The sequence below is a fragment of the Mobula birostris genome, chromosome 7 (genome assembly GCF_030028105.1).
Source record: "Mobula birostris isolate sMobBir1 chromosome 7, sMobBir1.hap1, whole genome shotgun sequence".
NCBI classification, from domain to species: Eukaryota; Metazoa; Chordata; class Chondrichthyes; order Myliobatiformes; family Myliobatidae; genus Mobula; species Mobula birostris.
In genome coordinates, this window is record NC_092376.1 from 174973766 (window position 1) to 175045854 (window position 72089).

At 46.6% G+C, this 72089-nt stretch overlaps 1 protein-coding gene across 1 annotated transcript; it reads left to right on the plus strand.

Annotated features, from left to right (window-relative positions):
* Window positions 1–3880: 3880 nt before the first annotated feature.
* LOC140200901 (homeobox protein CDX-1-like) lies at window positions 3881–48897 on the plus strand. Its single transcript, XM_072264548.1, has 3 exons — window positions 3881–4319; window positions 42190–42335; window positions 48608–48897. The coding sequence occupies exons 1-3, from the start codon at window positions 3881–3883 to the stop codon at window positions 48800–48802; spliced, it is 780 nt and encodes a 259-aa protein (XP_072120649.1). The 3' UTR covers window positions 48803–48897.
* The last annotated feature ends 23192 nt before the right edge of the window (window positions 48898–72089 follow it).

Sequence of the window (72089 nt, forward strand, 5' to 3'; positions counted from 1 at the left end):
TTGCACAGTTTGTTGTCGTTCGCCTAATGGTTGTTCGTCCGTCCTGTTCCGCGCGGTCATTCATTGATTCTCTGTTCTTCTGTGAATGCCCACAAGGAAATGAATCTCAGGTTGTAATGGTGACACCTATGTTCTTCGATAATAAATTCACTTTGAACTTCAGATTTTTTTGGGAAATAGATTCAATGGAATTGGACTTAATCCCTACATGGGCATTGTTGCCATGGTAAAATAGCACTCAGCGCGATGCTGTGTAACTCAGGGCATTAAGGAGTTCAGAGTTCAGTTCTGGCGCCATTCCGTAAGGAGTCCTTCTGTGGATTGCGTGGGTTTTCCCCAAGTGCTCTGGTTTCCTCCTGCAGTCCAAAGGTTGATTGGTCGATTGTGAATTGTTCCGTGATTAGTCTAGGGTTAATCAGGTCTGTCAGGGGTTGCTGGGGTGCTGAGGCTACAAGGGCTGGCAGGGCCTACATCGTGTTGTGTTGCTAAATAAAATAACAATAACCAATAAAAAATAAAAAATAAAGACGGCGGCAGTTCATCAAGTCAAGATACTGGAATTGAAACTGGTTTAGTATTATCTTGAATGTTGTTTATACAGATCAAAATTCACCAGACCAGTGCATTAGGTAGAACAATATAAAAAATATGGACACCCTCTGGTGGTCACGATCGACATTGGATGTTGCATCCGAGCGGTCTACGTGATACACAAGCCGGGGCAGTACGATATGGAGAGCAAGCTGTTGCCCATGTTGCAGGATCCCCCTCTCCACGCAGATGATGAATCTAAAGGAACGGCAGAGACCGACACAGTTCGGCACCAGCAGCATCACAGGAGTTGCCAGTCAACGTTGAACTCAACGTAGGATGCTTTAGGGACTCCAGCTCCAGATTTTTCCTCAGGGTTTATTTACTCCTGAAGCCTCCCCATGAGTGGGTAGAGCAGCAAAGCAGCGGAGGTTTGAGATCAGAGCTTTCCTTCCCCGAGATGAGCTGCCAGCCATAGCTGACGAGCCCCATCTGCCCAAAGCGACTGGTTTTAAGGCGCCAGTAACCCACCTTTGCCACTCCTCCTGTCGGCAGAAACTGTTCCGCTGGGCTTAGTAGCTAAACCACACGTGAAGGCCGGGAGCTGGACTTGGTTGTCAGAGGCTATTTACGACGTACACCATTGGGAGCATTTAATAGCTAGTGGCTGCTTATCCCCAACGTCACCCACACACGCCTCCACCTCCTTCCCTGGCTATGACAACTTTAAGGAACCAGGTAAAACAATCACAGAATGCAGAATAAACACAATATTGTGGGCCAAAGGGCCCCTACTGCACTGTAAATTCTATGCTCTCTCTGCACTTCTCATAATAGGCCCTATTCTCATAGGCCACTTCTCATAGGCCCTTGTGGCTACGGGGGTCAGGGGGTATGGAGGGAAGGCTGGGGCGGGGTTCTGAGTTGGATGATCAGCCATGATCATAATAAATGGCGGTGCAGGCTCGAAGGGCCGAATGGCCTACTCCTGCACCTATTTTCTATGTTTCTATGTTCCTATAATATGATATAAATGTCTTCAGCCTCCAAAGAAAACAACCAGTTTGTCCAACCTCCTTTTACAGCACATCCAGGATGTGCAGTGGGGAGTGGGCCAAGAAGAAGGAATTTAATTACAAAACGTTGGGAGGTGAGAGGATGGCGGATAGAGGGTTGATGAGCTAGACACTACACAAACAAGGTGAGTACTTTGATCTTAACAATGGGTCAACTCGACCATTGTTTCCTATAGTGGGGGAGTCTAGCCTCAGAGTAGAAGAGCGTCCCTTTAGAACAGTGATAGTCATAGCCATAGTCATACTTTATTGATCCCGGGGGAAATTGGTTTTCGTTACAGTTGCGCCATAAATAATAAATAGTAATAAAACCATAAATAGTTAAATAGTAATATGTAAATTATGCCAGGAAATAAGTCCAGGACCAGCCTATTGGCTCAGGGTGTCTGACCCTCCAAGGGAGGAGTTGTAAAGTTTGATGGCCACAGGCAGGAATGACTTCCTGTGACGCTCTGTGCTGCATCTCGGTGGAATGATTCTGGCTGAATGTACTCCTGTGCCCACCCAGTACGTTATGTAGTGGATGGGAGACATTGACCAAGATGGTATGCAACTTGGACAGCATCCTCTTTTCAGACACCACCGTCAGAGAGTCCAGTTCCATCTCCACAACATCACTGGCCTTACAAATGAGTTTGTTGATTCTGTTGGTGTCTGCTACCCTCAGCCTGTTGCCCCAGCACACAACAGCAAACATGATAGCACTGGCCACCACAGACTCATAGAACATCCTCAGCATCGTCTGGCAGATGTTAAAGGACCTCAGTCTCTTTAGGAAATAGAGACGGCTCTGACCCTTCTTGTAGACAGCCTAAGGGGAAATCTCTTTAGCCAGAGGGAGGTGAATCGGTGGGATTCATTGGAGAGGGTCCAGAGGAAGTTCAAGAGGATGATCCCAGGAATGAAAGAGTTATTGTATGAGGATTGATTGATGATAAATTTACTTTGAGCTTGAACCTTGAGCATGGATGTGCTGGAAACAGGTCAGGCAGCATCTGTGGAGAATGAAATCGAGTTGGTGTTCTGTAGAGCTGCTGCCTCTCAGTTCCAGAGTCCTAGGGTTCAATTCTGACCTCTAACCTGTACAGAGCTTCCATGTTGGGGCTTTATAAGGCATTGGTCAGACTGCACTTGGAGTATTGTGAGCAGTTTCGGGCCTCGTATCTGGGAAAGGATGTGCTGGCATTGGAAAGAGTCCAGAGGAGTTTCAGGACAAAGGTCCCAGGAAGGAAAGGGTGAACATATGAGAAACATTTGATGGCTCTGTTCCTGTACTCACTGGAGTTTAGACGAATGAGGGGGGTCTCATTGAAGCCTATCGAATCTTCAAAGGCCTAGATAGAGTGGATGTGAGGATGGTTCCGATAATGGGAGAGTCTAAGACCAATGGCACAGCCTCAGAATAAAGGGACATCCATCTAGAACAGGGATGAGGAAAAATTTCTTTAGCCAGAGGGTGGTGAATCTGTGAATTTTATTGCTGCAGACGGCTGTGAAGTCAGTCATTGGGTGTATTTAAAGTGGAGGTTAATAATATATCGATTTAGCAGAGCATCAAAGGTTATGGAAAAGACAGGAGTCTGGGGTTGAGATAATAAATCAGTCATAAAGGAATAGTGGAGCAGACCTGATGGGCCAAATGGCCTAATTCTGTTCCTATGGCTGATGGACTTAGGGTCTCTCCCTCTCTGTCTGTCTGTCTGTCTGTCTGTCTGTCTCTCTCTCTCTCTCTATCTCTCTCTCTCTCACTCTATCTCTATCTCTCTCTGTCTCTGTCTCTCTCTCTCCGTCTCTCTCTCTCACTCTCTCGCTCTCTCCCTGTATGTCTCCCTTTTTCTCTCTCCTCTCCCTCTCTGTCTCTCTCTGTTCCTCTCCCTCTCTCTGTCTTTCCCTCTCTGTCTGTGTGTCTCTCTCTCTGTCTGGGAGCTGGTCGTTGGTGTTCAGCTCTTCTCTATCAGTAGTGAGCTGGAGAGAAACTCCGTCCCCTCCTTCACCTTGTGATCCCAGCCACTAATCTCCTTCGATGCAAATTTGTGAATCTGTTAAATAGAGAGAGAGAGATGTTGAGGTGTGTTTTAAGCAAGAGGTGGTTAATGAGAAACTTAAGGTTGTGTGTGTGTGTGTGTGTGTGTGTGTGTGTTTATGTGTCTGTGCGTGTGTGTATACGTGTGCGCCAATCTACGTGTGGCGGAGGGAGTGTTGCGTGGAGCCCAGAGGCGTCCTTCAACGTGGAAGTGTTGAAGGCAGCATGATCCGAGCCGAAGCCTGCCAACATGTATGTCAGCTATCTTCTGGATAAGGAGGGGAACATGTACTCTAACTCTGTGCGGCACCCTGCTCTCAACCTGAACCCCCAGAACTTTGCGCCTCCTCCTCCCCCTCCACCCACATCGCAGTACCCCGACTTCCCTGGTTACCACGTCTCCAGCATCGGGCCCGACCCTCACCACACCCAGCCGGCCGGGGCCTGGGGAACCCCCTACATGCCGCCCCGGGAGGAATGGCACAGCTACGGCGGGGCGGCTCCCATGCCCGTGAGCTCCTCGGGGTCGCAGCTCCCCTTCGGACCCTCCGAGTTTGCCGCCATTCAGCCGCAAGGCACAGCCGGGCTCCTTCCGCCCGTCAACACGGCTGTCCCCCAGCTCTCGCCTGGCTCCCCCAAGCGGAATCCCTACGACTGGATGAGACGGAGCCTACAGCAGAACCCTCAAGGTAAGAGGGGAGTTCAGGGTGGGGCTGTGGAGAGGGCTCGAGGGGGAGAGCATAAACCCACAAGAGAGGGGGGAGGCTTAAAATACGTGGGGCAACATTTCTTTTTACAAAGATGGTCCTAGGTAACTGGAATGTGCTGGTGCTGGAGACAGGTCTGATTAAAGACTTAAAAGTTTAAAGATTAGCTTTATTTGTCACATGTACATCAAAACATTGAAACATACAGTGAAAGGCGTTGTTTGCGTCAACAACCAGCGCAGTCCGAGGATCTGCTGAGCAGCCCACAGGTGCCGCCTTGCTTCTGATGCCAATGTAGCATGCCTGCAACTTACAACCAACCCTCACCGGTGTATCTTTGGACTGTGGGAGGAAACCAGAGCACCCGGAGGAAACCCACACGGTCACAGGGAGAATGTACAAACTCCTTACAGACAGTAGTGATATTGAACTGGTTGTTGGCGCAGTGTACCGGTATGCCAACTGCTACACTACTGCGCTGTCCTTGTTTAAAGATGTGTGGGGAAAGTTTTCCTTTTACTCAGAGGGTGGTGGGTGTGTGGAGCAGGCTGTCAGGGGTGGTGGTAGAGACAGGTCCAATAGGGTTGATTAGCGCACACTGTGTTAGACGCACGAATGTGCAGGGAGTGGAGGGACGTGGATCATATGCCGGCAGAGAGATTTAGTTTAATTTGGCATTGTGTTCAGCATGGACGTTGTGGGCCAAATGGCCTGTTTCTGTTCTGTGTTGTTCGGCATGCGGAGCTCTGTGTTCAGTGACTCTGGGGTATTGCGACTGGTCGAGCGTGTCTGATTTCTGCTCCTGCAGGAGGTGGGATGTGTTGAGGGTAAGCTCTGAAGGTCGATGGTTGAACCACTGCACCGTTGAACCGAGTGGGCTGCAGAGAGATCGGCACCCTGGAGCGGGTGGAGGATAGGGTGGGGAAAGGGTAGGGGAAGGTGGTGATGCTTTGCTTTGTGTGAAGGAGTGAGACCATCAACCTGATCAAGCCTATGATCTGGTGTTTGTATGTGTGTGTGTGTGTGTGTCTGTGTACAGTATATGTGTGTGTATCTGTGGTCTGTGTATCTGTGTATGAGTGTGTGTGTCTGCTTATGCGCGTCTCTGTATGTGTGTGTATTTCTGTGTAAGTGTGTTTGCGGGCAGGCCCGGGGGTATGTGAGTGTATGTGTGAATGTGTATGTGTATGTGTGAGTGTATGTCTGAGTATCAGTGTGTGTATGTGTGAGTGTGTGTGAGTGTATGTGTGAGTGTGTATGTGTGAGTGTGTGTGAGTGTATGTCTGAGTGTGAGTGTGTATGTGTGAGTGTGAGTGTATGTGTGTGTGAATGTGTGTGTGTGAGTGTGTGAGTGTGTTTGTGAGTGTGTGTGTGTGTGTGTGTGAGTGTGTGTGTGTTTGAGTCTGTGTTTATGAATGTGTCTATGTCTGTGTGTAGGTGTGTGCGTGCACGTCTGTATCTGTGTGAGTGTGTGTGTGAGAGTGAGTGTGAGTGTCGGGGTGGTGATTTATGTCAGTGAGTGAGAGAGGGGAAGGGGAACAAAGTTGTCACTTTGGAGATCAGGAAGTGGAGTGGAGTGTATTGAAGGTGCTGATCCTTTGGCCCAGTGAGTCCGTGCTGACTATCAACCCTTGGATGAAAATGGAGAAGGTGAGAGGAGGCTTTGTGAAAGACGTGTGGAGCAGATTTTTAACACAGAGAGTGCTGGAAAAGTCTTGGAAAGCACTGCCTGGTGCGGGGGGGGGGGGGGTAAATACGATGGAGAGAGTGTGGGGAGCCTGGTGCGGGAGGTGGGGGTAAATACGATGGAGAGGGTGTGGGGGAGGGTAAATATGATAGAGAGAGTGCTGGCTGCCTGGTGTGGGGGGGTAGATAATGTGATAGAGGCACATGAATGTACAGATCGAGGAGAGGAGTGGAATTCAGTGAGAGAAATGGAGTGGAAGTGAAGGAAAGGACAGAGGGGGAAGCAGATATGTAGGCAGAAGGAATTAGCTTGGTTGGCCATTTGACTATGAATTGAATTGGTTCAGCACAACAATGTGGGCCGAAGGGCCTGCACATTCTATGATTTATTGATATTGATCCCATTTCATTCTCTCACATTCCCATCAATTCCCCCCAGATTTACAGCGACAAACTAACCTGCTGACCCCACACATCGCTGGCACATGTGAGGAAACCCAAGTGGTGCCAGAGAGGACGTGCAGACTCCACACACCAAGAGTGTCGGAGCTCGGGATTGAACCGACGTCCCCTGGGGCTGGGAGGCGGCAGCACTACCTGCTGTGTCACTCTGTCTCTGCCTGAGGAGGGGATTCCAGAGGTCGGGCTTGTAGGAGTTGAAGGGGAGGCTGCAGGTGGGAAACCAATGAAACTTGGGATGGACGGAGATGCCGGTGGGGGGGATAGATGATTGTGGGGAGAGGCAGATCCTAGAACCACAGAGTTACACAGCCGGACTGAGGCCCTTCAGCCCGACTAGTGCATGCTGACCCCAGTGAGATAGTCCCATCTGCCCACGTTTGACCTGTAGCTCTCCTGTCAGTGTATCAGGATCAAAATCAGGTTTATCACTGACATATGTAGTACAGTTTGTTGTTTAGTGACAGCAGTACAGGGCAATATACAAAAATTACTCTAATTAACAATGAGAAATATACATGAGTGTAGTGGTTAGCACATTGCTTCATGGTACCTTCGACCCAGGTTTCGCTCCAGTGCTGTCTGTAAGGAGTTTGTATGTTCTCCCCATGACTGCGTGAGTTTGAACATAGAACATAGAACAGTACAGCACAGTACAGGCCCTTCAGCCCACAATGTTGTGCCGACCCTTAAACCCTGCCTCCCACATAACCCCCCACCTTAAATTCCTCCATATACCTGTCTAGTAGTCTCTTAAATTTCACTAGTGTATCTGCCTCCACCACTGACTCAGGCAGTGCATTCCACGCACCAACCACTCTCTGAGTAAAAAACCTTCCTCTAATATTCCCCTTGAACTTCCCACCCTTTACCTTAAAGCCACGTCCTCTTGTATTGAGCAGTGGTGTCCTGGGGAAGAGGCGCTGGCTATCTACTCTATCTATTCCTCTTAATATCTTGCACACCTCTATCATGTCTCCTCTCATCCTCCTTCTCTCCAAAGAGTAAAGCCCTAGCTCCCTTAATCTCTGATCATAATCTATACTCTCTAAACCAGGCAGCATCCTGGTAAATCTCCTCTGTACCCTTTCCAATGCTTCCACATCCTTCCTGTAGTGAGGTGACCAGAACTGGACACAGTATTCCAAGTGTGGCCTAACCAGAGTTTTATAGAGTTGCATCATTACCTCGCGGCTCTTAAACTCTATCCCTCGACTTATGAAAGCTAATACCCCATAAGCTTTGTTCCAGGTGCTCCGTTTTCCTCTCACAAAAATGTACTGTTTGGTAGGTTAATTGGTCATGGTAAATTGTCCTGTGATGAGGCTGGGGTTAAAGCGGGGGATTGGTGGGTGACGCTGCTTGAAGGAGTGGGAAAGGCCTGTTCCGAGGTGTATCGCAATAAATTAGCTAATAAGAGGGAAAGTAATGAGGTATGTTCATGGGATCAATGTCCATTCAGAAACCTGATGGCAGAGGGGAAGAAGCTGTTCCTGAAACGCTAGGAATGTGCCTCTTGTGCCTCCTCCCTGAGGAGAGGGTCTGTAGTGATGCATACCACCTTTTTGAGGTGTTGTCTTTTGAAGGTGCACGTGATGGGGCTGGCTGAGTTTACAGGTTTCTGCAGCTTTTCCTGATCCTGTGCAGTGGCTCTCCGCACCAGACGGAGATGCAACCATTCAGAATGCTCTCCACGGTACATCGGTAGAAAGTTGTGAGTCTTTGGTGACGTTCCAAATCTCCTCAAGCTGCTAATTTAGCCACTAGTGTGTCCTCTTTGCAATTGCATCAATATGTTGGGCTCAGGACTGACCTTCAGAGATGTTGTCACCCAGCTTTTAAATATTTCTGCTGCATCTGCTTCAACTACTGTTTCTGACAGCTTGTTCCAAATACACACCACGCTTTGTATGCAAAACCTACCTCTCTTAAATCTTTCGCCTTTGACCTCAAATCTATGCCCCTTCACAGCTGAGGGGAGATTTGATAGAGTTGTATAAAATTATGAGGGGTGTGGATAGGGTAAATACAAACAGGCTTTTTCCACTGAGGTTGGGCGAGAAGTCATGGGTTAAGGGTGAAAGGTGAAATTTTTAAGGGGATAATGAGAGGAGACTTCTTCACTCAGAGCAACACACACAACACGCTGGAGGAACTCAGCAGGTCGGGCAGCATCCGTGGAAACGATGAGTCGACGTTTCGGGCCGGAACCCTTCCACGGATGCTGCCCGACCAGCTGAGTTCCTCCAGCGTGTTGTGAGTGTTGCTCTGACCCCAGCATCTGCAGAGTATTTTGTGTTTTCTTCACTCAGAGGGTGGTACAAGTGTGGAATGAGCTGCCAGCACAAGTGGTGCATGCGAGCTCGATTTCAATATTTAAGAGAAGATTGGATAGGGACATGGATAGAAGGGATATGGAGGGCTATGGTTTGGGTGAAGTCGATGGAACTAGGCAGACTAATGGTTTGGCTCTGACTAGATGGGCTGAAGGGTCTGGTTCTGTGCTGTAGTGTTCTATGACTTTATGATTCTAAAATGCTGGAGGAACTCAGCAGGTCAGGCAGCAACAATGGAGAGGAATAAACAGTCAACGGCTTGGGCCGAGACCCTTCATCGGGACTGGAAAGAAAGGGGGAAGAAGGCAGAGTAAGAAGGGAGGGTGAGGGGAAGGTGGACAACCTGGCAGGTGATAGATGAAGCCAGATGAGTGGGGGAGGGGCCGACAAAATAAGAAGCTGGGAGGTGATAGGTGGAAAAGGAAAAGCTAAAGAATAAGAAGGAATCTGATAGGAGAGGAGAGTGAACCATGGGAGAAAGGGAAGGAGGTGGGGTACCAACGGGAGGTGATAAACAGGTGAGGAGGAGAGAAGAGGTAAGAGGGGGCCAGAGGGGGGAATTAAAGAAGAGGGCCTGGTCCTGGTCTCGGCTTGAAGTAATTTCCATAGATGCTGCCGGACCTATGTTCCTCCAGCATTTTGTGTGTGTTGCTCTGGATTTAGGGGCATTTGAGAGACTCTCAGATAGGCGTATGGATGGAGGAAAAATGGAGGGCTATGTGGGAGGGAAGGGTTAGATTGACATTGGAGTAGGTTAAAAGGCCAGCACAACGTCGTGGGCCGAAGGGCCTGTACCGTGCTGCAGTGTTCTATGTTTTATCACAAGGTTGAATAGGCGAGGACTTTATGCCTTGCAGCATGGCACATATATGTACTTTGATAATAAATTTACTCTGAACCTTGGAACTTTAAGGGGAGATCTGGATTTAAATCTATACCCTCTTGTTTCTGGTAACTCCTCCCTGGGAAAAAGACGATGTGCTTCCATCCTGTCTCTGCCCCACGTGACCTTTTGCACCACTATCATGTCACCTCCTATGTCTCAGGGAATAAATTCATGGTCCACACAACCTCTCCTTGTAGCTCAGGTCCCAAGACCAGATAACCTCCTGATAAACCTTTTCTGCATTCCTTCCAGTTCAATGCCATCTTTCCTGTGACAGCTTAGCCAAAACTGTACACAGTACTCCAAAAGTTCAAAGTAAGTTTATTATCAAAGTACGTATATTCACCGTACACGTACTACCCTGAGATTTGTCTTCTTGTGAGCATTCACAGTAAATCCAAGAAGCACAACAGAAACAGTGAAAATCCTCACCCAACAGGACAGACAACTAATGTGTAATGTGACAAACTACGCAAATACAAAAAGAAAAAAAAGAAACAAATATTGTGAATATTGCAGTCAGTGAAGTTATCCCCTCTGGTTCAGGAGCCTGATATTTGAGGGGCAATAACTGTTCCTGAACCTGGTGGTGCGAGTCCTGAGGCTCCTGTGCCTTCTTCCTGATGGCAGCAGCGAGAAGAGAGCGTGTCCTGGGTGGTGGGGATCCCTGATGATGGATGCTGCTTTCCTGCGACAGCATTTGAATTTGAATCTGATCTGAAGTGGTTGATAAGGCTGCACTCGGCTACTGCATACTATTTTGTTCGCCCTGTTAGAGGAAAGATGTGGCTAAACTGGAAAGGTGACAGAGAAGATTTACTAGAGTAGTACTAGTACTAGAGGGTGAGGTCTGCCAGGGGAGGTGTGGGTCCCGATACTTTGTGGTACGGTAGCAAATTTGGCCTCACCCATGTCTTATATAACTACAACACAACTTCCCAAAGCCTTCGTAAATCCTGCATTACTCATAACGTGTTTCATTAACATATAAAAAAAGTGAGGGGCCGCATTGATGGTAATCTAAGCTTGTGTATTGAAATAAAAATGAGATTGGTGGGTCAGAACTGTACTTTGTAACCCTTGTTATTGACATCAGCACAAATAAATCAGGTAAAATGTCCCATCGACCTGCAGACAGATCACAACCCTCCATACTCGTCCCACACCACAACCCTCCAAATCCCTCCCAGACCTCAACCCTCCATACCCGTCCCAGTCCACAACCCTCCATATTCCTTCCACACCACAACCCTCCATATCCCTCCCAGACCACAACCCTCCAAATCCCTCCCAGACCTCAACCCTCCATACCCGTCCCAGTCCACAACCCTCCATATCCCTTCCACACCACAACCCTCCAAATCCCTCCCAGACCACAACCCTCCAAATCCCTCCCAGACCTCAACCCTCCATACCCGTCCCAGTCCACAACCCTCCATATTCCTTCCACACCACAACCCTCCAAATCCCTCCCAGACCTCAACCCTCCATACCCGTCCCAGTCCACAACCCTCCATATCCCTTCCACACCACAACCCTCCAAATCCCTCCCAGACCTCAACCCTCCATACCCGTCCCAGTCCACAACCCTCCATATCCCTTCCACACCACAACCCTCCATATCCCTCCCAGACCTCAACCCTCCATACCCGTCCCAGTCCACAACCCTCCATATCCCTCCCAGACCACAACCCTCCATATCCCTCCCACACCACAACCCTCCATATCCCTCCCAGACCACAACCCTCCATACCCGTCCCAGTCCACAACCCTCCATATCCCTCCCAGTCCACAACCCTCCATATCCCTTCCACACCACAACCCTCCATACCCGTCCCAGTCCACAACCCTCCATACCCGTCCCAGTCCACAACCCTCCATATCCCTCCCAGACCACAACCCTCCATATCCCTCCCAGACCTCAACCTTCCATACCCGTCCCACACCACAACCCTCCATACCCGTCCCACACCACAACCCTCCATATCCCTCCCAGACCTCAACCTTCCATACCCGTCCCAGTCCACAACCCTCCATATCCCTCCCAGACCACAACCCTCCATATCCCTCCCACACCACAACCCTCCATATCCCTCCCAGACCACAACCCTCCATATCCCTCCCAGACCTCAACCTTCCATACCCGTCCCACACCACAACCCTCCATACCCGTCCCACACCACAACCCTCCATATCCCTTCCACACTACAACCCTCCATATCCCTCCCAGACCACAACCCTCCATATCCCTCCCAGTCCACAACCCTCCATATCCCTCCCAAACCACAACCTCCATATCCCTCCCAGACCACAACCCTCCATATCCCTCCCAAACCACAACCTCCATACCCGTCCCACACCACAACCCTCCATATCCCTCCCAGACCACAACCCTCCATATCCCTCCCAGTCCACAACCCTCCATATCCCCCCCAGACCACAACCCTCCATATCCCTCCCAAACCACAACCTCCATACCCGTCCCACACCACAACCTCCATATCCCTCCCAGTCCACAACCCTCCATATCCCTCCCAGACCACAACCCTCCATATCCCTCCCAAACCACAACCTCCATATCCCTCCCAGACCACAACCCTCCATATCCCTCCCAAACCACAACCTCCATACCCGTCCAACACCACAACCCTCCATATCCCTTCCAGACCACAACCTTCCATACCCGTCCCATCCAGGTAGCAATGTAAACTTCTCCTAAATGTTGAACTCAAGTCCACCTCAACCACTTCCACTGGCAGGTCGTCTTGCTCTCTCACCACCCTCTGAGTGAAGAATCTCCCCTTCACGTGCCCCATAAACATTTCACCTTTCACCACTAACCCATGACCTCTAGTTGTAGTCTCACCCAACTTCAGTGGAAAAAGCCTGCTTGCATTTACCCTATCTCTACCGCTCATAATTTTGCATACCTCTATCAAATCTCCCCTTAAAGTTCAAAGGTTCAAAGTAAATTTATTATCAAAGTACATACATGTCCCATGCGGCAAGGCATAAAGTCCTCACCTATTCAACCTTGTGATAAAACATAGAACACTGCAGCATGGTACAGGCCCTTCAGCCCACGATGTTGTGCTGGCCTTTCAACCTACTCCAATGTCAATCTAACCCTTCCCTCCCACATAGCCCTCCATTTTTCCTTCATCCCTATGCCTATCTGAGAGTCTCTCAAATGCCCCTAATGTATCTGCCTCTCCCACCACCCCTGGCAGGGCATTCCACAGACCCACCACTCTCTGTGTAAAAAACCTACCTCTGACATCCACCCCCCAACTTCCCTCCAATCACCTTAAAAATATTGCCCCTCGTATTAGCCATTTCAGCCTGGGAAAATGTCCCTGGCTGTCCACTCGGTCTGTACCTCCATCATCTTGTACACCTCTACCATGTCAGCTGTCATCCTCCCTCACTCCAGGGAGAAAAGCCCTGACTCTGTGATGAGAACCGTCCGTTCACCAGCACTGGCTAGACCAACTCTGAGTGACTTGGGCCAGATGGAGATGAAGAACATCATTCCAAAAATCCTTTGATTTCCAAGATTGCCAGCAGGAAATTGGGAAAAGAATGGAATGGATTTATTAGAAGCTTTTATAAATGAAGTGACCTTGAGCAGAGATCCAATCTCTGGGAGACTGGCAAATTTTTACAGATGCGTCGCGGAGAGCGTTCTAACTGGCTGCATCACTGCCTGGTACGGAGGGGGTCACTGCACAGGATCAGAAACAGCTGCAGGAAGTTGTAGACTCAGCCAGCCCCATCGTGGGGACCAGCCTCCCCAGCATCGAGGATGTCTTCAAAAGGCAATGCTTCAAAAAGGTGGGATCCACCATTAAGGACCCCCATCACCCAGGACATGCCCTCTTCTCACTGTTACCATCAGGGAGGAGGTGCGGAAACATGAAGACACACACTCAACATTTTAGGAACAGCGTCTTCCCCTCTGCCATCAGATTTCTGATTGAACAATGAGCCAATCCTTGAACACTAAATCACTAATTTTGGCTCTCTTTCTGTACTAATTATTATAATTTTAAAAATATATATTTCTTATTGTAATTTATAGTTTGTTATTATTATGTATGCAATGTACTGCTGTCACAAATTTCATGACATATGCTGGTAAAATGGAGCTGGATTCTGAATTGGAAGCAGAAGAAACACCCAGAGGTGAGGCAGGACAATCTAGCCTCAATGGGCTGAATGGCCTTTTAGTGTTTATTTTGACATCTGTAAACTACTTCAAGGAGGTAGAGCAGGGTTACTACAAATCTTAGATCAAAGCACTTAGCGAGGGAGAAATGGTGGGTCTAAACCAGTCTAAAGATGTACTGGTTAGTAGGTTAATTGGTCATCGCAAACTATCCTGTGATTAGGCTAGAGATAAGCATGGGCTGCTGGGTGATGTGGTTCATTGGGCCTGAAGGGGTTGTTCTGCATTGTATCTCCAAGTAAAAAAAAGTTAAAAATATGAATTGCATGTTGTAGTAAACACAAGAGATTTTGTACATGCTGGGAATCCAGACCAACACACAAACTGCTGGAAGAACTCAGCAGGTCAGGCAGCATCTGTAGAAATGAATAAAAAGTGGATGTTTCGGGCTGAGGCTGGACTGTCTTGGCCTGAAACATTGACTATTCATTTTCACTGATGCTGCCAGACCTGCCGAGTTCCTCCAACAGTTTGTGTGGTGAATGTTTTAAGATGCCCTTATCTGTAGCCTCCCACAACACTCCATCGAAGAACCTTTCTTCCTAAACTTGTTGCTGTCTAGTCCATCTGTGGTTTTAATCACGACCTCACTAGCCGCCTTGGCCTGAACTTTGGAATTCCATTCTCATACCATTTCCTTCACCTCTCCTCTTTTAAGACACTCCTTTTAAAATGGAGTCTACTGTGTGAGATCTTGATCGCCCTCTTCCTCTTGTTTGTCCAGAGATCTCTGCAATAGGGGAGAGATCGGGAACAGCTTCACGCAGCGTGTGGGGAGTATGTGGAACAAACTGCCAGAAACCGTGGCTGAGTCGAGCACATTAGCAATGCTTAAACGCCATCTGGATAAATTTATAAATAGAAAAGGCTTAGAGGGCTGTGGGCCAAGTATTTACATTTTTATTGAGAATAAGCACAGGATAGGCCCCTTTGAGCTGTGCCACGCAACAACCACATTTTAACACTAGCCTAATCGTGAGTCAATTTACAATGAGCAAGAAACCAACTGACTGGTATGCCTTTGGATATACGAGGAAACCCGAGCACCCATTCCACGAAGAGGATGTACAGACTACGTCAGAATTGAACTTGAATTTCCGGCGCCCTCAGCTGTAATGGCGTCGCATTATCTGCTATGCCAACATGGCACCTATGTGGGCTGATGTGACTAGCTCACATCTGGCATGGGTGCAATAGGCCGAAGGGCCTGTTTCTGTGCTACGTGACTCGATGGCTCTACGAGAGCACCTTTCTCCAAATGCAGTTTGTGGAGGATACTTTGACGGAAAATGTACTGGGAAAGGACTTATCCGGTTGTGTTCTCCTGCCGAGCATTGTGGACATGCTATGTTGGCACCAGAATGTGTAGTGACACTTGCCAGCTGCCCCCAGCGCATCTCTAGATTGTGTTGGTTGTTAATGCAAACGACACATTTCACTGTATGTTTCAATATACAGGTGGTAAATACAGTCAGTGGCCAGATACACCTGTACACCTGCTTGTTAATGCTAATATCTAATGAGCCAATCATGTGGCAGCAACTCAATGCATAAAAACATGCAGACAGGGTCAAGGGGTTCATTTATTGTTCAGACCAAACATAAGAATGGAGAAGAAATGTGATCTAAGTGACTTTGACCGTTGGTGCCAGACAGGGTGGGTTTGAGTATCTCAAGCTGCAGGGGTTTCCCAACCTTTTTTGTGCGATGGACCAATACCATTAAGCAAGAGGTCCATGGACCCCAGTTCGGAACCCTTGCTCTAGAGTTTACAGAAAAACAAAAAAAACATCCAGTGAGAGACAGACCTGTGGGCAAAAATGCTTTGTTTATGGGAGAGGTCAGAGGTGAATGGCCAGACCGGTTCAAGCTGAGAGGAAGGGGACATCACAACAGTGGCGTGCAGCACAGCATCTTTGAATGCATGACGCGTGGAGGGGCTACTACAGCAGAAGACCATGAACATAAACCCAGTGGCCACTTTATTAGGTACAGGAGCACCTGGAGGAAAACCAAGTATCACTGGGAGAAGGTATAAACCTCCTACGGACAGCAATGAGGATTGAACTCTGACACTACAGCTGGCAGTGAAAAGAGACTGTTCCGTAGGCAGCTATATTTCATTAGGACTCTGATGAAAATTGATGTCACCAAAGACTCTCACAAATTTCTGCAGATGTACTGTGGACAGCATTCTGACTGGATGCATCACCCCCTGGTATTGGTGGGGGGGGGGTGCGGAGGGGTTGTACTGCACCAGATTGGAATTGAATTGAATTGAATTGACTTTATTTCTTATATCCTTCACATACATGAGCAGTAGAAAATCTTTACGTTATGTCTCCATCTAAATGTGTAATGTGCAATTTATGGTAATTTGTAATAAATAGTATATACAACAGGACAGTCAATATAACATAGAAATACAGTTGTATCAGCATGAATTAATCAGTCTGATGGCCTGGTGGAAGAAGCTGTCCCGGAGCCTGTTGGTCCTGGCTTTTATGCTGCGGTACCATTTCTCGGATGGTAGCAGCTGGAACAGTTTGTGGTTGGGGTGACTTGGGTCTCCATTGATCCTTCGGGCCCTTTTCTCACACCTGTCCTTGTAAGCGTCCTGAATCATGGCAAGTTCACAACTACAGATGTGCTGGGCTGTCTGCACCACTCTCTGCAGAGTCCTGCGATTGAGGGAAGTACAGTTCCCATACCAGGCAGTGATGCAGCCAGTCAGGATGCTCTCAATTGTGCCCCTGTAGAAAGTGCTTAGGATTTGGGGGCTCTTGCCAAACTTCCTCAACCATTTGAGGTGAAAGAGGCGCTGTTGTGCTTTTTTCACCACACAGACGGTATGTACAGACCACGTGAGATCCTCGGGGATGTGTAGAAAGTTGAAAACTCTGTCAGCTCCATTGTGAGTACAACTCTCCCCAGCATCGAGGACACCTTCAAAAGGCAATGCCTCAAAAAGAAGGCAGCATCCATCAATAAGAACCTCCATCACCCAGGACATGCCCTCTTCTCCTTGCTACCATCAAGGAGGAGGTACAGGAGCCTGAAGATACATACCCAACAATTCAGGAGCTTCTCTCCTTCTGCCATCCGATTGAACAACGAACACATGTAAATCCTTCCCTTAAATATACATAAAGACTGGGCCTCCACTGCTGCCTGTTGCAATGAATTCCACAGATTCACCACTCTCTGGCTTAAGAAGTTCCTCCTCATCTCCGTTCTAAAAGGACACCCCTCTATCCTGAGGCTGTGTCCTTTGGTCTTAGGCTCTCCCACCATCAGAAACATCCTCTCCACATCCACTCTGTTAAGGCCTTTCACCATTCGATAGGTTTCAATGAGGTGACCTTTCATTCTCCTGAATTCCAGTGAATACTGGCCCAGAGCCATCAAACGCTCTTCATGTGACAAGCCGTTTAACCCTGGAATTATTGTCATGAACCACCTTTGAACCCTCTCCAGTTTCAGCACATCCTTTCGAAGATAAGGGCTCCAAAACTGCTCACAATAGTCCAAGTGAGGCCTCACCGGTGCTTCATAAAGTCTCAGCATTACATCCTTGCTTTTATATTCTAGTTCTCTTGAAATGAATACTAGCATTGCATTTGCCTTCCTCACCACAGACTTAACCTGCAAATTAACCTTTAGAGTCCCAACTCCCTTTGCAACTCAGTTTTTTTGTACTTTCTCTCCATTTAAAAAAATAATCAACCCTTTCATTTCTTCTACAAAAGTGCATGAACATACACTTCCTGACACTGTATTCCATCTGCCATTTCTTTGCCCATCCTTCTAATCTGTTGAAAACCTCCTGTAGACTCTCTACTTCCCCAAAACTACCTGCCCCTCCACTTATCTTCATATCATCTGCAAACTTTGCATCAAATCCATTAATTTCATCATTCAAATCATTGACATATAACATAAAAAGAATCAGTTCCAACATAGACTAGTCACTGGCAGCCAGTCAGAAAAGGCTCCCGTTATTCTCACTCTTTGCTTCCTGCCAATCAACCACTGCTTTATCCATGCTAGAGTTTTTCCTGCAATACCATGGGCTCGTATCTTGTTAAGCAGCCTCATGTGTGACACCTTGTCAAAGGCCTTCTGAAAATTCAAGTACGCAACATTAACGATTCTCATTTGTCAATCCTGCTTGTTACTTCTTCAAAGAATTCTAACCGATTTGTCAGGCAAGATTTTCCCTTGAGGAAACCGTGCTGACAACAGCCTATTTTATCATGTGCCTCCAAGTGCCCTGAGACCTCATCCTTAATAATCGACTCCAACATCTTCCCAATCACTGAGGTTGGACTAACAGGCCTATAATTTCCTTTCTTCTGCATCTCTCCTTTCTTGAAGAGTGGAGTGACATTTGCAATTTTCCAGTCTTCCGGAATCATGCCAGAATCTAGTGATTCTTGAAAGATCATTACTAATGCCTCCACAATTTCTTCAGCCACCTCTTTCAGAGGTGTAGACCATCTGGTCCAGATTACTTATCTGTCTTCAGACCTTCCTGTTTCCCAAGCACCTTCTCCCTAGTAAAGGCAACTTCACACACTTCATGCCCCCTGACACACTTGAATTTCTGCCATATTGCTCGTGTCTCCCACAGTGAAGGCTGATGCAAAATACTTACTCAGTTTGTCCGCCATTTCCTTGTTCCCCATTACTACCTTTTCAGCATCATTTTCCAGTGGTCTAATGTCCACTCGCCTCTCTTTTACACTTTATGTATCTGAAGATACTTTTGCTATACTCTTCAATATTATTGGCTTGCTTACTTTCATATCCTATCTTTACCTTCTTGATGATTTTTTTAGTTGCCTTCTGTTGATATTTAAAAACTTCCCGAAACTTTAACTTCCCACTAATTTTTGCCCTATAATATGCCCTCTCTTTGGCTTTTATGTTGGCTTTGACTTCTCTTGTTAGCCATGGTGTGTCGTCTTTCCTTTAGAATATTTCTTCCTCTTTGGGATGTATATATACTGTGCCTTCCGAATCGCTTCCAGAAATCCCAGCCATTGCTGCTGTACCATCATCCCTGCCAGTGTTGTTTCCCAGTCAATTCTGGCCAGCTCCTCTCTCTGTAGTTCCCTTTACTCCATTGTAATACTGATACGTATGACTTTCACTTCTCCTCAAATTTCAGGGTGAATTCAATCATATGATCACTTTTCCCAAAGGGTTCTTTCACCTTAAGTTCACTAATCAATTCCGGTTCACGGCTCATCACCCAGTCCAGAATAACTGATCCCCTAGTGGGCTCAACCATGAGCTGCTATAGAAACTCCCCCTCCTGGAATCCAGCACCAACCTAATTTTCCCAATCTACCTGCATATTGAATCCCCCATGACTATTGTAACATTGCCCTTTTGGCATGCATTTTTTATCCCCCATTGCAACTTGTAGACCACATGCTCACTACTGTTTGGGGGTCTGTATATAACTCCCGTCAAGTTCTTTTTACCTTTGTAGTTCCTTAGTTCTATCCACCAATCATTCAACACCTTCTGACCCTATGTCAACTCTTTCTAATGATTTTATTTTATTTTTTACCAACAGAGCAATGCCACCCCCTCTGCCTCCCTGCCTGTCCTTTTGACACAATGTGTATCCTTAGACATCAAGCTCCCAGCTATAATCTTCTTTCAACCATGATTCAGTGATGCCTACAACATCATATCTGCCAACCTGTATTTGTGCTACAAGTTCATCGACCTTATTCCGTATACTGCGCGAACTCAAATATAATATCCTCAGTCCTGTATTCACCCTGAGATCACAACTATGGGGAACTTGTCCTTTAACTTAGCACCTAACTCCCTGAACTCCCCATGCAGAACCTCATCACTCATCCTACCCATGTCATTGGTATCTACATGGACCACGACCTCTAGTTGTTCACCCTCACACTTAAGAATGCTGAGGACTTGATCCGAGATGTCCCAGACCCTGGCACCCGGGAGGCGACATACCATCTGGGAATCTCGTTCTTGCCCACAGAATCTCCTGTCCGTTCCCCTAACTAATGAATCCCCTATTACCACAACATGCCTCTTCTCCCCACTTCCCCTCTGAGTCACAGAGCCAGACTTGGTGCCAGAGACTTGACCACTGTAACTTTCCTCTGTTAGGTCAACACCACCCCCCCCCCAACAGTATCCAAAGTGATATACTTGTTGTTGAGGGGGATGGCCACAGGGGTACTCTGCACTGACTCCTTAAACCATTTCCCCTTCCTGACTGTCATACAGTTCCCTGTGCTCTGCACCTTGGGTGCAACCACCTCTCTATATGTCCTATCTATCATCCCTCAGCCTCCCGAGTGATCCGGATCTCATCCAGTTCCAGCTCCAACTCCCTCACGCGGTTTGTTAGAAGCTGCAGCAGGATGCACTTCTCACAGTTGTAATGGTCAAGGACACTGGAGATCTCTCTGCCTTCCCACATCCCACAAGAAGAACATTCAATTGTCCTGCCTGGCATTTCTACTATCCTTGCTGAGCAGATATAAAGAAGGGAGGGAAAAAAAACTTAATCTAGAGCTTTATGTTTCTTTGCTTTCTCTTACTGAAGCCTCTCTTTGCTGAGGCCTTGAAGAGCTAAAGCTTCAAGATCACCAGTCTGACACTGTCCACTCCACCGATGGTGGCTGCGATGATGGCCACTGTGCTTGGCCCTGGCTTGCTTTAATTTGCTCTTGCTAATCAATCCCAGACATCAACTGGTTGCTAGTCAACGCTCTGTTACATTGACGTGACCTTCTGCTGCCTTTTTCTACTGGGACAACGGACCTGAGTGAAATCCAGTCCTCTCAAACTTCCATTATCCAGATTGGTCGCTGGTCAAAGCTCGAAGCTGATGGTTCAGGGATAATAACTGTTCCTGAACATGGTAGTGTAGGTGGTGAGGCTCCTGTACCTTCTCCCCAATGGTAGTGAGAAGAGAGCATGTCCTATAATGATGGGGTCCCTGATGATGGAAACTACTTTCTTGTAGCAGCGCTCTGTGTAAATATCCTCGATGGAGTGGAGGGCTTTGCCTGTGATGGACTGGGCTATGGGGAAGATGAATCTCAGGGCTGTATATTGCATAAATACTTTGATAATAAATGATAATAACTTTGAATTTTTAAATCGTTGGTGGGGAGGGCTTTACTTGTGATGGACTGGGCTGTGTCCACCACTTTCCATAGACTTTTCTGTTCAAGGGCATTGGTGTTTCCAGACCAGGCCGTCATGTAACCAGTCGGCATAATCTCCACTGTGCAGCTGTAGAAGCTCCACTGACGGGCCACAGTTCCAGCTGCTGCAGGGCACGCTTCAGCCCGTAAGGAGACACTCACAAATGTCTACAGATGTTCCGTGGAGAGCATTCTAACTGGTTTCATCACCAGGGGAGGGGATGGGGCCACTGCGCAGGATCAGAAAAAGCTGGAGAAGGTTGTAAACCCAGAAACCTCCGTCATGGGCACCAGCCTCTCCAGCATCGAGGATGCCTTCGAAAGGAGATGCCTCAAAATGGCGGCATCCATCACTAAGGACCCCCATCACCCTAGACATGTCCTCTTCTCACTGCTACCATCAGGGAGGAGGCACAGGCGCCTACAGACACAAACTCACTATTTGACGAACAGCTTCTTCCCCTCCACCATCAGAGTTCTGAATGGACAATGAACCCGTAAACACTACCTCACTATGTTATTTCCCTCTCATTTTGCACTATCTATTTAGTTTCATTTTCTTTTTTTAATATATATTCATATTTTTATTATTACCTATTGCAATGTACTGCTGCTGCAGAACAATAAATTTCATGACATTTGCCGGTGATATTAACCCTGATTCTGAAACACCAACTGGGCTCAGTATTTACTCACTGACCGGCTGCTATCTGTTGTTTGGAAGATGTTGTTTTCTCTTTATCTCCTTGCTAACACAAAATATGGGAGGCGGGGGATGAGGAGAGGAACATGTCCTCTAAACCCTGGCACATTTTTGATGATTTCATCCCAACCTTCAGAATGTAACTTCAGCACCACTTCCAGGGTCTTGGTCCCAGTCGCAAGGTTAACGGAGCACAGACCGTGGCCTTGGGGGCAGATCATAGGGTCAGGGTCAGAGTGCAAGTGTCATGGAATTACATCGACAACTTCCAGCCTCAGGGTTTGAAGGTCATTCCACAACCAATATTGTTTGTTGTGTAAAGTTACCATTATAAAGCCCTGATGTAAGGTACTCTGTTGTGTACTTCGAGCAACACACACAAAATGCTGGAGGAACTCCAGCAGGTCAGGCAGCATCTATCTCTTCTCCCTGCCTTTCCAAACGTGATGAAGGTTCTCAGCCCGAAACATTGATTGTTTATTCCCCCTCCATAGATGCTGCCTAACCTGCCGAGTTCCTCTAGCATTTTGTGCAAGATTTCCTCCACCTCAGGATCATTTGTGTTTAAGATTCCTTTTCCTTCAGCCTCTCCCACCTATTCCCTCCCAGCTTTACCCCCCTCCCCATCCACCCACCTTCCCCCTCACCTGGTCTCACTTTTCACCTCCCAGTGTCTCACTTTATCCCACTTCCCCATCCACCCACCTTCCCTCTCACCTGGTCTCACCTATCACCTCCCAGTGTCTCACTTCATCCCCTCCTCCCCACACACCTTCCCCCTCACCTGGTCTCACCTATCACCTCTCAGTGTCTCACTTCATCCCCCTCCCCCACCCACCCACCTTCCCCCTCACCTGGTCTCACCTATCACCTCTCAGTGTCTCACTTCATCCTCCTCCCCCACCCACCCACCTTCCCCTTCACCTGGTCTCACCTTTCACCTCCCAGTGTCTCACTTTATCCCCCCTCCCCATCCACCCACCTTCCCCCTCACCTGGTCTCACCTATCACCTCTCAGTGTCTCACTTCATCTCCCTTCCCCACCCACCCACCTTCCCCCTCACCTGGTCTCACCTATCACCTCCCAGTGTCTCACTTCATCCCCCCTCTTCCCACTCACCCACCTTCCCCATCACCTGCTCTCACCTATCACCTCCCAGTGTCTCACTTCATCCCCCCTCCCCCACCCACCCACCTTCCCCCTCACCTGGTCTCACCTTTCACCTCCCAGTGTCTCACTTCATCCCCCCTCCCCCACCCACCCACCTTCCCCCTCACCTGGTCTCACCTATCACCTCCCAGTGTCTCACTTCATCCTCCTCCCCCACCCACCCACCTTCCCCTTCACCTGGTCTCACCTATCACCTCCCAGTGTCTCACTTCATCCCCCCTCCCCACCACCTTCTGATTCCGGCATCTTCCCTCTTCCTTTCTGGTCCTGATGAAGGGTCTCAGCCCCAAACATTTCCACAGATGCTACCTGACCTGCTGAGTTCTTCCAGCACTTTGTGAGTGTTGCTCTGGATTTCCAGAATGTGCAGAATCACTTGTGTTTAATTTTGTGTACTTTGTATAATGGTCTAATCTGTATGAACAGTGTGCAAGAGTATTTTCATTGTATCTCGGTAGATACAATAATACTAAATTTACCAATTTAACCATTTAAATGTCAGATTGTTGGGTTCACAGTTCCTGGGCTGTGCCAGAGTTAAATTACCACATCATAACATAGGGGTTCGGATTATGCTTTACTGTGAGCACCAGCAAATGGGTTCAATTCTCACCGTTGTCTGTAAGGTGTTTGTATATACAACCTGTGACCATGTGGGTTTTGCCTGGGGGCTCCGGTTTCCTCCCACATTTCAAAGACGTATGTGTCGTGGTTAGTAAGCTATAGGCATGTTATAGGAGCCTGGCAACACTAACAGGCCGACACACTCTTGGTCCGTGCTGGTCCATTGAAGCATTCACTGTGATTCAATGTTTCAATGGGCATGTGACAAATAAAGCTAATCTTATAATCATGATATCAAGTTCAGAGTACATCTGCAGAAGTTTGCAAGTGCTTTTGGTGATGTACCAAATCTCCTCAAACTCCTAATGAAGTATAGCCACTTTCATGCCTTCTTTATAACTACATCAATACGCTGGGCCCAGGAAAGATTCTCAGAGATGTTGACATCCAGGAACTTTTAAAAATAAACTACAAAATAACAAACCACGAGGAGCCACAAAACAAAAGAGAGCAGATAGTAAACGTGACAAGGCAACAAGGTACCAAGGCGACTTAGTAGTGTAGTGGTTAGCACAACACTTTACAGTACAGACGACCTGGGATCAATTCCTGTGTAGGTTTCTTCTGCGTGCTCCAGTTTCCTCCATCAGTAAAAAGACAATAGACAATAGGTGCAGGAGTAGGCCATTCGGCCCTTTGGCCAGCACCACCATTCACTGTGATCATGGCTGATCGTCCACAATCAGTATCCAGATCCTGCCTTATCCCCATAAACTTTGGTTCCGCTATCTTTAAGAGCTCTATCCATCTCTTTTTTGAAAGCATCCAGAGACTTGGCCTCCACAGCCTTCTGGGGCAGAGCATTCCACAGATCCACCACTCTCTGGGTGAAAAAGTTTTTCCTCAACTCCGTTCTAAATGGCCTACCCCTAATTCTTAAACTGTGGCCTCTGGTTCTGGACTCACCCATCAGCGGGAACATGCTTCCTGCCTCCAGCGTGTCCAATCCTTTAATAATCTTATATGTTTCAATAAGATCCCCTCCCAGCCTTCTAAATTCCAGAGTATACAATCCCAGTTGCTCCAATCTTTTGACATATGACAGTCCCGCCATCCCGGGAATTAACCTTGTGAACCTACGCTGCACTCCCTCAATAGCAAGAATGTCCTTCCTCAAATTTGGAGACCTACTGATCTACTATTAACTAGTCATTGTAAATAGTTCTGTGATTAGGCTATGATTAAAATCTGGGGATTGCTGGGTGGTGTGGCTTGAAGTACCAAAAGGGCCTGATCTGTGTTGTATCTCAATAAATAAACAAAGAAACTGATGGCCCAGAGCAGCTAGTTGAGGCTGGCTAGTTTGATGAGTGAACAAGGACGATGAATGAGAGCTGGGTTGAAATAGGTTGCAGGTGATGAGTTGGAAATGAGTGGCAGGTGATTCCTCTTAGCTGGGTGGAGACTGGGAGGAGCTTGCCTGTGTAAACCTGGCAGAATGAAGTGTTGCAGTTACAGAGAAGGTGCAAAGAGGGCAGACAATAAGGTGCGAGGGTCACAATGAGTTACATTGTGAGGTCAAGAGCCCAATTTAACATACTAAAGATAAGATTAGCTTTATTTGCCATGTACGTCAAAATATACAATGAAATGTGTTATTTGCATCAGTGAGGATGTGCTGGGAGCAGGCTGCAAGTGTCACCACACTTCTGGCATCAACACAACATGCCCACAGCTAACTGTACACCTTTGGAATGTGGGAGGAACTGGAGCACTCGGAGGGAACCCAGACAGTCACGGGGAAAATGTATAAGCGACTTACAGAAAGTGTAGGGATCTATTTTGTCATTGTGAGCTGGCATTATTGGAACCTAAGTGTGGAGGAAAGACAGACTCCAGTGTAGAAATGGCGATGAGAGTTTATCATAATAATTCCAAAAGAACCTCGTTGTCTTGGCCAAGCAACACCACAAAAAGTAACATTCTCAAAACTAGGACCCCGCAATTGGCACTAATTGGGTGTTCACTTAAATAATATGAGCAACGTGGAATCCCGAGCCCAATCTGTTATTGTTTTACCTTGTTCTACCTCAATGCACTGAGTAATAATCTGATCTGTATGAACAGGATGCAAGACAAGTTTTTCACTGTATTTTGGTATATATGATAATAATAAACCAAAACAAAGTTTTTCGCTAACATTAAACATTCTTCAGATGCTGGAAATCTAGAACAACACATTCAAAGTGCTGGAGGAACTCAGCATCCATGGAGAGGAATAAACAGTAAGTGTTTTGACCTGAGACCCTTTACCATGACTCATGTTTTTCACTGTGCATTGGTACCTGTCTTATTAATAAACCAATTTACCAATTTAGCTTTGTGACCTCCTTAGGACCTTTCCAAAACCACCCCATATTACCACAGTGCAGTGGCCAGAACTATCCTTCATACTCTGAGGTACTTTGTTGGTCAGGATTGACCATGGATGTTGTGTCCCAGCTGTCTACATGATACACAAGCCAGGGCAGTACAATATGGAGAGCAAGCTGTTGCCCGTGTATCAGGTTCCCCTTCTTCACGCATCTGATGAATCTAAAGGAATGGCAGAGACATAACATTTGGCACCAGTGGTGTCACAGGAGTTGCCAGACAAGTGTTGAACTCAATGTAGGACTGCCTCAGGGTCTCCAACTCCAGTGGTTTCCCTCGGAATTTACTCCTGAAGCCTTCCCCATGTGTAGTATTGCCACAAGGCAGGGGAAGTTTGAGATCAGAGTTTTCCTTCTCCTAGTTGAGCTGCCAACCATGCTGACAGGCCCCATCCATGTGAAGTGACTGGTTTTAGGGTGCCTGTAACCTGCCTTTGCCCTTTCTCCTGTCAGTAGAAACGGTTATGCCAGGTTTAGTAGATAAGCCACAAGCGAAGGCCAGGAGCTGGACTTAGTTGTCAGAGGCTGGATATGACAACCTTAAGATAAAGGTCTATCTTATAATTTGTAAAGTTCTGGAACAAGATTGTTTCACCTGTACCTGTGTCCCTCTCCTTGGAAATACTTTTTACATCCTGTCTTTCAGCATATTATACATGTGACATAAGTAGGCAGGGATACAGTCCTAATGCAGACAAATAGGATCAGTGCTGATGGGTCAGCATGGACATAAGTGGGCTGAAGGGCCTGCTTCTGTGTTGTACAGCTCTGTGACTAATTACTTACTTATCGCCCCTACTGGGGCAAAGACCACCAGCAGCTGTTTGCCAGAGTCCTCTGTCCTGGGCAGGTCTTCCGAGTTATCCCAGGTGTAGCTGATCTCCTTCTTCTCCAGGGATGAGGTCTTTGGAGATTCTGTTGGCGTTTCTGTAGCTCATGCTAGCCCCATGTACAACCCTCCTTTCACAGCTGGGTTTGGGACCATCCATGGCAGAGTTCCCTCGTCCTTCACCGAGAGTATAAACACAAGAGATTCTACAGATGCTGGAAATCCAGAACAACACATAAAAAATGCTGGAGAAACTCAGCAGGTCAGGCAGCATCTATGGAGAGAAATAAAGAGTCAGTGCTCTGGCCTTAAACATAGTCTGCCTATTTCTCTCCACAGACTCTGCCTGAACAGCTGTTCCTCCAACATTTTGTGTGTGTTGCTCAAGATTTCCATCGTCTGCAGCATCTCTCGTGTGGCCCCAACCCGTTAAAACCCAGAGCTACAGAAACATCCACAGGAGCTTCAAAGACCTCATCCCTGGGAGAGGAAGGAGAAAACAGGTTACACCTGGGGACAACTTGAAAGACTGGCCTGGGAAGCAGACTTCAGCGAGCTGATGTCAGTGGTCTATGCCCTAGTAGGGTTGATGGGTTTAAGAAAAGAAAGGAAGAGGGAGAGGCAGAGAGGTTTTGCAAGGGAACTCCAGATCACTGGGAGCAGACAGACATAGGTATGGTGGAGTGTGGAGTTGATGGGATGGACCATGGGTGAGAACGGGAGGGATCACTGAGGGAAGTGCAGATGATGGAGGGGCCAGAGTGATTCTACATGGGATGTGAGGAAAAGTATAAAGTTTTTCCCACCACTTCTCCTTCCACTGGCCTCCAATGGGACAGGGAATCAGGCAGTGGGTGATGTCTCATCTCCTTATCGTAGATACGGTGCAATTAGTTACTGAGCTCAATCACTGTCCAAAGCTCGACTGTGAGTCATCTCTGCAAATCATTCACAGCAGACAGAACTAGTGGGACAGGCGGTGGAGGACAGGGCAGCTCCTGTAAAGAGCTGGCATCAGAGTTGAATACCATAAGACCATAAGACCTTAAGGCATAGGAGCAGAATTAGGCCATTCAGCCCATCAAGTCTGCTCTGCCTTTCCATCTTGGCTGATCCCAGATCCCACTCAAATCCATATACCTGCCTTCTCACCATTTGATATCAGGAAATGATCAACTTCTGCCTTAAACATACCCATGGACTTGGCTTCCACCGCAGTCTGTGGCAGAGCTTTCACAGATTCACTACTCTCTAGCTAAAAAATTCCTCCCTTCCTCTGTTCTGAAAGGTTGCCCTCAATTTTGAGGTTGTGTCCTCTAGACACTCTGGAGACCCCCCACCAGAGGAAATGTCCTCTCCACATCCACCCTATCTGGTCCTTTCAACATTTGATAGGTTTCAATGAGATCCCCATGCATTCTTCTAAATTCCAGTGAGTACAGGCCCAAAGCTGCCAAGCACTCCTCATATGTTAAACCCTTCATTCCCAGAATCATTCTCATGTACCGCCTCTGGACTATCCCCAATGACAATATGTACAGGGTGGTGGCAGGCAGGAGTAAAATTCTCCCTCATCCTTTCCTCCATTCACTTTAAAATTATGCCATTTCCACCCTGGGTAAAAGTCTCTGACTGTCCACTCAATCTATGCTTCTTATCATCTTGTACACCTCTCGTCCTCCTTCGCTCCAAAGAGAAAAGCCCGAGCTCGCTCAACCTAAGATACATAAGACACGCTCCCTCAGATGAATCGGAACCAGAATCTGGTTTGTTATCACTCGATGACCACTTTATCAGGTACAAGGTAGACATGGAGAGAGAAATCCATCCATAGGAAATCCGTGTAACTTGCCGAGCCGTTTTGTTGTAATGGTCTTTGCGTGTAGGTGAGGGATAGAATCCTGGGGGGGCGGGGGTCAGTATTGATGGGAATGTGGCCAGAACCGGTTACAGGGAAAATCAGTAGAAGAGAGATGAGGCGAGGACTGTGGAACGTTGCAAACTCAGCCTTCTCCATCATGGGCAGCACTGACCTCCCTAGCTTTGAGGGCATCTTCAAAAAGTGACTCAGGAAGGTGACATCTGTCATTATGGACCCCTGTCACCCAGGACATGACCTCCTCTCATCACTACCATCGGGAAGGAGGTTCAGGAGCTTGAAGACACACACTCAATGTTTCAGAAACAGCTTCTTCCCCTCCACCATTAGATTTCTGAATGGACAATGGACCCTATAACACGGCCTCACTAATTTTTCCCTCTCCTTTTGCACGACTTATTTAATTTGCAGATTTTTAATTATTATGTATTGCAATGTACTCCCGTCTCAAAGCAATGTATTTCACACCATACACCAATGATATTAAAGCTGACTGATTCTGATTGGTGAAGAGGACTCGATGGGCTGAATGGGTTCGTTATATGCAGAAGCGTGCATTGTGGACATGCTGTGTTGGTGCCAGATACTGTGGCAGATGTGAGGGCTGAAGAAGACTTTGGGCATGCTGGCCCTCATCATGAGTGGAAGAGGTGGGACGTTATATTTCAGTTGTACAAGTTGTAATGCTGCTCCTGGAGTACTGTGTGTAGTTTTGGCTGTGCTGTTTACTCAATGTTATTGAGATACAGCATAGAACAGGCCCCTCTGGCTCCTCGAGCCGCGATGCCCAGCAATCCCCGACTCAGTCCCAACCTAATCACAGGACAATTCACTATGTCCAATTAACCTACCAACTGGTACGTCTTTGGACTGTGGGAGGAAACCGGAGCACCCGGAGGAAACCCACACGGTCCAGGGACAGCGTACAAACTCCTCACAGGCAGTGGCGGGATTTGAACTCGGGTCTGCTGTGCCGTAGGGTGCTGTACTCACCAATACGTTACCATAGTGCCCTCGGACTGTGAAGAAAAGATGCCAGAATTAAAAGGTGGTGGGGAGGGGAGGGAGCATATTTAGAAAGTGATAGGTGAAGACAGGAGAGTGGGAAAGGTAAAGGGCTGGAGAGGAAAAAATCTGATAGGAGAGGAGAGTGGAGCACAGGAGGGAGGGAGGGAAGAGGGGACCTGGGGGAAGTGATAGACAGCTGAGAAGAAGCGAAAGGTCAGAGTGGGGAATGGGGGGGCAAGATTTGTTCACTGGACGGAGAAATCGATATTCATGCCATCAGGTTAACATAGAAACATAGAAAATAGGTGCAGGAGTAGGTCATTCGGCCCCTCGAGCCTGCGCTGCCATTCAGTATGATCATGGCTGATCATCCAACTCAGAACCCTGCCCCAGCCTTCCCTCCATACCCCCTGACCCCCGTAGCCACAAGGGCCATATCTAACTCCCTCTTAAATATAGCCAATGAACTGGCCTCAACTGTTTCCTGTGGCAGAGAATTCCACAGATTCACCGCTCTCTGTGTGAAGAAGTTTTTCCTAATCTCGGTCCTAAAAGGCTTCCCCTTTATCCTTAAACTGTGACCCCTCGTTCTGGACTTCCCCAACATCGGGAACAATCTTCCTGCATCTAGCCTGTCCAACCCCTTTAGAATTTTACACGTTTCAATAAAATCCCCCCTCAATCTTCTAAATTCCAGCGAGTATAAGCCTAGTTCATCCAGTCTTTCTTCATATGAAAGTCCTGCCATCCCAGGAATCAATCTGGTGAACCTTCTTTGTACTCCCTCTATGGCAAGAAGGTCTTTCCTCAGATTAGGGGACCAAAACTGCACACAATACTCCAGGTGTGGTCTCACCAAGGCCTTGTACAACTGCAGTAGTACCTCCCTGCTCCTGGACTCGAATCCTCTTGCTACGAATGCCAGCATACCATTCGCCTTTTTCACCCCGATCTTATGGCTGGTGCTGTTAAATATGGTGCTAACTGCTACACCTCTGTGTTGGTATTGGAGTTGGTTTATTATTGTCACATGTACCCAGATACAGCGAACAGCTTATCTTGCACACTGTTCATACAGATTAGAGCATTACATGGACATTATCCATGAGGTAACGTCGCAGCTCTACAAAACCCTGGTTAGATCACACTTGGAATATTGTGTTTAGTTCTCGTCATCTCATTGTAGAAAGGATGTGGAAGTTTCAGAGAGGACGCAGTGGAGACTTACCAGGATGCTACCTGGATTAGAGAGCGTGCCTTATGAGGATAGGTTGAGCAAGCTAACGCATCTCTTTGGGGTGAAGGAGGATGAGAGGCGACTTGATAGAGGTGTACAAGATGATAAGAAGCATAGATTGAGTGGACAGTCAGAGACTTTTTTCCAGGGTGGAAATGGCTAACACAAAGGGTATCATTCTAAGGTGATTGGAGGTAGGTACTGGGGGGATGTCAGAGGTAGGTTTTTGACGCAGAGAGTGGTGAGTACGTGGTCCGCCTTGCCAAAGGTGGTGGTTGAGGCAGGTACATTCAGAACATTTAAAAGACTCTTATATAGGCACATGGATGTTTGAAAAATGGAGGTTTATGTGTGAGGGAAGATTGATCTTAGAGTAGGTTAAAATGTTGGCACAATATGGTGAGCCAAAAGCACAAATACTGTGCTGTACGGTTCTATGTTCTATGCATTGAGATAATTGCACAGTGCCTTGATGTCAGACTGAAGGGCCTGTTTTCGTATTGTAATAGAGGGACGTCCATTTAGAACAGAGTTGTGGAGGAATTGGTTTAGCCAGAGGGTGGTGAATGTGTGGAGTTCATTGCCATGGATGGCTGTGGAGGTCAGGTCACTGGGTGTATTTACAGTGGAGGTTGATTCCTCAAGGTGCCAAAGTTATGGGGGAGAAGGCAGGAGAATGGGGTTGAGAGCGATGATAAATCAGCCATGGTGGATGGCCTAATTCTACTCCGATTGGCCTAAGATTTATGGCCTTAAGGCAATACTGGATGACTCTGATTCTATAAGGAAATATCAGATTGTCATTTGAAGATGTTGTGTGAGATTTGGCTGGGTCTAATCCTGCAGTTCAATGGTGTGGACACTTCTGAACCAGTTGGCCGACTGTAAAACACCTTGCGGGTGTGCAAGGCGCCAAATAAATGAGAGTTCTCCCTCTGAGACAAACAGTGAGTGTTGATGGGCGGTTGTGATTCAGCAGTTGCATGGGTGATGGTTGGGTGGAGTCTGGCTGGTGATAGCACCGTAGAAACTCAAAGAGTTGATGCTGCTTGCGGTGGGGAGATTTGCAATAAACTGCACATTACCCATTAACTAAGATAAGCGCCTTATCAAGAGCTGAAGTTAGACCTCTCAAGAACTGCTATCAGGGAGGCAATTTTTCACCATAAACTCACTGTCAGTTGAGATATTGTGCAACTGACCTTCAGTTCTGTTGACAGTACAGATGTGTATATACAAGCTCAACTAGAATTCTCGAGGTAATAAAATTTCATTGGTGTGTACTGTCAAAACAACGGCTAAAGTTTAAGGGTGGAGGGCAAGCTGCAATCAGTGGTGTTGACGCCAAGTCTTATCCTTAGCTGAAACTAGCTACATTTCTGTAGAGCCACTTTTATGACGAAAGGCCTCCATAGGATGTGAAGAGAATGTTTCCTGTGGTGGGAGAGTCTAAGACCAGAGGACACGGCCTCAAAATAGAGGGGCGTCCATTTAGAATGAAGATGAGGAGGAATTTCTTTTGCCAGAGGGTGATGAGTATGTGGAATTCTTTGCCACAGGCAGCTGTGGAGGCCAAGTATTTATGAATATTTAAGGCAGAGCTTGATAGGTTCTTGATTGATCGGGGCATGAAGTACAGGGAGAAGGCAGGAGGTTGGGACTGAGAAGGAAATGGATCAGCCATGATGAAATGGTGGAGCAGACTCGATGGGCCAAATGGTCTAATTCTGCTCCTATGTCTTATGGTCTTATTTATCCTCCCCAGGCTCTTTAGAGCCAATGAGATTCTTCCCAAGAGTGCAACGAGACCCTCTGGCCAATTCTACCTGTGGCCAGGTCTGCGAGGTCCTGTCCCTACCCATTCTACATGAAGGTGATGGCATCTCTGAGCAGCACAAGACTGTCAGTGTCAGCTGGCAAATGGCAGGGTCATGGTCAGTGTGCTAGAAATGAGGGCCCAAGGAGTATGGTAGAAAATGAGTGTGGTAGAAAAGAAGGCGTTTGGCGTCTTGGCCTAAATTGGTCAGGGCAGTGAGTTTAGGAGATGAGATGTTCCGTTGGAGTTGTACAAGATGTTGGTAAGGCCACACCTGGAGTACTGTGTACAGGTTTAGTCGCCCTGTACAAGACGTTGGTAAGGCCACACCTGGAGTACTGTGTACAGGTTCAGTTGCCATCTTATAGGAAAGATGTCATTAAAATGGAATGAGTGCAGAGATGGTTTACAGGAATGTTGCCAGGACTGGAGGGACTGAGTTGTAGGAAGAGGGTGAGATGGCTTGGACTTTTTTCCTTGGAAACTAAGGGGTGACCTTATGGAGGTGTGTGAGGTGCATAGAGGACATTGATCATTGATAGGGCAAATGCACCCAGAGAAAGAGCTGCACAAAGCAGGGGCAAAGGTTTACGATGAGAGGGGGAAGATTTAAAAGGGATCTGAGGGACAATATTATCATCCTGAAGGTGGTGAGTATGTGGAAGGAGCTGCCAGAGGGAGTAGTCGGGGCGGGTGCAATAACAACATTTAAAAGGTATTTGGACAAGTACATGAATAGGAGCAGTTCAAGGATCAAAAACATCAAAGTTCCAAGTAAATTTATTATTAAAGTATGTATATGTCACCATATACAACCCTGAGATTCATTTTCTGGCAGGCATTTACAGGAAAATAAAGAAATACAATAGAATTTTTGAAAAACTGTACATAAACAAAGACTGACAAACAACCATTGTGCAAAACTAGACAAATCACACAGATAATAAATGAATAATATTGAGAGCTCGATTTGTAGAGTCCTTGAAAGTGAGTCTATAGGTTGTGGAACCAGTTCAGCATTAAGGTGAAGGTTCAAAGATCAACTTTGTTTGCCATGTACATTTACTGTATATTTACAATGAAGGTATGGTAGCACCTCTACTTCCTTGAGTCTGTGAAGATTCGGTATGACGTCTGAAACTTTGACAAACATCTATAGATGTGTAGCGGAGAGTGTATTGACTGGCTGCATCACACCTGGTATGGAAACACCAATGTTCTTAAGTGGAAAATCCTACAAGAAATAGTGGATACGGCCCAGTCCATCACGGGTAAAGCCCTCCCCACCATTGAGCACATCAACATGGAGCGTTGTTGCAGGAAAGCAGCATCCATCATCCAGGACCTCCCAGCACCCAGGCCACGCTCTCTTCTCAGAAAGAAGGTACAGGAGCCTCAGCACTGACATTCAGGAAAAGTTATTACCCTTCAACCATCAGACTCGTGAACCAGAGGGAATAACTTCACTCAGCTTCACTCGCCCCATTATTGAACTGTTCCTAGAACCTGTGGACTCACTTTCAAAAACTCTTCATCATATGTTCTTGATACTTATTGCTTAATTGTCAATTTCTATTACTATTATTACTTTCTTTTTGGTATTTACACCGTTTGTTGTCTTTCTCACACTGGTTGAACGCCAGTGACATTAAACCTGGTCCTGACTCCGATTCTGGTTCTGATTCTGAGCACACAACGGTGCAGCTCTGTGCAGCTCAGGGCGTGTGCTGACCTTCTAACCCACTCCAGGACCAGCCTAACTGTTCCCTCAGACGCAGATTCAGGATCAGCTTTAATATCGCTGGCGTATGATGTGAAATTTGTTGTTACGTGGCAGCAGTACATTGCAATGCATAATAATAAGCACTGTAAGTATATAAATTAAATTAAGTTAGTAGTGCAAGAAGCGAGCAAAAACAAAACAAAAAGAAAAATAATATTCAGATGGTGTTTATGGGTTCAATGCCCATTCAGAAATCTGATAGCAGAGGGGAAGAAGCTGTTCTTGAAATGTTGAGTGAGTGTCTTCAGGCTCCTGTACCTCCTCCCTGATGGTAGCAATGAGATGAAGGCATGTCCTGGGTGATGGTTGTCACCTTTGTAGTCATTGTCTTTTGGAGGTGTCCTTGATGCTGGGGAGGCTGGTGCCCATGATGGAGCTGATTGAGTTCACATCTTTCTGCAACTTTTCCTGATCCTTTGCAGTGGGCCTCCCACATAGCCCATATGTCTTCTAAAAGTGTCTTTAAAGTCCCTAATGAATCATTATAGTCATAGAGCACTACAGCACAGAAAAAGGCCCTTGGCCCATCTAGTCTGTACTAGTCTAGTCTTCTGCCTACTCCCATTGACCTGCACCGGGACCATAGCCCTCCCTATCCCTCCCATCCATGTACCTATACAAACTTGTATTAAAAGTTGAAATCAAACTCTTGCGCTGGCAGCTCGTTCCACACTCTCACCACCCTCAGAGTGAAGAAGCTCCCCCTCAGGTTCCCCTTAAACATTTCTCCTCTGAATTGTATGTGTTTCGAGCCCGGTGTCAGGCAGATGAACAACAGAGCCTATTCAACATGGTGATGGTACAGTCTGGGTCTCTCTGCCAGGGACATTGGCGTGGGAGAAGGTGATGATTTCCTTTTGCTTATCCTGTCTGTGGATTTGGAGGATTTTAAAGAGGCTGCTAGCTGCATCTCTCAATTTTCACAAACATCAATATTCACAATCATAGAGACAGGCTGTTCAGCCTGCTGACTGTGCAGGTCATCAATCTCCCCGTTACACTACAGTAGCCTCCAACAACCTTCCCATTACACTACTGTAGCCCCCAAGCCTCCAACAACCTCCCCATTACAAGACTGTAGCCTCCAACAACCTCCCCATTACACTACTGTAGCCTCCAACAACCTCCCTATTACATTACTGTAGCCTCCAACAACCTCCCCATTACATTACTGTACCCTCCAACAACCTCCCCGTTACACTACTGTAGCCTCCAACAACCTCCCCATTACACTACAGTAGCCTCCAACAACCTCCCTATTACATTACTGTAGCCTCCAACAACCTCCCCGTTACACTACTGTACTCTCCAACAACCTCCCCGTTACACTACTGTAGCCTCCAACAACCTCCCCATTACACTACAGTAGCCTCCAACAACCTCCCTATTACATTACTGTAGCCTCCAACAACCTCCCCATTACACTACTGTACTCTCCAACAACCTCCCCATTACACTACTGTACCCTCCAACAACCTCCCCATTACACTACTATAGCCTCCAACAACCTCCCTGTTACACTACTGTAGCCTCCAACAACCTCCCCATTTCACTACAGTAGCCTTCAACAACCTCCCTGTTACAATACTGTACCCTCCAACAACCTCCCCGTTACACTACTGTAGCCTCCAAGCCTCCAACAACCTCCCCATTACAAGACTGTACCCTCCAACAACCTCCCCATTACACTACTGTACCTTCCAACAACCCTCCCGTTACACTACTGTAGCCTCCAACAACCTCTCCATTTCACTACAGTAGCCTTCAACAACCTCCCCGTTACACTACTGTACCCTCCAACAACCTCCCCATTACACTACTGTAGCCTCCAAGCCTCTAACAACCTCCCCATTACACTACTGTACCTTCCAACAACCCTCCCGTTACACTACTGTAGCCTCCAACAACCTCTCCATTACACTACTGTACTCTCCAACAACCTCCTCATTACACTACTGTAGCCTCCAACAACCTCCCCATTACACTACTGTAGCCTCCAAGCCTCTAACAACCTCCCTATTACACTACTGTAGCCTCCAACAATCTCCTCATTACACTACTGTAGCCTCCAATAACCTCCCCATTACACTACTGTACCCTCCAACAACCTCCCCGTTACACTACTGTACCCTCCAGCAACCTTCTTGTTACACTACTGTAGCCTCCAGCAACCTCCTCATTACACTACTGTACCCTCCAACAACCTCCCCGTTACACTACTGTACTCTCCAACAACCTCCCCGTTACACTACAGTAGCCTCCAACAACCTCCCCATTACACTACTGTAGCCTCCAATAACCTCCCCGTTACTCTACTGTTCTGTCTGGGTAGCCTCCAACCTGATGGCATAAGCATCCATTTCTCTTTTCGCTATTTGTTTGCTTTTCTCCTTCCCTTCCCTCCTCTTCCATTCCCCACTCTTGCCTCTTCCCTCTTCTCACTTACTTATCACCTTCCCCAGTGCCCCTCCTCCTTCCCTTTAGCCCATGGTCCACTCTCTCCTCCTATCAGATTCCCTCTTCTCCAGCCCTTTACCTTCCCCTCCCACCTCACTTCATCCATCACCTTCTAATGAGCTTGTCCTCCTTCCCCTCCCCCCAGCTTTCTATGCTGGCATCTTCCCATGTCCTTTCCAGTCCCGATGAAGAGAAGAAGTAAGAGGCTAGAGTGGGGAATAGAAGAGGGAAGGAGGAGGGGAAAAGCTACGGAAAGGAAAAATTGATGTTCCTGCTATCAGGTTGGAGGCTACCTAAACAGAGTATGAGGTGTTGCTCCTCCTCCCTGAGGGTGGCCTTATTGTGGCAAGGGAGGAGGCCGTGGACTGACGTGTCAGAACGGGAATGGGAATCAGAATTAAAATGTTGGCCACCAGGAAATTCCACTTTTGGCAGATGGAGCAGAGGAGCTTGACAAAGAAGTCCCTGATTGTTACTCCAGAGCCTTCCCCATGAGCGGGTATAGCTGCAAGGCAGCAGAGGTTTGAGATCAGTTTCCTTCTCGTAGACGAGCTGTCCAGCATGGCTGACAAGCCCGATCTTCCCGAAGCGACTGGGTTTAAGGCGTCAGTAGCCCACGCCTGCCCCTTCTCCTGTCAGTAGAAACGTGAAGGCCGAGAGCTGAACTTGGTTGCCAGAGGCTATTTGAGCCGCACACCATTGGGAGCATTGAGTAGGTAGTGTCGCCACCACCCCCACCCCCCACCGACTGTGAGAACCTTAAGGAATCGGCTCTTTGGTAACACGTAAAAGATGCTGGAGGGATACCACGGTAGTTACAGCTCAGGATGTCAGAGAACGAAGCTCGATACCAGCATCCTCTGTCAGAAAGTTCGTACGTTTTCCCTCAGGAATGTGTGGGTTTCCTCCGGGTGCTCCAGTTTCCCCCATAGCCTAAAGATGTACTGGTTAGGAGATTAATCGTCCATTGTAAATTGTACAGTGATTAGGCTAGGGTTAAAATTCTTGCCATAGAGGGAGTACAAAGAAGGTTCACCAGATTGATTCCTGGGATGGCAGGACTTTCATATGATGAAAGACTGGATGAACTAGACTTATACTCTCTGGAATTTAGAAGATTGAGGGGGGATCTTATTGAAACGTATAAAATTCTAAAGGGATTGGACAGGCTAGATGCAGGAAGATTGTTCCCGATGTTGGGGAAGTCCAGAACGAGGGGTCACAGTTTAAGGATAAAGGGGAAGCCTTTTAGGACCGAGATGAGGAAAAACTTCTTCACACAGAGAGTGGTGAATCTGTGGAATTCTCTGCCACAGGAAACAGTTGAGGCCAGTTCATTGGCTATATTTAAGAGGGAGTTAGATATGGCCCTTGTGGCTAAAGGGATCAGGGGGTATGGAGGGAAGGCTGGGGCGGTGTTCTGAGTTGGGTGATCAGCCATGATAGTAATGAATGGCGGTGCAGGCTCGAAGGGCCAAAAGGCCTACTCCTGCACCTATTTTCTATGTTTCTAAAATGGTGGGTTGCTGGGTGGCATGTCACTAAATATTTATTGTATCTTTGGGTTTTTTTTTACTGCATTGGATCCAGAGTAACAATCATTTCATTCTCCTTTACACTGGTGCACTGATGAATGACAATAAACAAGCTTGAATCTTGAATAGTTCTGTGTCCAATGCCTTCCTGTGGCCGCCTTGTTTGAAGCAGACTGCCGTTGCAATGCCTCGGTGACTCACACTTGCCTGTGTGTGCTTTGGCACTCAGTCCGGAGAGATTCTTTCCATCGGCTGCTGTGTGGCTATGAAGATATTTCCTAGTTCCACCCTGCCTCAGGACCACAACCACAAAACCTGCTTGTTTTTGCGTCCTTCTCCACACCAAAACATGAAAGTATACTGCCTTAACCTCCAACACACGAGAGATTCTGCAGATGCTGGAAGTCCAAAGCAACACACACAAAATTCTGGAGGAGCTCAGCAGATCAGACAGAATCTATGGAGAGGAATAAACAGTCGACACTTTGGGCCAAAACCCTTCATCAGGATTCACCGTCCTGACGAAAGTTCCTGCCACTTCACTCGCCCCATCACTGAAAGGTTTCCACAACCTATCGACTCACTTTCAAGGACACTTCATATCATGCTCTCGCTATTTATTGATTATTTACTTACTATTATTATTACCTTTTTTCTTTTTGTATTTGCACGGTTTGATGTCTTTTGCCCGTTGATTGTTTGTCCGTCCTGTTGAGCACGGTCTTTCATTAAATTCATTGTATTTCTTTGTACTTACTGTGAATGCCCACAAGAAATTGAATCTCAGGTACTTTGACAATAAATTTACTTTGAACTTTAGGTAGAATAAAAAGTCAGAATTGGGTTTATTATCACTGATATATGTTGTGAAGCAACACACATCAAAGTTGCTGGTGAACGCAGCAGGCCAGGCAGCATCTCTAGGAAGAGGTACAGTCGATGTTTCAGGCTGAGACCCTTCGTCAGGACTAACTGAAGGAAGAGTTAGTAAGAGATTTGAAAGTTGGAGGGGGAGGGGGAGATCTGAAATGATAGGAGAAGACAGGAGGGGGAGGGATGGAGCCAAGAGCTGGACAGGTGATAGGCAAAAGGGATATGAGAGAACCATGGGACAGGAGGCCCAGGGAGAAAGAAAAGGGGGGGCGTGGAACCAGAGGATGGGCAAGGGGTATAGTCAGAGGGACAGAGGGAGAAAAAGGAGAGAGAGAAAGAATGTGTGTATGTAAATAAGTAACAGATGGGATACGAGGGGGAGGTGGGGCATTAGCGGAAGTTAGAGAAGTCAATGTTCTTCCTTCAGTTAGTCCTGACGAAGGGTCTTGGCCCGAAATGTCGACTGTACCTCTTCCTAGAGATGCTGCCTGGCCTGCTGCGTTCACCAGCAACTTTTATGTGCGTTGCTTGGATTTCCAGCATCTGCAGAATTCCTCTTGCTTGTATATGTTGTGAAATTTATTTTGCAGCAGCAGTACAATGTAATACATAAAAAATAACTATGTTAGAATAAGAAATATAAGAAAGAAGTGGGGCAAAAAGAGAACAAAGTACTGAGGTGGTGTTCATGGGTCATGGACTGTTCAGAAATCTGATGGTGAAGGGGAAGAGGCTGGTCCTGTGTACCTTCAGGCTCCTGTACCTCCTTCCTGATGGTAGCAAAGAGAAGAGGGCAGGTCCTGGGTGATGGGGGTGCTTTACAACAGATGCCACCTTTTTGAGACATCAGATTTTGAAGGGGTCCTTGATGCTAGAGATGCTGGTGCCTGTGATGGAGGTGACTGTATTTACAACTTTCTGCAGCTTTTTCCGATTCTGCGTTCTGATCGTGTGCATTGTGCACTCACCACAGCGCTGAGCTGATCCCACAGCCTCCAGGCGCACTTTCAAGGACTCTACAGCTCGTGTGCTCAGAATGATTTATTTTCTTTTTTATTATTTGTCTTCTTTTGCACATTGATGGTTTGTCCGTCTTTGTCATTTACTGTAGAGCATTTCTGTGAATTCTATTGGATTGGTCTGAACAACAGTCTTGGCCTGACACATCCCACTGTTTATTCATTTCCATGGATGCTGCCTGACCTGCTGAGTTCCTCCGGCATTTTGTGTCTGTTGCTTTGTTTTATTTCTTCATTTTCCTGTAAATGACTGAAAGAAAATGAAGTTCAAGATTGTATATTAGATTAGATTAGATTAGATTATGAGGACACACAGTCCTCTTTTATTGTTTAGTAATGCATGCATTAAGAAATGGTACAATATTTCTCCGGTGTGATATCACAGAAACACAGGACAGACCAAGACTGAAAAACTAACAAAACCACATAATTATAACATATAGTTACGACAGTGCAACAATACCATAACTTGATGAAGAACAGGCCATGGCACAGTAAAAAAGTTCAAAGTCTCTCGAAAGTCCCACATCTCACGCAGACAGGAGAAGGAAGAAAACTCTCCCTGCCATGCCCGACCACAGTCCGACTCTGAGTCGCCTGAAAACTTCGAGCTCTGATCAGCCCTCCGACACTGAGTACCGAGAACCATCTCTGCCAAACGCTTCGACCTCAGCCTCGGTTGCCAGCAGCAGGCAAAGCCGGGGATTTTGGGGCCTTCCCTCCGGAGAATCTCGATCGCACAGTAACAGCGGCAGCGAACCGGGCATTTCAGAAATTTCTCCAGATGTTCCTCTGCTCCTCACATTTGTCTTCATCAAATCAGAATTGTGCACGGCTACTACTTACAAATACGGTATCATTTCACCGGAAAGGCTACGCGCGCAGCGTCGCGCCGCCATCTTCTCCCGCCTTGTATGTTGACATAGACGTACTCCGATAACAAAATGTACACGTGCTTCCAAGTGCTCTGAAACCATGTCCTTAATAATCGACTCCAGCGTATCTCCAGCCACTGAGATCAGACTAACTGGCCTATAGTTGCCTTTCTTCTGCCTCTCTCCCTGAGGAAAAGAAGGGCGGCATTTATATAAAATTCAGAGGATGGTGGGAACTCAATTGGGAGATGGGTGTAAAAGGAGGGAAGAAGTCATGCTTGCACATTTACGTATTGAACATACTTGGTTGAATAATTCCCTGTTCAGAATTAATAGGCATGGTACAAGCATCTGCAGGGAGTGCGCTTGTCAGGAAATGGTGCAGTATATATTGTTTAAATGCAGTTCCTATGAGTTGCAAAGGAAACATGTACAGCAAAAGGCTAAACTGAGAACTTCAGGACAGACACCGTTTAACATGGAAAGTTTGTTACGATATCACTGTCATCAGAATGTATATAAGTGAGTTTTTGACTTTCTGAAAAGCATTAGATGTTTTGATATTATTTGTTTTTTTGGGGGGGAGGAATTTAGTGGGTATACTTCCTGCCTCTTTGCTCCACACTCCAACTCAGTAGATGGCAGTAATACATCTTATGTTGGTTTGCCAATCACCATTAAACTTCACAAGAAGGCGAAGGAGTATCGATGATCCTGAAACCCTCAGTGACACGTAACCACACGGGGTTCTCAGTGGGGGGGCACGTATCTGGTGCACGTGGGCTTGGAGCTTGTTTGTGGTTGGAAGGTAGCGTTTCACGTGTATGCCTGTGTACCTCGTCCAATGATACTTGCTGTCCACTGGCAGGCAAAACCAGGACCAAGGACAAGTACCGGGTCGTGTACACCGACTACCAAAGGCTGGAGCTGGAGAAAGAATTTCATTACAGCCGCTACATCACAATCCGCAGGAAGTCTGAGCTGGCTCTCTCGCTGGGGCTATCTGAACGCCAGGTCAGTATCCCTGAGGACTGCCTTCCCCTCCTCAATTTAGCATGTCTTAGATTAGACTGTATAATTGTTAACAATTTTCCAGTTTAACAATTAATTTTCTGCTTCTAAACATGTAACTGTTTAGTATGTTCCCTGGTGGTCATAGTATGTATATACAGTTGTTCAGTGTGTCCCCTAGTGGTTACAGTTATTCTGTCTCTTTCTGGAAGCTTCTCTGATGTTACATTATTTGAGTAGGGGCTATCTGATTGGTTAACTCTTATCTATACATTTAAAAGGAATGCTTTTCATCTATGGTATAAAAAGAACTGAACACATCCGCCCACCATATTTATTCATATTACTTCTTTCTGTCTGTTATTCCCAATTTCCAGTTCCCTTCGTTCTATTAGCACTTAATAATACAATTGTGAAGCAATAAGTTTTGTGCCTCTTTCCTGACTTCTGAAAGAACTTTGGCTCAAAACATCAGAATCCAGCAGCAATGACCCCCACCAATTTATATTATTGCACTACAGAAAACATCCTATCCAGATGTTTGGCAGGGAAACTGCTCTGCCCGTGACCACAGGAAACTGCAGAGAGTTGTGGACACAGCTCAGCACATCACAGAAACCAGCCTCCCCTCCATGGACTCTGTCTACACTTCTCACTGTCTCAGTAAAGCAGCCAGCAGAATCAAAGTCCCCACCCATCCCGGACATCCTCTCTTCTCCCCTCTCCCATCAGGCAGAAGACACAAAAGCCTGAAAGCACGCCCCACCAGGCTAGAGGACAGCTTCTACCCCACTGTTATTAGACGCTTAATCAAACCTCTTATATAATAAAGGTAAACTCTTCGTCAGGCCACCACTGCTCAATATAAGAGGACATGGCTTTAAGGTAAGGGGTGGGAAGTTCAAGGGGGATATTAGAGGAAGGTTTTTTACTCAGAGAGTGGTTGGTGCGTGGAATGCACTGCCTGAGTCAGTGGTGGAGGCAGATACACTAATGAAGTTTAAGAGACTACTAAACAGGTATATGGAGAAATTTAAGGTGGGGGGTTATATGGGAGGCAGGGTTTGAGGGTCGACACAGCACTGTGGGCCGAAGGGGTTGTAATGTGCTGTACTATTCTACGTTCTATGTTTCTATGTAATTGTATACTCAATGGCCACTTTATTAGGTACACCTGTACTCCTACCCATTAATGTAAATATCTAATCAGCCAATCGTGTGGCAGCAACTCAACGCATAAAAGCATGCAGACATGGTCAAGAGGTTCAGTTGTTGTTCAGACCAAACATCAAAATAGTAAAGAAATGTGATCTAAGTGACTTTGACTGTAGAATGATTTTTGGTGCCAGATGGGGTGGTTTGAGTATCTCAGAAACTGCTAATCTCCTGGGATTTTCATGTGCTCCATTCTCTAGAGTTCACACAGAACTGGGCAAAAATTTAAAAAAAAAACATTCAGTGAGTGTCAGTTCTGTGGATGAAAACTCCTTGTTAATGAGAGAGTTCAGAGGAGAATGACGAGACTGGTTCAAACTGACAGTAACTCAAATAACCACACGTTACAACAGTGGTGTGTAGAAGATTATCTCTGAATGCAAAACACATCGAACCTGGAAGTGGATGGGCTACAGCAGCAGAAGGCCATGAACGTGCTCCCAGTGAACACTTGATTAGGTGCAGGAGGTACAGTAGGTATCTAGTAAAGTGGCCACTGGGTGACCCTGGCCCTGTGTTCTCCACATGCTCTGTGCTCCTTCCCCACTTTGAGTGATCTGTGGGACAGAAGTTCCTGGGAGTCAGTAGGGTAGGGTAACTCTGGCATGGACGGTCCCAAGCCCGGTTGCAAAAGGAAAAGAGTTGGGGGGGAAGCTAGCAACCCCATCCTGAAAAAACTCTGTGCTACAGAAACGCCAACAGAAGCTCCAAGCACCTCATCCCTGGGAGAGGAAGGATACACGAGCAAATGGAATACATCTGCAGGCAACGTGAAGGATTGGCACCAGACAGAGGACTCTCGCGAGCTACTGACAATGGTCTGTGCTCCTGTAGGGGTCATGGGGCTTCAGTGAGTAAGTAGGTAGGGTAGGCTAGGGACAGGCTTCATGGGTTGAGTCTGCCTGTAGCTGCTTTTGAGAAGTTTGTAGTGAGCTGCCTTCTTCAGCTCTTGCGGCATGGGGTCACCCAAAGCGCCCTTAGGGATTCTAAATTGCAAGATTTCATTAGATTATGAGGACACTCAGTCCTCCTTTATTGTCATTTAGAAATGCATACATGCATTAAGAAATGATACAATGTTCCTCCGGAGTGATATCACAGAAAACAGGACAGACCAAAGACTAACACTGACAGAACCACATAATTATAACATATAGTTACAGCAGTGCAAAGCAATACCATAATTTGATAAAGAGCAAACCATGGGCACGGTAAAAAAAGTCTCAAAGTCCCCGAGTCGATGGACTCCCGAGTCCCCGATAGCAGCGGCAAAAGGGAGAAACTCCCTGCCATAAACCTCCAGGCACCGTCAACTTGCCGATGCCTTGGAAGCAGCCGACCACAGCCGACACTGAGTCCGTCCATCTGAAAACTATGAGCCTCCGATACAGCCTCCCGAGCGCCTTCGACCTCGCCCCGGCCACTGAAACACGCAAAGCCGAGGATTCGGAGCCTTCTGCTCCGGAGATTCCGGTTACCACACAGTAGCAGTGGCAGCGAAGCGGGCATTTCAGAAGTTTTCCAGATGTTCCTCCATACTCTCACGTCTGTCTCCATCAAATCAGAATTGTGCCCGGTCCCCTACTTGACAGATTACAGATATCATTCACCGGAGAGGCTGCGTGCGCTGCCGTCGCACCGCCATCTTCTCCTTTTTCATTGGGAGTTTAAGGAGAATTGGCACGGCGTCAGATCCGCACAGTTTCTACAGATGTACCGTGGACCGTGGAGAGCGTTCTGACTGGTTGCATCACCATATGGTATGGAGGGGCCACTGCACAGGGTCAGAAATAGCTGCAACAATTTGTGTGTACAGACAGCTCCATCCTGGGCACTCACCTCCCAGCATCGAGGACATCATCAAAAGTCGATACCTCATACAGCAGTATCCATCATTGAGGACCCCCACCACCCAGGACATGTCCCCTTCTCATTGCTACAACATTGCTTCTCAATGTTTCAGGAACAGCTTCTCTCCTCCACCGTCACATTTCCGAATGGACAATGAACCCATGAACAACATCTCACTATTTTTCTTTTCTCCTTATGTGACATTTTTCAGACATAAAATAAATGTTTGTTATTGTACTGTACAGTATATTTTGTTTCTTGCCATATTCTCTCAGATGCTGCATCAATGAGGGGGCATGTGCTACAATGAGAGTTTGGACAAACTTGGGTTGTTTTCTCTGGACCAGTGGAGGCTGAGGGGAGATCAGACGGAGGTGTATAAGATTATGACTGGCATAGAGTAGACAGACAGTATCTTTTTCCCAGGGTTAAAATGTCTAGTACCAGAGGGCATGTATTTAATGTGAGAGGAAGCAAGGTCAAGGGGGATTTGATGCATAAGATTTTTTTACACAGTGGTAGGTGTCTGGAATGTGCTGCCTGGGGTGGTGGTAGAGGCAGATACATTGGAGACTTTTAAGAGGTGCTTAGATAGATCCACGAATATGAGGAAAATGGAAGGATATGGATAAACACGCACAAAATGCTGGAGGAACTCAGCAGGCCAGGCAGCATCTATGGAAAAAGGTCCAGCCGACGTCTTGGCCAGGATATGGATATTGTGTAGGTAGAGATTAGTTCAGTTACTGATTACTAATGTAATCGGTTCAGCATAACACTGTGGGCTGAAGAGCCTGTTCCTGTGCTGTACTGGTCTATATTCTGTGTTCTAAGTGGTTGGTGGAGTTTCCACTCTGGTGTAGCTGAGAAATCAGCCAAGAAGTTCAGGAGGTCATAAACACAAGCAATGCAGGGTTTCGGCCCGAAACATCGACCATTCTGCAGATGCTGGAAACCCAGAGTAACACAAACAGTGCTGGAGGAACTCAACGGGTCAGGTAGCATCTATGGAGGGGAATGGAGATTTCCTGTACCTGCCTGCACTGCACTCTCTCTGTAACTGTGACACTTTATTCCGCATTCTGTTATTGTTTTACCTTGTTCTACCTCAATGCCCCGTGTAATGATCTGATCTGTGTGAACAGTTTTTCACTCTATGGCAGTACACGTGACAATAATAAACCAATTTACAGATTTATCAATTTAGAAAAGCTTTCTTATCAGGAATTGGATAACTACGTCCATAAATCGGCCTGGTTTTGCACTCCTACAGTGGAATGCTCTCACCTCAGGCATCGAACGGCTGAAGCCATATCCCTTCTGATTTATATTTACCAATCTATTCTGTTTAGTTCTGGTCGCCTCATTGTAGGAAGGATGTGGAAGCTTTAGAGAGGGTGCAGAGGAGATTGACCAGGTTACTGCCTGGATCCTGGATTAGAGAGCGTGTCTTATGAACCTGAACGAGCTGGAGCTTTTCACTTTGGAGCAAAGGAGGATGAGAGGTGACTTGATAAAGGTGCACAAGATGATCGAGTGGACAGCCGGAGACTTTTTCCCCAGGGTGGAAATGGCTAATATGAGGAGGCATAATTCTAAGGTGTTTGGAGGAGGGTATTGGGGGGAATGTCAGAGGTAGGTTTTTTTACACAGAGACTGGTGGTTGTGAGTGGAACACATCGCCCGGCGTGGTATAGAGGCAGATACATTATAGACATTTCAGAGACTCTTAGGTAGGCGTATAGAAGATAGAAAACCAGAGGGCAATGTGGGAGGGAAGGGTTAGATTGATTTTAGAGTAGTTAAAGGCTGGCACAACATTGTGGGCTGAAGGGCCTGTACCGTGCTGTAGTGTTCTATGTTCTGCGGTAAATGCGGGTTCTTATTTAAGAATAAATTGGACAGATATATGGATGGGAGGTGCATGGAGGGATATGGTCCATGTGCAGGTCAGTGGGACTAGGCGGAAAATGGTTCGGCACAGCCAAGAAGGGCCAAAAGCCCTGTTTCTGTGCTGTAGTTTTTCTATGGGTTCTATGGTTCTATAATTTAAATTTACCAATTTACCATAGAACCAGATTTTGATTAATTTGTCACAAACATTGTGGTTTTGGAGCAGCAATACAGTGCAATATATAAAAATTACTGCAAGTTACAATAAGAATATATATTAAATAAATAATAATAATTGATAGATACAGTACTGTGCAAATGTTTTGGGCACATAGCAGAGGTGCCTTAGACTTTTGCACAGTACTTTAGTAATTTTATTTATTGCACTGTACTGCTGCTGAAAAAAGACTAATTTCATGACATAGTGATGATAAAGCTGATTCTGATATGGGTCTCTATTGTGGACTGAGAGTGGGAAGGGGGCAGGGAGAGGGGAATCATGGTCGGGAAAAGGGGAAGGGAGAGGGGAGGAAGCGGGAAGCACCAGGGAGATGTTCTGTGATGATCAATAAACCAATTGTTTGGAATCAAATGACCCTTCCTGGTGTCTCAGGGCAGAGTGTGTCTGCACCCATGCCATACCCCGCCCCTTGGCACTCCTTGTCTGCCACCTGTCCCTCACCCCTCCCGCGGCACTCCACCGTCACCACTCCCAATGTCCTTTGCTCCCGCCAGATTTACAGACTGGGTCTCCACTCCACGTTGACAAATACAGTACTGGGTAAAGCCTATGGCACGCTGGCTCTATATGCTACAAGAGTTTTGCACAGTACTGTAGATATTTAGATAGATAGATAGATGGATAGATGCATGGATAGATAGACAAGCAGATGGATAGATTGATAGACAGACAGACAGACAAATAGATAGATAGATACATAGATGGATAGATGCATGGATAGATAGGCAGATAGACAGACAGACAGGTATATAGATAGATAGCCCGTTGCGTGGATGGATGAATAAATAAATAAGTAGTACAAAAAGCAAAATGGTGGGTTTGTCTTCATGGACGGTTCAGAAATCTGATGGGAGAGGGGCAGACTGTTGAGTGTGTTTCTAGCCCTAAGCTGCACCTCGTCCCCGATGGTGTGATGAGGAGAGGGCAGGTGAGGTGTACCTTGGTTAGGATGGACCCGTTGGGGTGAAGGAGGGGATGACATTGTTTAGCATTGGGTCATGGTCCTGTTTCTACTGTTGTGCGACACTACACTCGTTCTGACCTCATGTCTCTTTCCCCTTTCTCTGTGTCCCAGGTGAAAATATGGTTCCAGAACAGACGGGCGAAGGAGAGGAAGATTAACAAGAAGAAGATGCAGCAGCAGTCTCAGCAAGCCAGCTCCACCACCGCCAGCCCCAGGGCACTGCCAGCTGTTGGACTGGTCAGCAGTAGCAGCAACCTCGTCCCCCAACCCCTGCACCTCAACATCAAAGAGGAGTACCTGTCCTAACCCAACTGCAGCCACCCTGTCCACCAGCGACCCCTGCCTCCATCCCCCTCCCCCACCATGGCCAACGCGAAGAGAGAGCTCATCGATGGCGAAATCAGTGTCTCAAGACTGTCACTTCCACCCCCTCATTGAGAGGGAGGAGGTGGCGATGGGACGGGGCGGAGGGAGGGCTGTTTACGTGGTTGAGTGAGGTGCGTGGGGAACGGTCACCAGGTTGCACAGGATTTGGGCTTGAACCCTGACCCCTGACCCCTGACTCCAAACGTCAGGTCGCCAGTGAGACTTAAGTACCTGAGGACCTGATATCAAATGGAAAAGGTTGGACACAGATGATGATGGTTCAGGGATTGTGCCTTAAGGCTGCTTACAGCTTATCTTTCCCATCTGATTGAAACGTGTTTGGATTTACTGATAGATAGGATGTATTATACTTCGTGTGGTTTGAAGACCTTTGTGTCTTTTTAAGACAGAGTGAAGAGATGAGATTAGCTTTATTTGTCACAAACAAGAGAAAATCTGCAGATGCTGGAAATCCAGAGCAACACACACAAACTGCTGAGGAACTCAACAGGCCAGACAGTATCAATGAAAAAGAGTAAACAGTTGATGTTTTAGGCCGAGACCCTTCATCAAGACTGGAAAAAAGAGATGAGATGTCAGAGTAAGAAGGTGGGGGGAGGGGAGGAAGAAATAGAAGATAGTAGGTGATGGGGTAAAGTAAGGAGCTGGGGAATCGATTGCTGAAAGAGATAAAGGGCTGGAACTGGAATGGGCCTTAAATCTGGTCCATTGTAAACTGTACATGACTGAGAGTCAGAGGGCACAGCCTCAGAATAGAGGAACGTCCATTTAGAACAGAGATGAGGAGGAATTTCTTCAGCAGAGGGTGATGAATCTGTGAAATTCATTGCCACAGAGAGCTGTGGTGGCCAAAACATTGATATATTTAAGGCAAAGGTTGGTAGGTTCTTGATTAGTCAGGACATTAAAGGTTCTGTGAAGAAGGCAGCAGAATTGGGTTGTGAAGGATCATCAATCAGCCATGATGAAATGGCAGAATAGACTCAATGTGCGGAAAGGCCTAATTCTGCTCCAATGTCTTGTGGTCTTCAGGGGAATAAAATGCCCTCTTAACTACCATGTGGACAGTTCACTGAAATCATCTCTCATTCTGCAGGGCGCATGGGAAAGGTCTCGGCCTGAAATGGTCATAGGAGCAGATTAATTTATCACGTGTATGTGGAAACACGTAGTGAGATGTTTCATTTGTGTTAACGACCAGCACAACCGAACGATGTGCTGGGGGCAGCCTGCAAGTGTCACCACACATTCCGGTGCCAACACAACATGTCTGCAGTGCTTGACAGACCACAGAACACAATAGAACAACAAGAGCAAAGCGAGCCGCGTTCCTCCCTCCCTCCCTCATGGGATGAGATTGAGACAAGCAGAACAACAACATTTAAAATACAGGTTCACATTCACATTCATTTATTTATCACTCGTGCACAGAAACAGCAGTGAAATGTGCCGCTTGTGTTAACAACCAACATACCCAAGGATGTGCCAGTGTCGCCACACATTCCGGCACCAACATATCCCACCCACAATGCTCGGCAAAACAACGCAGAACACAACAAAAGAAACAGCAAAGCAACCCTCTTTCCTTCCTCACACCCACCTACCCTCTCACAGTCCCATTTCCCTCCTACCCTCTCACAGTCCCATTTCCCACTGATCCTCTCACTGTCCCTTTTCCCACTGATCCTCTCATGGCCCCGTTTCCCTCCTATCCTCTCACAGTCCCATTTCCCACTGATCCTCTCACAGTCCCATTTCCCACTGATCCTCTCACTGTCCCTTTTCCCACTGATCTTCTCACAGTCCCATTTCCCACTGATCCTCTCACTGTCCCTTTTCCCACTGATCCTCTCATGGCCCCGTTTCCCTCCTACCCTCTCACAGTCCCATTTCCCTCCTACCCTCTCACAGTCCCATTTCCCACTGATCCTCTCACAGTCCCATTTCCCACTGATCTTCTCACGGTCCCATTTCCCACCGATCTTCTCACGGTCCCATTTCCCACCGATCTTCTCATGGCCCCGTTTCCTTCCTACCCTCTCACAGTCCCATTTCCCACTGATCCTCTCACAGTCCCATTTCCCTCCAATGAGAATGCAGGGTGACTTGGACAGGCTGGGTGAGTGGGCAGATGGAGTTTAATATGGATAAATGTGAGGTTTTCCACTTTGGTGGTAAGAACAGGAAGGCAGATTATTATCTAAATGGAGTTAAGTTAGGAAAAGGGGAAGCACAATGAGATCTAGGTGTTCTTGTACATCAGTCACTGAAAGCAAGCATGCAAGTACAGCAGGCAGTGAAGAAAGCTAATGGCATGCTGGCCTTCATAACAAGGGGAATTGAGTATAAGAGCAAAGAGATCCTTCTGCAGCTGTACAGGGCCCTGGTGAGACCACACCTGGAGTACTGTGTGCAGTTTTGGTCTCCAAATTTGAGGAAGGACATTCTTGCTATTGAGGGAGTGCAGCGCAGGTTCACAAGGTTAATTCCCGGGATGGTAGTACTGTTATATGTCGAAATATTGGAGCGACTGGGCTTGTATACTCTGGAATTTAGAAGGCTGAGAGGGGATCTTTTTGAAACATATAAGATTATTGAGGGATTGGACACGCTGGAGGCAGGAAGCATGTTCCCGCTGATGGGTGAGTCCAGAACCAGAGGACTCAGTTTAAGAATAAGGGGTAGGCCATTTAGAACGGAGTTGAGGAAAAACTTTTTCACCTAGAGAGTGGTGGATATATGGAATGCTCTGCCCCAGAAGGCTGTGGAGGCCAAGTCTCTGGATGCTTTCAAGAAAGAGGTGGATAGAGCTCTTAAAGATAGTGGAATCAAAGGCTATGGGGATAAGGCAGGAACTGGATACTGATTGTGGATGATCAGCCATGATCACAGTGAATGGCGGTGCTGGCTCAAAGGGCCGAATGGCCTACTCCTGCACCTATTGTCTATTGTCAATCCTCTCATAGCCTCATTTCCCACTGATCTCTCACAGCCCCATTTCCCTCCTATTCTCTCACAGCCCCATTTCCCTCCAATCTCCTCACAGCCCCATTTCCCACTGATCTTCTCACAGCCCCATTTCCCACTGACCCTCTCACAGACCTATTTCCCTCCTGTTCTCTCACAGCTCCACTTCCCTCCGATCTCCTCACAGCTCCACTTCCACAGATGCTGCCTGACTCACTGAGTTTCCCAAGCACTTTGCTCTTTTTTGCTCCAACTTCCAGCATCTACAGTCTCAGAGTCATAGAGCAGTACAGCATAGAAACAGGCCATCTGGCCCATTTAGTCCATGCTGAACCATCATTCTGCTTAGTTCCATCGACCTGCGCTTGGGCCATATCCCTCCATGTCCCTGCCATCCATGTACCTATCCAAATTTCTCTTCAATGTTGTAATTGAACCCATGTCTATCACTTGTGCTGGCAGCTTGTTCCACCCTCTCGCCACTCTCTGAGTGAAGACGTTGCTCCCCGTGTTCCCCTTAAACATTTCACCTTTCACCCTTAGCTCATGACCTCTTGTTGTAGTCCCACCCAACCTCAGCGGAAAAAGCCTGTTTGCATTTATCCTATACAAATGCCCCCTCATAATTTTGTATATCTCTATCAAATTATGTTGAGCACGTGGCCAAGTGGTTAAGGTGTTCATCTAGTGATCTGAAGGTCGCTAGTTCGAGCCTCAGCTGTGGCAGCGTGTTTGTGCCCTTGAGCAAGGCACTTAATCACACATTGCTCTAGTGTCTGTGCGAGGACTGGCGCCCCACACAGACTTCCAATCTGTGCCTTGTAAGGCATGAAAATGCCCGACGCAGGCCTCTCATGGTCTGAGTCGATGTTCCCTCCCCTCCCCTATTGATCTCCCCTCAATCTTTTACACTCTAGGGATAAAATCCTGACCTATTCACCCTTTCCTTATAACTCAGCTCTTACATGTCTTAAGCTCTGAAAGGTATAGCCGCAGTCGATTTATTGTCTCCTCATGGGATAATTCTCCATTGCAGGTGAAAGTCTGTAGCTGTCCCTTCATTCCTGGACCTGTGGACAATATTGTAGGCACAGCCTCATATAACTGGCAATGAGATACATTAACCCTGACGAAGGGACTCCACCTGAAAGGTCAGTTGTTTATTCCTCTGACCTGCCGAGTTCCTACGGCATGTGTTTCTCTGAGACTCAAACTCTCCTGCAAGAAAATGGCCGGCAGATCGTTCACCTACCTAAACGTTTGCTGTTCATTTTCAGTGATTTATTTTCATTGCGATACCCATTTCTTCTTGAACATTAACAAATTTCAAACTCTCATCAAATTACAGTTGCAATTTGCTATTTCATTCCACAGAGGCAGGTTTTTACACAGACATTGGGTGGGACGTGCTGCCTGGGTGGGTGGTAGAGGCAGAAACACTGGAGAATTTTAAGAGGCATTTAGGTAGGCACATGAATGTGAGGAAAATGGAAGGATGTAGACACTGTGTAGGCAGAGGGGGTTAGTTTATTTGAACATTTGATTACTAATTTAATTGGTGCGGCACAACACTGTGGGCCGAAGGGCCTGTTTCTGTGCAGTACTGGTCTATGTTCAATATAAAAGATCACACTTTTTGCCTCATGTTCTATTTCCTATCCCCTTGCCTGTTTAAATCCACCTCAGCCTCCTCATAAGAGCTAATATTGCCCTCAAACTTATATTATCAACAAACTATATTTATTATGTGATCTTTCCTTTTAACTCTTGGGAGGAGTAACCACAGGGGCTTTAAAACACATCATTTTGTTCAAAACCTTTGCTAGTGTTGGAAGTAGAAATTGGAGATACTGAGGCTATTTAACCAACCATCCAAAACTGTCCAATCATTGACAAGGAGTTTGTTTGCTCTTTGATTGGCTGATAAGATGGGCCTCTCTGATTGGGTGGGTTGGCCAGCCACTGAATGGAGTGCTTTGCAAAAGCATTGGAGGGAGGTGGGTGAGTGTATGATGGGGCCCTCAGGTTTGTTTAATGTGTGTTGACAGGTGTCCTCAGTGTAATGTGGTGGTGGGATGGCTCCTGTATGATAGTGAGACCCAATGTAGATCGGGAGACCACTTTGTTGAGCGTCTCTGCTCCGTCTGCCAGAAAAAGAGGGATCTCCCGGTAGCCCATTCCCATTCTGACATGTCTATCCATGGTATCCCCTATTGCTGTGATCAGGCTACCCTCAGGTCGGAGGAGTATATATTCTGTCTCCAACCTGATGGCATGAACATCAACTTCTCGAACTTCTGGTAATACCCTCCCCCCTTCATCATTCCCCATTCCCTGTTCCCTCTCTCAGCTATCTCCTTACCTGCCCATCACCATTCTCCCTCTCTTTTACCATGGTCTTGTACCCTTTCCTATCAGATTCCCACTTCTCCAGTCCTTTGTCTCTTTCACCAATCAATGTCCCAGCTTTTTATCTCACCCCTCCCCCTCCCAATTTCACCCACCACCCACCACCTTGTACTTATTCCTCCCCTCCCCCCACCTCCTTGCTCTAACTTCTCATCTTTTTTCCAGTCCTGATGAAGGATCTCGGCCCGAAATGTCGACTGTCTATTTATCTGCATAGATGCTACCTGGCCCGCTGAGCTCCTCCTGCATTTTGTGTGTTGTGTAGAAACTTTAATGACGTTATTACAATGGGCTTGCCTTCTGATTCTTAAATATAGAACTAATTTGCTGTGTATTGTTTGTGATTTGTATAATAGTCAATGAAAGTTTAGAATCATGAGTCATTCCCTTGACTCCAATCAAATTTGTCTGCTGAATGGGTCATTATGCACACATCCTGTGCATTGAGTGGTGTTAGGCATGACCATTAGCCAACATGAGTGAATATTGTGTGCCTCACCATCTAACTCTCACCTCCCCCTGGTGCTCCTCCGCTTTCCCTTTCTCCTATGGTCCATTGTCCACTCCTATCAGAGTCCTTCTTCTTCAGCCCTTTACCTCTTCCACCTATCCACCTCCCAGCTTCTCACTTCATCCCCCCCTCCCCAAACCATCCATCTTCCCCCTGGCTTGTACTCCTTTCCCTCCACCCAGCTCCTTACTCTGGCTTCTGCCCCCTTCCTTTCCGAGCGGCACACGCAAAATGCTGGAGGAACTCAGCAGGACGAGCAGCACCTATGGAAAAGAGTGCAGTCGACGTTTCGGGCCGAGACCCTCCTCATGCCTTCCTTTCCAGTCTTGATGAAGGGTCTCTACTCGAAATGTCAACCATTCATCCCCTCCGTAGATGCTGCCTGACCTGCTGAGTTGCTGCAGCACTTTATGTGTTGCTCACTGTACGGGGTACATACACCAGCCTATGGGAATAAAGACTGCTTGGAGTGTATTGAATAGCCAATGGGAGAGAACATTGTGTGTTAAGGTGGCACTGGTGAAGCATGGCGATGATGTGCTAGCAGCAAACAAAACAAACAAAACTATCAGTTACTGTATTAATCACATGTTTTTCTCAGCTACGATCACTGTAATCAATAGCCTGTAAATTCCCCTTTGGAGCAGAGCTTGTGAATCATCTGTACGACCTGGCATTTTTGCAGTGTGAGCTGGAGTCCGGAAGGTGCAGGACGGTTGCGGCGTGACAGATACAGGCCTAACTGAGGCCTGGGGCCCAGGCCCAAGAGTGGAGAATGAGCCAAAGCTTGGCCACTGCCGGAGCGGACTTGGAGGCGATTTGATGCGGCAGTAACTGAGGCGAGGCGAGTGGTCCTGACACTGAGAGCAAGAGATGACCTGAAGTTTGGCTGATTTAAGTGTTAGGCCACATTGAAAAGGTCAGGGTGTCAGAGCCAGAGGCAAGTGACCGGTGTTCAGCTTGCTGCTGCACAAGAATTATTAGACTGTGCGCAGAAATGGGGCTGTGTCCTGCAACTAATGGACTGCAGTGATGACTGGCTTCGTGCTGTGGAGTCACTTTCATGCACTTCAGTTCTGAGTGTTATTTCCTTAGTTTTATTGTTTGCACTATTTGTTTTTTTTCTGACCATTGTGTGTTTGTTGGTCTTTTTAAATGGGTTCTATTGGGTTTCTTTGTTTTGTGGCTGCCTGTAAGGAGATGAATCTTAACGTTGTACATAGTATACATACCTTGATAATAAATGTACTTTGAACTTTGAATGTATTCATTAGCTGATGGGAGTGAAAATCATGAAGAATGAAGATTGCATGGGACATATTCATTAGCCAATGGGAATGAAGATTGCATGGGTCATATTCACTAGCCAATGGGAATGAAAATTGCATGGGGCATATTCATTAGCCAATGGGAATGAAGATTGCATGGGACATATTTATTAGCTAATGAGATTGGCGATTGCATGAGGCATATTCATGAGTCAGTAGAATTGGAGATTGCTTGGGGCATATTCTTTGGCCAATGGGAGTGGAGATTGTGTGGCACATCTTTATTAACTGATTGAAATGTAGAACATATGAGACATATTCTTTAGCCAATGGTAGTGAAGATCATGTGGAGCATATTCATTAGCCAATGGGAGTGAAGATTATATGTGTTGTATACATTAGCCAATGGGATTGAAGATTGCATGGGGTTTATTCATTAGCCAATAGCAGTGAAGATTGCTTGGAAGGTACAGGAAACCTGTACTATCAGGAATTCTGCTCTGTAAGCCCCAGCGTTGCTCTTAAGGCTTGTCCACCATTGTCCTCTCAACTCCCATTCTCAAAGCCCTACCTCACCACCTTTCGACCCCTCAGCCTCCTCCCAAATCCTTTAGCCCAGTCTCTTGTAAAAGGCAAGGAAAGAGAAGCATGGCTAACTCAGTTAAATGGGCATTTGGCCAAAGTGCTGGAGTCTCTACAGCGAAGAGCTGAGGAGATAGTGATCTGTACCTGGGCCACTCCAGCTGCTGCTGTATGAGACCCCTGGGCCACACATCAGTGGATGTTTCCTAAACATTTCACTCTTCATATTTCCTGAAACCTACTACCTCAGGAGATTTCCCACCTTTAAGGGACGACCATTGAAATCTCTCCAGGTAACTTCCTGGGTCCTAGAGTAGGTACAGGAAACAAGACAGTAGGAACAGGAGCAGGAGTCTTGACCCATCAAAACTACCCCAGGCATTATCCTCTTTTTGGTGCATGCCCTTCAACTTTCTAATAGAACAGTACAGCTTCAGCCCACAATGTTGTACTGAACTAATTAAATTAGAAATCAAATGCTAACCTAACCAGAATGGCAGGCAGTGACTAGTGGGGTACTGCAAGGCTCAGTGCTGGGACCCCAGTTGTTTACAATATATATTAATGACTTAGATGAGGGAATTAAATGCAGCATCTCCAAGTTTGCGGATGACACGAAGCTGGGCGGCTGTGTTTGCTGTGAGGAGGATGCAGGGTGACTTGGATAGGTTAGGTGAGTGGGCAAGTTCATGGCAGATGCAATTTAATGTGGATAAATGTGAGGTTATCCACTTTGGTGGCAAAAACAGGAAAACAGATTTTTATCTGAATGGTGGCCGATTAGGAAAAGGGGAGGTGCAACGAGACCTGGGTGTCATTGTACACCAGTCATTGAAAGTGGGCATGTAGGTACAGCAGGCGGTGAAAAAGGCGAATGGTATGCTGGCATTCATAGCAAGAGGATTCAAGTACAGGAGCAGGGGGTTACTACTGCAGTTGTACAAGGCCTTGGTGAGACCATACCTGGAGTGTTGTGTGCAGTTTTGGCCCCCTAATCTGAGGAAAGACATCCTTGCCATAGAGGGAGTACAAAGAAGGTTCACCAGATTGATTCCTGGGATGGCAGGACTTTCTTATGATGAAAGACTGGATTGACTAGGCTTATACTCGCTGGAATTTAGAAGATTGAGGGGGGATCTTATTGAAACATATAAAATCCTAAAGGGATTGGACAGGCTAGATGCAGGAAGATTGTTCCCGATGTTGGGGAAGTCCAGAACGAGGGGTCACAGTTTGAGGATAAAGGGGAAGCCTTTTAGGACCGAGATTAGGAAAAACTTCTTCACACAGAGAGTGGTGAATCTGTGGAATTCTCTGCCACAGGAAACAGTTGAAGCCAGTTCATTGGCTATATTTAAGAGGGAGTTAGATATGGCCCTTGTGGCTAAAGGGATCAGGGGGTATGGAGAGAAGGCAGGTACAGGGTTCTGAGTTGGATGATCAGCCATGATCATACTGAATGGCGGTGCAGGCTCGAAGGGCCGAATGGCCTACTCCTGCACCTATTTTCTATGTTTCTAATCTCCTCTACCTACACAATGTTCATATCCTTCCATTCTCCTCACATCTAACTAAACGTCACTTAAAAATCTCTAATGTATCTGCCTCTACTACCACCCCAAGCAGTGCATTCCAGACACCCACCGCTCTCTCTGTAAAGTTTATGCCTCACATGTTCTTTGAAATTATCCCCTCACCTTAAATGCATGCCCTCTGGTTTTAGACATTTCAACACTGGGGAAAAGATACTGTCTCTCTACTCTATATATACTCCCTCCTCCTCCCCTCTTCACCTACTGTCCACTCCAGTCTCTTACCTCTTCTCGCCTGCTTATCACTTCATCCTGGATCCCCTCCTCCTTCCTTTTCTCCTGTGGTCCACTCCTCTCCTATCCAGCCCGTTACCTTTCCCACTCACTTGGTTTCACCTATCACCTTTTAGCTGTCCTCCTTCCCCTCTCCCCACCTTTTTATCCTGGCATCTTCCCCCTTCCTTTCCAGTCCTGATGAAGGGTCTGGATCTGAAACGTTGACTGTGACCTCCAGCATTTTGTGTGTGAGTCCAAGGTAAAGTTTAACAAGAAGGTTCAAGAATCTGGTGACAGTGGGAAAGAAGCTGTTGTGTTAGAGAAAGATACATTAGGGACATTTAAGAGACTCTTCGATAGGTACATGGATGATAGGAAAATGGAGGGCTATGTGGGAAGGAAGGGTTTGATTGATCTTGGAGTAGGTTGAAAAGCCGGCATAACATTGCGGACTGAAGGACCTGTTCTGTATTTTAATCTATTCAGGTGTCATGGTCCCGTCTGGCAATCCCCCACCTTGTCATTTGCCTCAAGATTTGGGCCTCGATCACCTCATTTAGACTCCAATCATTCCCAAGTACCACTAACTACACACACCTGCTTCCCATCAAACGGCAGGATAAAAACCCTGCGACCACAGCAAGAAGCCGCCAGCTCGTTGGTCGACTCTTGTGAGAGTAAACCTTGTTTCCTATTCCTGAGAACTGTTAGTTCTAAGCTTCGCATCGTCTCCTGGATATCGACTCCCCGTTCGCGGAGGTGCTACACCTAACAACTCTGCCTCAGCATCTGTGTCCTGCACTTGGGTTTGTCCCCAGCCACGTCCTTGCAACATCAGGTGCAATAACACATTTAAAAGTTACTTGGACAGGTACATTGATAGGAACGGTGAGGGACGTGAACTAAATGGAGGAAAATGCAACTCTCTTAGAAATAAACAGTGGTTGGCATAAGGGGACCGTTTCTGTGCTCTGTGACCCTGCTGATACCCCGTGGGGTCACATCTCCTTCGAAGCCCCAATGGATACAAGCCCTGCCTCTCCTCCACTCCATGGTCATTTAACCGCTCCAAGGGTAATTACAGTGTGGAATGAATCCAGCATTAAAAGAGTTTGCTTTATTTGTTATATGTACATCACAACATTGAAACACACAGTGAAATGTGTGCAACACAAACAAAACACTGGTGGAACGCAGCAACCCAGGCAGCATCTGTATGAAATGAGATGTTTGCATCAAATCAAATCAGTGAGGATTGTTCTGGGCAGCCTGCAAATATCACCACACTGCTGGCACCAACATGCACTGCACACTCACAATCCAATAACGCTAACTGGAATGTCTTTGGACTGTGGGAGGAAATCAGAGTACCCAGAGGAAACCCACATGGACAGAGGGAGAATGTAGAAATTCCTTACAGAGAGTGACAGGAATCGAACTCCGATCATAGAGTTGGTGCTGCAATAGTATTGTGCTAACTGCTACGCAACTGCGATGTGGGAGGCAACATGATCACCTGGGGAAAACCTCTGCGGTTACAAAGAGAACATAGAAACTCCACACAGACAACATTGTGGTTACAGAGAGAATGCGCGAACTCCACGCGGACAGTGCTGTGGGTCACAGAGGGGATGCGCGAACTCCACGCGGACAGTGCTGTGGGTCACAGAGGGGATGCACGAACTCCACGCGGACAGTGCTGTGGGTCACAGAGGAGATGCGCGAACTCCACGCGGACAGTGCTGTGGGTCACAGAGGGGATGCGCGAACTCCACGTGGACAGTTCTGTGGGTCAGGATTGAGCCCGGTTTCCTGTGCATGTGAGGTACTTTTTCCCAAAGCAGGAGGTGAGGGGCACTCATCCCCACGGGGGAGGATTGAGTGGATCTGTGTTACTCTGGTCACGAGGTAAAGGCTGGGAGGGGATCTCTGACGATGGGAAGGTGGTGTGGTTATACGATTATCGAGAATTGTAAATTCCATTCTGCTCAACTCACCGCGCCGTCAGATCCCTGGTTGTGGAGTCCAAAGACCGAAAGAAATGTGCATGTGGGCAGATTATTATCGTCTGACTAAAGAAATTCATACTCGTCTCAGTGCTGGACAGACGTTCCTCTACCCTGAGCCCCAGAGCAGGGTCACGGGCTCCCTCGTCCAAGCTGTCCACTCGAAGTTAGTCTCACTTTCCCCACCTGGGGGTCTCAACTTTTTTAACATCATGGACCTCTACCATTCTAAACCATTCCAGTCCATGTTTCTGTCCAAGTACCTTAATTTGTGAAGTGAAGGCAAACAGCTGTTCTCAGCTCCCATTAGGAGTCCACAAGACTATAAGACGCAGGAACAGAATTAGGCCATTCAGCCCATTGAGACTGCTCGGCCATACAATCATGACTAATTTACTATCCCTCCCAATTTATTCTCCTGCCTTCTCCCCATAACCTCTGAGGCTCTGTATAATCAAGAATCTATCAACCTCCACTTTAAATATACCCAGTGACTTGGCCTCCACAGCCATCTGTGTTAATGAATTCCACAGATTCACCATCCTCTAACTAACAAAATTCCTCCTCACCTCTGTTTAAATGGATGTCACTCTATTCTGAGACTGTGTCCTCTGGTCCTAAACTTTCCCACTGTAGGAAACACTCTCTCCACAACCAGTCTATCCAGGCCTTTCAATATTCAACAAGTTTCAGTGAGGTATCCCATAATACCTCTGAACTCCTGTGAGTACTGGCCCAGTGCCATCAAACTCTCCTCATATGTTAAACTATTCACCATTCTAACAAGATCCTTCTTGTGAACCTCCTCTAGACCCTCTCCAACACCAGCACATTCTTTGTTAGGTAAGGGACTTAAAACTGCTCACAATACTCCAAGTGAGTTACCAGTGCCTTATAAAGCCTCAGCATCACATTCTTGTTTTTATATTCTTTCTAGTCCTCTCAAAGTGAATGCTAACATTGCATTTTCTTTCCTTACCACCTCCTGATTTCCACACTGACATGTCTGTCCTTGTCCTCCTCCACTGTGAGGCTGAGGCCAAAAACAAACTAGAGGAACAGCCCAGCATACTCCCCCTGGGTCATCTACAACCTGACCACATCAACACTGAAATCTCCAGCTTCAGGTAACCTGCTCTCCATCCCAGCACCTCATACTCCCTCTGGGTCATCTATGACCTGACCACATCAACACTGAATTGTCCAGATTCTGGTAACCTCCTCCATCTCTGTACTTTTTCTCTCTCCTACTGGTCCATCCAGTTTCTCCTACGCTCATCCCAGCCATCACCCTGTTTCTTTCCCCTCCCTCATCACTTTCATCTGACCACCACCCACACCCTCCTCTCACTGCGTCCCTTCCCCCCCCCCCACCGTCCCCATCTGTCCCCCCTTTAGAACAGAGATGAGGAGGAATTTCTTTAGCCAGAGGCTGGTGAATCTGTGAATTCATTGCCAGTGACAGCTGTGAAGGCCAAGTCATTGGGTAAACTTAAAGTGGAGTTTGATAGGTTCATGATTAGTCAGGGCTTCAAAGGTCACGGGGAGAAGACAGGAGGGTAAGGTTGAGAGGGAAAATAAATCAGCTGTGATGGAATGGTGGAGAAAACTTGATGGGCTGAATAGCCTATTTCTCCTCTCATATCCCTTTTGCCATTCAACTGTCCAGCTCTTGGCTCCATCCTCCCCCTCCTGTCTTCTCCTATCATTTTGGATCTCCCCCTCCCCCTCCCACTTTCAAATCTCTTACTAGTTCTTCCTTCAGTTAGTCCTGACGAAGGGTCTCGGCCTGAAACGTCGACTGTACCTCTTCCTAGAGATGCTGCCTGGCCTGCTGCATTCACCAGCAACTTTTATGTGTGTCTCCTCCCAGGTTCTGTGGTCCTATGGTTTGGAGGGACACCCCTCTAATCTGAGGCTGTGCCCTCTGGCCCAAGTTAGTTAGTTCCTCTCCGTATCTCGTGGTGCATAAGGTGGCAAACTTGCCATTTCTTTAGCATTTGTCTGTTTTTTACAAGGCTGAGTTGCTAGCTCGATGCTTAATCCAGCAGGGATGGGAAGCGTGCAAGCAAGCAGCCGGGATTCAAACCCGGGACCATTCTCTTTCGTGTCAAAATGAAAACACATCTCTACAAAGCGATCTAAATTAATTGTAAATATAAAACTCAAAATAATCGATGCAAAGTATTCACCCCTTTTAATATGACAAAAGCTGCTGGTCTTCCATACAACCTTGCCCAGGCCTGCCCCCTGGAAACCTTCCAAGGCGCAAATCCATGGTCTCATGAGACTAATGGATGCCGATAATACGACAAACCAAATTATCACTGGTACAGCCAATTGGTTTTAGAAGTCACATAATTAGATAAACGAAGATCACCTGTGTGCATTCAAGGTGTCTCAACTGATTGTAGTAAAAATACTCCTGTATCTGGAAGGTCCAACTGCTGGTGAGTCAGTATCCCGGCAAAAACTACACCTTGAAGATGCCTAGAGCAGGCCGTCCTCAAAAATTGAGTGACCGTGCAAAAAGAGGATGAGTGAGGGAGGCCACATACGACAATTCTGTAGGAGTTACAAGCTTCAGTGGCTGAGATGGGAGAGACTGTGCATACCACACCTGTTACCCGGGTGCTTCACCAGTCGCAGCTTTATGGGAGAGTGGCAAAGAGAAAGCCACTGTTGAAAAAAACTCACATGAAATCCCAGCTACTTTGCCAGAAGGCATGTGGGAGACTCTGAAATCAGCTGGAAGAACATTCTATGGCCGGATGAAACCAAATGGAGATTTTCGGCCATTAGACTGAACGCTATGTTTGGCGTAAGCGAAACACTGCACATCATCAAAACCACACCGCCCCTACCGTGAAGCATGGTGGTGGCTGCATCATGCTGTGGGGATGCTTCACTGCAGCAGCCCTGGAAGGCTTGTGAAGGTAGAGGGTGAAATGACTGCGGCAAAATATGGGGAAATCCTGGAGGAAAACCTGATGTGCTCTGCAACAGAACTGTGACTTGGGAGAAGATCTGTTTTCCAGCAAGACAATGACCCCCAAGCAAAAAGCCAAAACTACACAGGTATGGCTCAAAAACAACGAAGTTAATGTCCTGGAGTGGCCGAGTCAGAGTCCAGATCTCAATCCAACTGAGAATTTATGGATGGACTTGAAAAGGGCTGTTCACTCACGATCCCCATGCAACCTGTCAGAACTTGAGCAGTTTTGTAAAGAAGAGTAGGGAAAAATTGCAGTGTCCAGATGTGCAAAGCTGATAGAGACCTATCCACACAGACTCAAGGCTGTAATTGCTGCCAAAGGTGCATCTACTAAATACTGACTTGAAGGGGGTGAATACTTATGCAATCAATTATTTTGTGTTTATATTTGTGTTTTATTTATGTTGCCCTTCCCTTGGACAACAACGGTGTCGTGGAGAGAGGAGACTTGCAGCATGGGCAACTGCTGGTCTTCCATACAACCTTGCCCAGGTCTGTGCCCTGGAGAGTGAAGACTTTCCAGGCGCAGGTCCATGGTCTTGCAAGACTAACAGATGCCTTTAATGTAATGTATATTTTGTAAGTAATTGAGATCACATTGTAGCAATCTGTTTTCACTTTGACATGAAAGAGTCATTGTCTGTTGATCAGTGTTAAAAAAAAAACCCAAATTAAATGCACTGTGATTCAATGTGGTAAAACAGTACAACATGAAAACTTTCAAGGGAGGGTGGTGAATACTTTTTATAGGCACTGCATGGCCTTAATGGTGGGTAGACTGGTGCCAGTGATGTGCTGGGTAGTGTTGACTACCCGTTGTAAAGTCATCCTGTCCACTGCAGTGGAGTTTCCATACCGTGAAGGATGCTCCCTCCTGCACGTCTGCAGAATGACGTGCAAAGTCCAGCTCTCTTCAGCCTCTATCCTGATTGTGTAGAATGTGTTCTGGGTCCATGACAATCCGAACATCAGTGAGGCACAACGTAGATTGGGGAACCAATTCATCAGGCAGGTGCGATTTCCTGGTGACCACCCATTTCAAATCGGCTTCCTGTTCCCATTCCAACATGTCTGCCCATGACCTCCTCTACGGCCACAGTGAGGCCACTCTCAGGCTGGAGGAGCAACGTATGTAGTTTATCCCCCCTCCCCTTCTCTCTTGATGAAGGGTCTCGGCCCGAAATGTTGTCTGTTCTTTCCCCTCCTGCCTGGCCTACTGAGTTTCTTCAGCGTTTTGTGTGTATGTCAGTCTCAGATGAGCTTAGCTAAATAAAATGTGATGGTGGAATAATGTTAAATGATGCAGAAATCCTACAACTTAATGCATTTGTTTCTTTGATCAGCTTTTAACCATTTATGTCAGGTTAAAAATTGCAAACAATAATGACCCATTGTGTTTGTATTAAGGATGACAATATGAAGCGGCTTAAATCAAGCATAATTACAGCAGGTTCACTTCCATCAACTCTTCACATTTCAGCTGTAATTTAATTATTGAATACACAAAGAGCCAATGCACTAATAACACTGATGAGTTCCCGGGTGTCAACATCTCTGAGCATCTATCCTGGGCCCAACATATCGATGCGGTTACAAAGAAGGTACACCAGTAACTATATTTCATTAGGGGTTTGAGGAGAGTTGGTATGTCACCAAAGGCTCTCACAGTTTCTACAGATGTACCGTGGAGACCATTCTAACTGGTCGCATCACCATCTGGTCTGGAGGGGCCACAGGATTGGAAAAAGCTGCAGGAAGTTGTAAACTCAACCAGCTCTGTCGTGGGCACCAGCCTCCCCAGCATCGAGGACGCCTTCAACTTTGTAGCGGGCGACGGAGTAGAGAGAGACAGAATAGGAAGGCTTTGGCTCCTGAGGCTTTAGCGAGCAGAGGATGAGGAGGAGCTTCACTCCAAGTGAGGTAAGACTGGGTAAGTTCCTTTAATAAATCTAATTACCTTAAGAGTAGGTAATGGAGGCAGCAGTTAGGGCAGTTGAGTGCTCCGTTTGCAGGATGCGGGAAGTCAGGGTGAGCACAATCATCCCTGATGACTACACCTGCGAAAGGTGCATCCAGCTGCAGCTCCTGACAAACCGAGTTGGGGAACTGGAGCTGGATGAACTTCGGATCACTTGGGAGGCAGAGGCAGAAATAAACAGGAGCTACAGGGAAGTAGTCACCCCTAAGAGTCAGGAGGCAGGTAACTGGGTGACTGTCAGGAGAGGGAAGGGGAATAGACAGAATGAGCAGAGCACCCCTGTGGCCGTTCCCACCAATAATAAGTACATCGTTTTGGATACTGTTGATGGGGACAACCTACCAGGGACAAGTTGCAGTGGTTGCGTCTCTGGCACCGAGACGGGACCCTCAGCTCAGAAGGGAAGGAGGAAAAAGAAGAGAGCAGTAGTGCCAGGGGATTCGATGGTTAGGGGGACAGATAAGAGGTTCTGTGGAAGAGATTGAGAATCCCGAATGGTCTGTTGCCCACCTGGTGCCAAGGTCCGCGATATCTCGGGTCGAGTCCTCGGTATCCTCAAGAGGGAGGGTGAGCAGCTGGATGTCGTGGTCCATGTAGGGACCAATGACGTGGGTAGGAAGAGTGAGGAGGTCCTGAAAGGAGAGTTTAGGGAGTTAGGAGCCAAGTTAAAGGACAGGACCTCCAGGATAGCAATCTCAGGATTGCTACCAGTGCCACGTGCAGGCGGGTTTAGAAATAGTAAGGTAGTGCAGAACAACACGTGGCTGAAGACATGGTGCAGGAAGGAGGGCTCCAGATTTATAGATAATTGGGCAGTTTTCCAGGGTGGGACCTGTTCTGGTGGGACGGTCTACATCTGAACTGGAGGGGGACAAATATTCTTGCAGGTAGATTTGCTAGAGAGGCTCCGGTGGATTTAAACTAGATACGAGGGGGCAGGGGAACCAGAGTGTAGGAACAGATGTAGGGAAGAAGGAAGAAAAAGAAAATAGTAAAGTTGTTTGTACCGTTAGTGATAAACAGAGAGTAAGAGGTGGAAAATTTCTTAAATGCATTTATTTTAATGCTACGAGCATTATAAGAAAGGTGGAGGAGCTTAAAGCATGGATTGATACCTGGAAGTATGATGTGGTAGCTACTAGTGAAACATGGTTACAGGAGGGGTGTGATTGGCAACTAAATATTCCTGGATTTAATTGCTTCAGGTGTGATAGAATGGGAGGGACAAGAGGGGGAGGTGTTGCATTGCTTGTCAGAGAAAATATTACAGCGGTACTCTGGCAGGATAGATTAGAGGGCTCATCTAGGGAAGCTATTTGGGTGGAATTGAGGAATGGGAAAGGTGTAGTAACTCTTATGGGGGTGTATTATAGACAATGAATGGGGAGCAAGAATTGGAGGAGAAAATTTGTAAGGAGATAGCAGATATTTGTAGTAAGCACAAGGTTGTGATTGTGAGAGATTTTAATTTTCCACACATAGACTGGGAAACCCATACTGTAAAAGGGTTGGATGGTTTGGAGTTCGTAAAATGTGTGCAGGATAGTTTTTTGCAGCAGTACATAGAGGTACCAACTAGAGAAGGGGCAGTGTTGGATCTCCTGTTAGGGAATGAGATAGGTCAGGTGACGGAGGTTTGTGTTGGGGAGCACTTCAGGTCCAGTGATTACAATGCTATTAGTTTCGATATAATTATGGAGAAGGATAGGACTGGACCCAGGGTTGAGATTTTTGATCGGAGAAAGGCTAACTTTGAGGAGATGCGAAAGGATTTAGAAGGAGTGGATTGGGACAATTTGTTTTATGGGAAGAACGTAATAGAGAAATGGAGGTCATTTAAAGGTGAAATTTTGAGGATACAGAATCTTTATGTTCCTGTTACGTTGAAAGGAAAGGTCAAAAGTTTGAGAGAGCCATGGTTTTCAAGGGATATTGGAAACTTGGTTCGGAAAAAGAGAGATATCTACAATAAATATAGGCAGCATGGAGTAAATGAGGTGCTCGAGGAATATAAAGAATGTAAAAAGAATCTTAAGAAAGAAATTAGAGAAGCTAAAAGAAGATATGAGGTTGCTTTGGCAAGTAAGGTGAAAATAAATCCCAAGGGTTTCTACTGTTATATTAATAACAAAAGGATAGCGAGGGATAAAATTGGTCCCTTAGAGAATCAGAGTGGACGGCTATGTGTGGAGCCAAAAGAGATTGGGGAGACTCTGAACAATTTCTTTTCTTCGGTGTTCACTAAGGAGAAGGATTGAATTGGGTAAGATAAGGGAAACAGGTAGGGAAGTTATGGAAACTATGATGATTAAATAAGAGGAAGTACTGGAGCTCTTAAGGAATATAAAAGTGCATAAGTCTCCGGGTCCTGACTGGATATTCCCTAGGACCTTGAGGGAAGTTAGTGTGGAAATAGCAGGGGCTCTGACAGAGATATTTCAAATGTCATTAGAAACGGGGATGGTGCTGGAGGATTGGCATATTGTTCATGTTGTTCCATTGTTTAAAAAGGGTTTTAAGAGTAAACCAAGCAATTATCGACCTGTGAGTTTGACGTCAGTGGTGGGTAAATTGCTGGAAAGTATTCTTAGGGGCGGTATATATAATTATCTGCATAGACAGGATCTGATTAGGAACAGTCAACATGGATTTGTGCGTGGAAGGTCCTGTTTGACAAATCTTATTGAATTTTTTGAAGAGGTTACTAGGAAAGTTGACCAGGGTAAAGCGGCGGATGTTGTCTATCTGGACTTCAGTAAAGTCTTTGACAAGGTCCCACACAGAAGGTTGGTTAGGAAGGTTCAATTGTTAGGTATTAATATTGAAATAGTAAAATGGATTCAGCAATGGCTGGATGGGAAACGCCAGAAAGTGATGGTGGATAACTGTGTGTCAGATTGGAGGTCGGTGACTAGTGGTGTGTCTCAGAGATCTGTACTGGGTCTAATGTTATTTGTCATATACATTAATGATCTGGATGATGGGGTGGTAAATTGGATGAGTAAGTATGCAGATGATACTAAGATAGGTGGAGTTGTGGATAATGAAGTAGGTTTTCAAAGCTTGCAGAGAGATTTAGGCCGGTTAGAAGAGTGGGCTGAAAGATGGCAGATGGAGTTTAATGCTGATAAATCTGAGGTGCCACATTTTGGTAGGACTAATCAAAATAGGACATTCATAGTAAATGGTAGGGCATTGAAGAATGCAGTAGAACAGAGGGATCTAGGAATAATGGTGCATAGTTCCCTGAAGGTGGAATCTCATGTGGGTAGGGTGGTGAAGAAAGCTTTTGGTATGCTGGCCTTTATAAATCAGAACATTGAGTATAAGAGTTGGGATGTAATGTTGAAATTGTACAAAGCATTGGTGTGGCCAAATTTGGAGTATGGTGTATAGTTCTGGTCACCGAATTATAGGAAAGATGTCAACAAAATAGAGAGGGTACAGAGAAGATTTACAAGAATGTTACCTGGGTTTCATCACCTAAGTTACAGAGAAAGGTTGAACAAGTGAGGTCTTTATTCTTTGGAGCGTAGAAGGTTGAGGGGGGACTTGATAGAGGTATTTAAAATTATGAGGGGGATAGATAGAGTTGACGTGGATAGGCTTTTTCCATTGAGAGTGAGGGAGATTCAAACAAAAGGACATTACTTGAGAGTTAAAGGGCAAAAGTTTAGGGGTAACATGAGGGGGAACTTCTTTACTTAGAGAGTGGTAGCTGTGTGGAACGAGCTTCCAGCAGAAGTGGTTGAGGTAGGTTCGATGTTGTCATTTAAAGTTAAATAGGATAGGTATATGGACAAGAAAGGAATAGAAGGTTATGGGCTGAGTGCAGGTCGATGGGACTAAGTGAGAGTAAGAGTTCGGCACGGACTAGAAGGGCCGAGATGGCCTGTTTCCATGCTGTATTTTTTATGTGGTTATATGGTTATATATAAAAGCAATGCGTAAAGAAGGTGCCATCCGTCATTGAGGACCACCATCACCCAGGACGTGCTACCATCAGGGGGGAGGCACAGGAGCCAGAGAATCCACACTCAACACTTCAGCAACAGCTTCTTCCCCTCCACCATCAGATTAACGAATGGACAATCAACACTACCTCACTTTTTTTTTGCTCATCTTTGCACTATTTACTTAATATTTTAGATTATAGTTGATTTTATTATTATCTATTGTAATGTACTGCTGCTGCAAAACAAGAAATTTCACTGCACATGCCAGTGATGTTAAACCTAATTCTGAATCTAATGTTGGCTTTCTGAGAACTTGGGGATGAAAGAAGCCAGACTCCCTTTGGAAAGCACTTTGCAACTGTACTGCACTCTGGTTCGGCCCCACTTGGAGTGTTGTGTATAGTTCTGATGCGCCATTATAGGAAGGGTGTCGGGGGTGTAGGAGAGGTTTATTGGGTTGCTGCCTGGTTTAGAGGGCACGTGCTAAAATGAGAGGAGAGATTAACTTGGGTTGCTTTCCCCGGAGTGATGGAGGCTGAGGGAGATGGGATAGAGGTTTTTATGATTATGAAAGGCATCGACAGGGTAGATGGATTATCTTTTTTCCCCAGGGTGGAAGTGTCAAAAATAGAGAGCATGCATTTATGATGAGAAGGGCGACATTTACAGGGTGTGTGTGAGACAAGTTTTCTTTCAGCTAGAATGTGGTGTGTGTCTGGAATTTTCTGCTAGGGAGGTGGTGGACACAAATATGACAATAACATTTAAGAGGCATTTATAAAGACACTTGGACAGACACGGGATGGAGGGAGATGGACCATGTGTTGCCAAACAGGATTAGTTAGATTAGCAGGCAGTGAAGACAGCTAATGGTATGTCGGCCTTCATAACAAGAGGAATTGAGTATAGGAACAAAGAGGTCCATCTGCAGTTGTACAGGGCCCTGGTGAGACCACACCTGGAGTACTGTGTACAGTTTTGGTCTCCAAATTTGAGGAAGGACATTCTTGCTATGGAGGGAGTGCAGCGTAGGTTCACGAGGTTAATTCCTGGGATGGCAGAACTGTCATATGTTGAAAGATTGGAGCGACTGGGCTTGTATACACTGGAATTTAGAAGAATGAGAGGGGATCTGATTGAAACATATAAGATTATTAAGGGATGGGACACGCTAGAGGTAGGAAACAAGTTTCCGATGTTGGGGAGTCCAGAACCAGAAGCCACAGTTTGAGAATGAGGGGTAGACCATTTAGAACGGAGTTGAGGAAAAACTTTTTCACTCAGAGAGTTGTGGATCTGTGGAATGCTCTGCCTCAGAAGGCAGTGGAGGCCAATTCTCTGGATGCTTTCAAGAAAGAGTTAGATAGAGTTCTTAATGATAGCGGAGTCAGGGGATACAGGGAGAAGGCAGGAACGGGGTGCTGATTGTGGATGATCAGCCATGATCACAGTGAATGGTGGTGCTGGCTCGAAGGGCCGAATGGCTTACTCCTGCACCTATTGTCTATTGTCTATTATCATGGTCAGCACAGACACGATGGGCCGAAGAGCCTGCTCCATGTTCACATGCAGTGACACCTGTACACCTGCTTGTTAATGTAAATATCTAATCAGCCAATCATGTATCAGCACCTCAATGCATAAAAGCATGCAGACGTGGTCAAGAGGTTCAGTTGTTGCTCGGATTAAACATCAGAGTAGGAAAGAAATGCGATCTAAGTGACTTTGTGAAAAACAGCGGCAGTTCTGTGGGGAAAACACCTTGTTAATGAGAGAGGTCAGAGGAGAATGGCCAGACTGGTTCAAGCTGACAGGAAGGTGACAGGAACTCAAATAACCACATGCTACGGCAGTGGTGTGCAGGAGAACATCTCTGAACGCACAACATGTCGAACCGTGAAATAAATGGCTATAGCAGTAGAACACCACAAACATACATTCAATGGCCACTTTATTAGGTGTTGGAGGGGGCCACTGACTGTACGTCTCTCTGTTAAATTAAATAACATTTCTCCTTCAACCTCAACATGAGAATAAATTGCTGCCACTGTGTTGGCCCTAACACCTGCTCTGGGATGTACCAAGATTGGAAAGTAAAGATACAAATGTAAATTGCCTTCCAGGAACTTGGTGGAGTGTTATTAGGCAAAAATGAAGACAAACTGTCAGTGGAGATGTCAGAGCAAGTGCACAGAAAGCTGAGGGTATCACTGAATGCCGACAGTGTATTCAATGTGTCCACATGTAGGGTCTCAGCCCAAAATGGCAAATATTTACTTGCAGGTTAAGTCTGTGGTGAGGAAGGCAAATGCAATGTTAGCATTCATTTCCGGAGGACTAGAATGTAAAGGCAAGGATGTGATGCTGGGGCTTTATAGGACATGGGTCAGACCACACTTGGAGTATTGTGAGCAGTTTTGGGCCCCTTATCTGAGAAATAATGTTCTGGCATTGGACAGAGTCTGGAGGAGGTTCATGAGAATGATCCCAGGAATGAAAGGGTTAACGTATGAGGAGCACTAGATGACTCTGGACTTGTACTCGCTGGAATTTAGAAGCATGAGTGGCGGATCTCATTGAATCCTCTCAAATATTGAAAGGCCTAGACAGAGTGGCTGGGGAGAGGATGTTTTCTATGGTGGGGGAATCTAGGACCATAGGGCACAGCCTCAGAATAGAGGGATACCATCTATAATGGAGTTGAGGAGGAAATTCTTTAGCCAGAG

Excerpts from the sequence above, each read along its gene's own strand:
- LOC140200901 (XM_072264548.1), top strand. The coding sequence starts at position 3,881 with ATGTATGTCAGCTATCTTCTGGATAAGGAGGGGAACATGTACTCTAAC. Across the intron at positions 4,320-42,189 it reads CCTACAGCAGAACCCTCAAG|GCAAAACCAGGACCAAGGAC; the intron begins GTAAGAGGGGAG and ends GTCCACTGGCAG. Across the intron at positions 42,336-48,607 it reads TGGGGCTATCTGAACGCCAG|GTGAAAATATGGTTCCAGAA; the intron begins GTCAGTATCCCT and ends TCTGTGTCCCAG.